General features: G+C 47.6%; 4 protein-coding genes across 4 annotated transcripts in view; 1 reads left to right on the forward strand and 3 right to left on the reverse strand.

The window, feature by feature from the left end:
* Window positions 1-410: 410 nt before the first annotated feature.
* On the reverse strand, window positions 411-1,441 carry LOC144106321 (uncharacterized). Its single transcript, XM_077639095.1, has one exon. The coding sequence runs from the start codon at window positions 1,336-1,338 to the stop codon at window positions 688-690; it is 651 nt and encodes a 216-aa protein (XP_077495221.1). The 5' UTR covers window positions 1,339-1,441; the 3' UTR covers window positions 411-687.
* A 3,810-nt stretch (window positions 1,442-5,251) lies between these two features.
* LOC144107390 (serine/threonine-protein kinase haspin-like) lies at window positions 5,252-8,844 on the reverse strand. Its single transcript, XM_077640382.1, has 4 exons — window positions 8,775-8,844; window positions 7,581-7,818; window positions 6,155-6,248; window positions 5,252-5,515 (listed from the first exon to the last, which is right to left on the reverse strand). Exons 1-4 carry the CDS (start codon window positions 8,808-8,810, stop codon window positions 5,257-5,259), a joined length of 627 nt encoding a protein of 208 aa, XP_077496508.1. The 5' UTR covers window positions 8,811-8,844; the 3' UTR covers window positions 5,252-5,256.
* Window positions 8,845-9,332: 488 nt separating this feature from the next.
* Window positions 9,333-26,272, reverse strand: LOC144108222 (uncharacterized). Its single transcript, XM_077641501.1, has 8 exons — window positions 26,175-26,272; window positions 23,938-24,045; window positions 21,186-21,275; window positions 16,614-17,072; window positions 14,343-14,619; window positions 12,364-12,519; window positions 11,381-11,443; window positions 9,333-9,396 (listed from the first exon to the last, which is right to left on the reverse strand). Exons 3-8 carry the CDS (start codon window positions 21,235-21,237, stop codon window positions 9,333-9,335), a joined length of 1,071 nt encoding a protein of 356 aa, XP_077497627.1. The 5' UTR covers window positions 21,238-21,275; window positions 23,938-24,045; window positions 26,175-26,272.
* A 42,677-nt stretch (window positions 26,273-68,949) lies between these two features.
* Window positions 68,950-71,365, forward strand: part of LOC144106960 (uncharacterized) — a 3,864-nt gene continuing 1,448 nt past the window's right edge. The window contains exons 1-2 of the mRNA XM_077639925.1: window positions 68,950-69,161; window positions 69,219-71,365. The exon at window positions 69,219-71,365 is cut by the window's right edge and continues 1,448 nt beyond it. Of these exons, the coding sequence (XP_077496051.1) occupies window positions 69,131-69,161; window positions 69,219-71,365 (2,178 nt within the window). The 5' untranslated portion in view covers window positions 68,950-69,130. The remainder of the gene's footprint in view (window positions 69,162-69,218) is intronic.

Below are 71,365 nucleotides of genomic sequence, written 5' to 3' on the forward strand. Positions count from 1 at the left end.
AAGGTGAAGGGGGCACTACTTAAATTCTCCCGCACGCTAGGAACAAAGCCGACGATCTGGGACTTTTCAGGTTTTTACTGGCTTCACTGCAGCTTCGACACAAATAAAAATGAAAGAAGAATGACACGGAAGCAAACGCGAAAATCGTACTTGTTTTTCGACAGTTCGCGCTTCGTACAATGTCTTTGCCCTTCTAACCTTTATATTACCGGAATTTCTGGTATACAGTTCACAGCCGATGTATATTTCAAAGACCTCCAGTTTGGGTGAAAAAGCAATAATTTTGTACAGTGTATGTTCCCAGTTCATAGTCCGGACTGGGTACTTAGTTCGCATTCGCTGCATCGCCTTAGGCAATATGTGCCGTAGTAGGCGACATTCAAAGAAAGACTGTATATTACGCACCTATAGATAGCCCGCAAAGTTCAAATATTTAAAATTTCAGCACATTTAACCCGCGAGCTGTGTACCGACAAATACTGTAAAAACAGCGAGTAGGCAAAATAAAACACGAATACAAACAAAATAACCCGAATTTTTTTCTCTCTTCGGAGCTTTTGAAAACCATGAAAAAAATACGAAAGATTAAGTCATGCCCTTCCGACACAAATAGAACTGAAGAAATTACGCGGGTCTGCTGCGGGCACCACTTTTAATCAGCCGTTGCCTTGGTGGCACCGCGAGTCATCACACCGTTGATCCCGCCGTGGTCGTATTGCAGTTTTGCTCGTCCGAGCCGTCAAGGCAGTCCTGGTCGCCATCGCACAGCCACCTCTTCCTGATACAAATGCCGTTACCGCACGCGACCTCAGTGTCCTTACAGGGCCTCAGGGCAGAGCAGTTTTCCTCGTCCGAACCGTCGAGACAGTCGCGGTCACCGTCGCATTTCCACTCGACAGGAAAGCAAGTCACCGTTTCGGCGTAAGTCCTGCAAGCGAACTTGCCCTCAGCGCAGTTTGTGGGGTTAGTGTGGCTCTGGCAGCTGTCCTCGTGTTCGTCCGACCCGTCCGCGCAGTCGCGCTCACCGTCACATCGCCACGTTGCTGGAAGGCACGGCCCACCGTTCTTACATCGGTACTCGCCTTCGGAGCAGGTCTCGCTGAATTTGCAGTTCTGTTCGTCCGACCCGTCGCCGCATTCGGCAGTTCCATCGCAACGCTTAATGATGGGCACGCACTGGTCATCCGCGGCGCACTTGAAGTGTTTCCCTGAGCAGGACTCACGGACGTTGGTGGCATTTAGTGCGCTGAAAGAGGCGGCGGATGCGAGGCCAATGCTGACGAAGACCAGTGTCGACAGAGACAGCACCGATGCCGGCCCACTGCGCAGGGATCCCATGCTCAATTCGATGAACAACTCACGAGCGACGGAAAAACTTCAGTAGGCCACGCGCTGCCTGTGCATGGACCAGGATCTACTGTGCCGCCTTCACATTGGGCTCTTGGCTCGCAAGCACTTATACTTGGCGAAGCAAAGAGGGCGCTGCTATCTGGGTTTTCCCGACTGCTCTTCAGAGCTCAGTTTTCTTCGTGGCGAAAGTTTTATCGCCACGGCGATGAAACTCGAGCTGTGGGGGTTCGACGTTGCGGTTTCTTTTTTTATTTCTCTATCTGCGAAATGAACTGGGAAAGCACTCGGAGGTGTAGATAACTCGTTGAGTCAAGGCAGTCAGTCGACGACGTATTTTTCTATCCGACCAAGAACACGAAGGTCTACTGTTCCAGGAAGCGTCGCTATGAAACCAGCCAACTACGGAGATCTCTGCTTTCCAGTTTCTTAACCGCAGGCGTCCAACCCGCGTATTGAAACTGGTCCTGACATTGTTCTGTGCAGCCTAACGACTCTCTTTTTGTGACAACATGCCTTATAATTCATAGCACTATACAGATCAATGCTCGTGCTTTCGTGTGTTTTTCGAGCTGTGACTTCATTCTTCCCGCTGTTACCGAAATTAGAAAGATATTCGCAACCAATCATTTGTAGCTAACAACTCCGATCACGCACACATCACAGCTGATGTTCGTCGGTGATGGCTTCGCGAGGCCTCAGTTTTCTAAATTATAAATTAATATTTGTTCAGGCGACGCACTTCTTACCAGCAAATGCGTTGAACCTCGCCACTTCAACGGCCGAACGCTGTGTGTATGCGTGCACGCACAGAATCAACGTCATCATGAGCTCATGACGCTTCCTTCCCACCCAACTTGGCTTGCCGATTCAAACTTATAACGAAGCCATCCGCCGTGCCATTAACAGTACTAATCGTCAGTGGTACCTAAATGGGGCCTTTAACAAGCCCTCTCCCCTCGGTGGCACTGCCGATTAACCTCGATTCAATCAAATGCTTCAACTAAGAGGGTGGCATAAGCATCCATTTGCAATACTATATACCATACACGTCTACTGCTTCCTCAGCAGGGAACTAAATTATGAAATGTTTCCAGCTCACTAGCCTTATTTTCCAACATCTCAAGTACTCCTGCTCGCAATGACTGCATCAGGTAAAACAAAATGACTAATACTAACACTAATTAAGTAATTTTCGATAATCACTGCACTCAACGATGGAAATTCTATAGGCGCCATTCTGTTCAAAAACTATAAAACGAAAAGAAAACGATTGGACATGTAGGTTCCTTAAAATCGCTTCTTTTTCTAAGTCAAAACGACCCTAAAGTTTCGTTGCTACCCTAGACGCCTATCCTTTAAAATTTGAAAGATATTGGAAGAAATGTCAGGCCAGCCATGGAGACGCCGTTGCCTTTGACGTGTGCGGGACATTGCTTAGAATGAAAAACTCAGTCCGTTCTCTGTGCGATAAATTGCGCCCAGTTTTTTCGGCCATTCAATCTGCATGAGCCCCAAGGATAAGCGACGATGGCTGGGAACTGCCATCCTAACAGCGCAAGGCCAGATTTCGTGCGGCGTTGTGCTTACACGGCAGGTGAGTGATGTGCTTGACGCAGTCACTAAAGGCCCGATGCCTTTCACGACAATAATTCGCGCCAATACTTCTAAAGCAGGAAGGCATTTAAGGCTATTTCTTTTTTCATCCCTGGTTCGCAGTTCTTCGTCCGTCCGTCCGTCCGTCCGGGTGTCCACACCAGGAGAAGCCTCGACGAAACAAAACTCATGCGGTTTGAGTCCGATTCGGACCCATGCCTCATAGGTTCCAGTCAGTGCCTTAACCATGCGCTTGGCTACACGCAGAAGGCTTGCCACGATGTTTCTAGTAGGTGTTTCTGATTACTTAAGGCCTTTGGCGTCTATGTGTTGCTTTTTTGTTCCCTTATACACCGAGCAGAAACTTGCAATGCGAAACAAGAAATGTGCCGCATAGAGACTTCAGCAGTGGTGTGTAGGTGGCAGCACGAAGAAGTGGAAAAGCACAGGCCTGTCGCCTGGCACCAATTAGGCTAGCACCACCATCGCTAGTGGCCGTTAAAGAGAGATAGTAGACGCGCTTCCTGCCGAAGCGACGATGGCGGCTCAGTAATCCTGGTGAAAATAAGTTATGCAATCCTATGCCTTCATAGCAGATAGGCAGCGCTCTGAAACCAGAAACTCAGCCAAGACTCAAACGCAATGAACCGAGAGTCCTATCGTCTTCGCAAGCAGCGGCAGAGAGATAACGGAGAAAAAGCCAAGGAGAAAAAACTGCTAGAGAGCAGCTATGGAGAGTAGAGAGACCTTTGCGACGCTCTCGGATATCGGCAGGTGGACAATGCGTCAGCCATATTTAACTGGTGCACAAGGCGTCGCTTGAAGTTGACGTTGTTCGCTTGGTCCTAGTCCTGGGCGATGGTGCGAATGGCAAGTGCAACGAAACGTGCGAATAAAAGTTTGCTTACTCACAGCTCTTGGTGTCTATACGTGCAACAGAACATGGCTCAGTATGCGCGCATTCCTGCAATGAGGTATAGTCGAGGCGTAGCAGTAATTGAATAGTTTTACTTGCGACAGTAGTTAAGGAGGCCAAGTCTATGTAAATCTTGTATTAAACCTGTTCCGACCAAGGCAGAGTTTGGTCAGGGTTCTGGTTTCCAATCCCAGTAAAAGTTTGCGCTTGCAAAAAGAGCTCATAATTGACATAGGATGCGCAGTCGTCGCCTTGGACAAATCCGACCACCAAGAGCGCTCTAGGGGAGGTCTGGAATAATTTCGACCTTGTTTGTTTCAAGTGCGGGGACATCACACAGCCTTTCTTTTTCAATTTCGCATCTTTGAAAATATGACAGTGAATTCGGCATTCGAACCGGCAGCTAGGAGATCCAGCAGCCGCACACCCGAACTTTTGGCCGATGCCGATAGATCAAAATCATTACCGAAAACTGTTTAATGAAGGCTCCTCCGACAGAGCACTTTGGCACTACGTTCGCACCAAAATGAAAGCAGGCAGCAGGCGTCGCTCATCGGAACACCGGCATCGGTGATTAAAACTACGGGACAGCTCACTCGGCCACAAGAGATCTTAAAATTACTGCAAACACAGTGTACACCACTTACATACATCACGCGTGGTCTCTTGCCATACACGATGCACCTATACACATAAAATGCAGCCACAGCCAAGAGCGTTTTAGAGCAGACCTACACTGGCTTGTTAATATTTTCCCATCTTTCACGCGAGGCAGGCAAAACATTCACCACATACCACTTGGTGACATGCCTGCCCTAGCACACCAGATACGAACAAGCACCATAGTGCAACATGCCATCGAAGCATACGATAGCGAGAGCGGCCTGCTTAGAGTAGTGTGGGAGAGGTGGACGGACTTACGAAGCGCAGCTCTGAATGCTATGAAGACAACCTATTACAAGTTGCCTCTGCGCCTATACCCGCATCCGCCGCCGAGGGGCCTCAGTGGTTACGGTGCTCGGCTGCTGACCCGAAAGACGCGGGTTCATTCTGGCCACGGCGGTCGCATTTCGATGGAGGCAAAATGCTAGAGGCCCGTGTATTGTGCGATGGCAGTGCACGTTAAAGAGCCCCTGGTGGTCGAAATTTCCGGAGCTCTTAACTACGGCGTCCATCATAGGCCGAGCCGCTTTGGGACGTAAAACAACCATAATACTGTAAACAACCCAAGCCCTCTGCCTGATCCCCCAACAGGTGCCGAGTTCCATCTCTCTCTTGCAATAAAAGCTTTATTCATTCATTCACTTTTCGACCACTTACCATCCGCTCTACAAAAAAAATGCGAAGATGAAAGAAAGTCAGTCGATTAAGCACACAGAGTGGTGCTGTAGACGGTGCTAGTCCTCGTCTTCCTGACGGAGAAGTGCCCCGAACCGGACGCTCCTCAGCACCCGGGCCACGACAAAGTCTGTCGCGCTCCTGCAGCTGGATATCTCCTCGGACCACAGCGCCAGGTCTCGCCAGGCTTCCCGCTCGGGTTCCGTCCAGGAAGACCTCTGGTACTGGAAGGTCGGCTCGTAAGCCTCCAGAAGTCCGTGTATGAGGTCGTGGAGGAAGACCGCGTTTGTGTATGGGTGGTAGCGGGACGCGTTGGGCCTGCGAGGCAACGATCGAGATACGTTCTGTCCCGCAATTCCTTTAAGTAATCATCATCGGCCACGTGTCTACGGAATATCATGTCCCCGGCACGACCTCCCTCAGTGATCTTCAGCTAGCCCTGTTCTGCGCCTGCAAAGGCCATTTTATGCCAACAGCTCTCCTAAGCTCGTCATCTCCTCTGTTGACGCTCTAGCGTCCCCAGCTACGCTTTCCATCCCTTGTAACGCGCTTTGATTACTGAAGTGGCGGTCAAGCTTGAATTCCTTGCATTACGGGTCCCGTCAAAGTTCGTTTTGTTCTTGAGAAAACGTGCTTGAGCAGAAGATGTACTGCGATCGAAAACGCCGGCTCAAGAGTGAGTTTCATTGCTTTTCTTCATTTTTTGTTATTTCAGCTCGGTTCATACGCGGTCGGTGCGGCCAGGAAAGAAGAAAACAAGGCGAGTACACGAGCTATCGTATAGCCGTGTTGTTTTCGACGTCCGCGTCTATTCCGAGCTGTCCCATTACTATGCTCTACAAGCAAACCGTTCACCCGTCTCCGCACAGCAAAACGTCTAAAAGCTGTCAGGATAAACGGCCTCACCTCTAGAAGCTAGCATGCGACACAGCGAGTGAAGAGGGAGCTTCACAGCACCTGATGATGCTGTTGATGAGAGCGAGCCTCTCTCCCACTCCTCTCTTCTTGTCCTCGGACAGTTCGTCGAGGTCAGTGTAGATGGGCTTCGACTCTGCGCCAAAACGATAAAGAGGAAAATTTTTGGTGCATGTAGGGTACGAACTAGAGTGCCATGAAAAAGAGCCCCTAATTCGATAAGGCCGTGCGCTTACTGGGCTCCGCTGAGGCCGCAGAGAGAAGCGAAGCTGACTTCAATATCGCGGCTCAACTGTCTCGGCCTCAGATGGCTTCAAGCAATGTGACGCGAGCGCTGAGCGAAGCTGCCTACGGTATAGGCAGCCGCAGCCGCTCTCCTACGGTGTGAAGCCGCTTAGCAGAGTGACCTTTTTTTGCCTCTTAACACTTACTACCAATTAATGATTTTTTATTTCGGCTCGAGTGCTTTGAGGGCGAACTGCTCTTCTGCAAATAGAACATTCCTTCAAATAAACGTTTCAAAATTAAGTAATGCTATAATTATTGAGCTAATTAAAACATTTTTTTCGTGGTGCCAACCGTAGACCCGAATTTACTATACAGGGGTAAAATAAACCAAAATGAAGTTTTTTTTCTTATTTTCTGCCCTGTAAAAAAAAATATTCGGCATATTTGCCTCATCATTAACAATCAACGTCTGCTGTTCTTTATTTGAAAACTGAGTGCACTGTTACGAGAAGTGAGGCCCATGTATTTCCCCATCATGAGGCACTAATTGCGTGATTTGTAACGGAACCAGCTTTTGTCAAAAGTATGGAGCCTAAACGTATTCTCCTAACCTGTCTAGTGAGCGCGAAGTAAGGGCGATGATTTCTCTTCCCTTAAAAAGAATTATGATGCTGGCTATGCGTAAAGAGCAAGAGAGGATGTTACAGAAGCAAGTCAATTGGGCTTTATTGGTTTGACAAATGCTGCACATTACTATATATGTACAGTGAAATGTATCGAATAAAAAACACTGGTTACCCCGGCTGAAACGCTGAAGCGAGACGTTGATTTTCTATTCTACGCACGCTCCATTGCAACCTAAGCCGTTCAGTTATATAGGATAAGCTGTTCACCTCCTCGTGTGGCCAAAAGAGCAGTCTTCCTGGAGTTTGGGGTGGTTCGCAGGGGAATACCAGAGGGCTCTTGGACTGAGGAGCCCTCCCGGGGAAGTTTTTATTTTGGATATTAAATGAAGTTTCTTCTGTGTCTCTCTTTTTATTGCAGAAGCTTTATGCATGAATGTCCATTTGTTTTTGATATGACCGTAAAGCATGCTCTCCGCAGTGAAGTCCAGATGACAAAAATCTAATTGTCGTGTTAGACTGGCATCATTTTTAGCTCATTTTGAGCTTAGAGAAGCAAATATCTTTTTCGGAACTTATGTTGCGCGCTAGTTTCAGTTGCAAATCCTCGCACCCACCTATGCCTGCGCACAGCCTCGAGGCGCCGAAGTCGATGACGGTGGCCTTGTAGCCGTGGAGGTCGACGTACACCCTGTTCTTCATGACGCAGAATCGAGCGACCCGACCCCGTGCGGCCTTAATCAGCACGTGTTTCGGGGTCAGAGCGCGGTGCTCAAACTCCAGCTCTGCCTCCGCGACGGCAATAGTCAGAGCCACCTGCTGGACCACGGAGCGAAGCTGCAGCGTATTCTGGAACTGCGCGATGCAGGGAGGGTAGGTTTGCGCGAGTGCCTGAACCAGTGTCTTTCCCCCGCTATCAGGAAAATCTTGTGAGCAGAAGTACTATTCCACAGTTAGGCCTCACAATGAACACCAGGATCAAATAATAGAGGACAACTTCTATACTTCGGCAACAAACACAAATGCCAGAAGTGTAAAAATATTGTGACTGAACTTGAAGGAAACACGCCGTCTTCTTGGGCCTGAACATCGTCTGGCTTTGCGTGTGATAGTCTGGGTCTGACCACCCACAGTATTTCAAATCTTCGCCAAAATTTCCAGAGAATGTTACAGGTTGAATAGATTTAACAGGTAGCAGATCCACAACATTGTAATTGCACGTGCACAGCCCCTCCCTATCCCCTCATAAAAAAATGCATTTTAAGATATTGAAGCGCAAAGCTTCACTACGCTAGGTAAAGCTGTCTTCAAGTAGGCAGCACAACGACCTTGAAAGACCTTCAGCCCAACCAAGACAAGCTGTGTATGACCATATGTGGTACAGCTATGGCGTTGAACCCTTGACCCATGATTTTTAGTTGTCCTTTGACCATTGTGTAACCTTTGGTTTGACCCGTGACCTTAAGAACATCCAATGGAGTGATGACGCCACGCGATGACATATGACGGGGGTGTCGTAAAACCATCTGATACCATGCCATGGTCACGTGGTCGTGTGGGTATATATAGAACGGTTGTCGCGAGCGTGTAGCGGAGCTGCCATGGATGAGCCTCAGACCCTTAGCAAGCATGCTTGCTTTTCGCTGAATTAAAAGGTTAGCCAAGTTAAGCCACTGCCAACTTTGTCCCCCGTGACACGTTTGGTAGCGTCAAAAACAAAGACTTCGCAGGAATTTTCACAACTTTTCGCCCTCGCATGCATCTCCTCTTACAGTCGACTGAAAGTCAAAGGTGTTTAAGCGGCAACCTACCTTCACTTTAGAGAGCTCTTCGCCCGCGCAGGGCATACAGAGGACAGTATATGGCGGAAGCAGCCTTGGCCAACCTGCGAACATTCCTCACCTCAGTACCTTCAACGCGAAAGTCGGGGCAGCCGTCACTATGGGCAACATGAATGGCATTTTTATTAGATCCATTTGATTCGCACAACGTTTAGCTGCAAGTACTTTCTTAGTAACGCCGCCATGTGCGAAATAGCTTGCTGGTTAGTTTTACGCGCCCGTCGCGCCAACTTCATGCGAATAAACGGCAAAATTGCACCCCCCCCCCCCCCCCCCGACCAGAAATAGATTCCGTGTGGCTTAAATGAAAGCCTTGAATAACGGCATTTGTGTCTTTGTAAAGCCACACACACAAAAAAATTCTAACTCAAAAGCTGTGCAACCTACCACATCCGCTTTTTCCTTCTACTCCTATTTCATTTCATTTCATTTTATTTCCTTAAAGGCCCCATTACTGGGGTATTACATAAGAGGTGGGAACTAATAATAAAAAATCATTATTACAATTGTACATATTTTTTTACATTTTCAATGAACTTGGATGAACAGGTGATGGTGGCAATGTCGCCTGGAAGGCCGTTCCAGTCTGCAGCTGTGCAGGGGAAAAAATAATTGGCGAAGGTGACAGTGCCGGAGAGTGGACGGGCCACATTACAATGATGACTGGCGCGGAGTGATATGCGTGCTGGGGGAGGGAGAGTATAAGGAGTGGTGTGCATATAGCTATTGAAGATTTTTTGAAATAAAGATAAGCTGGAAATGCGACGACGGAGTGATAAGGGCGCCAAACCGGATGCCGTTTTCAAGGCGGAAACGCAAATGTCATAAGCATAGGATGCGTGAATAAACCTTGCCGCGCGATTTTGCACGGACTCAAGAGAATTAGATAAGCTTGATCGGGATTCCAGACTGGCGATGCGAATTCCAACATTGGCCTAACGAACGATTTATGTGCTAGTAACTTTACATGTTGAGGAGCGCGATGTAGATGTTTTAAGAATCCCAACGTTCTGTTAGCTGATGATATTGTGTTAGTGACATGCAAACTCCAGGAAAGATCACTAGAAAATGTTACGCCTAAATATTTGTAGGACTGAACTGGTTCTATGGACACATCAGAGATTACGTCCTCACATTCCTATGAGCTCACAATGGCCATTTGGTCATTTTCGCAAAGGTGCAACACATTCTCAAGAGCCAGCACCCCTCCGTCAGCGTATGCAAAGTGTATCGAAAGTCACCAGGACACACGGTGTGCTGTTGAGCCTTGTAGTGGCACTCTTACGACACTTCCGAAGCAAGACATTTTCGGAAAGTTCGGACGAGTCTCATAACTTAATAGGTGTCGTAAATGCTCGACTATAGTGCTCAGACTCTAATCTGGGTACTTTGGACAAACCTAGCACATAACGGCTAAGGACATGCTTAGCGACATTTTCTTTTTTCTGCGGAAAAAAATTTTTTTTATTTAACACCGTTACGGTTCGCTCCTTTTGCAACTACATATGTAAGGCTACGTGAATTTACTAAACAGAGTGCCTACCTTGTCTCGAGGTCGTAGAACACTGCCTGGTTATGTAGTTGGCGCAGGCATTTTCCAGCAACTCGGGATACCTCTCCCAAATGCAGTGCGCTCTGCCAAGTTGGTTCAGTAAAGACAAATACAAGTAAAGAACAAATACAAGACCGAGTGATTTTTTGCCCTCTCTGAAAGCATAGAGGTGGCAGCGGTATCTATGACACAACTCTCCACACCACTGCGGCCACTTACACCCAGGCATTGCCTGGCTCACATGTGCATCATAATAATCAGCAGCAGCCTCATTTCATCCACACCAGGACAAATGCCTCACAAAGTGAAATCTAATCTATTCTGGTGCATGCACCAGATCCACCTACCTATATTCCCGCGAGCTTTCTGATCTCAATCTCCCATTGACGCGCTTCTGCCCCTTGCTACGCTTTCCGTCTCTTGGAATCCACCGTTACCTTAAGGCAGCATCGGTAACACTCTTCGCATATTGCATGCTCTGCCCATGCCCGTTTGTTGTTCCTGGTTTCAGATAAAGATAGGTGACACGTTTTTGACAGCGCTCCCTCCCCAGACGACGTATTCCTGACGGCTGAGCCCTAACTGACAAGCTTTATATTTTAGGGCATAAGATGAAGGCGGATGTTTTCAGCTCCTACAAGTTAATATGCCAATGCTAGCATCGTTTATCCATCAGAAATTCCCCATGCGGCAAATGTTACAAACTTAGTGCATCCACAAGCTATAGCCTAGAAACAAATCCGCTGGGTACGTTATTTCCCGCCGTGTTGGCTGAGGGTTCTTGACGCTCAACTCGTGATCCCAAGGCAGAGGAGAATCCCGTCAGTTGCGAAAGAATATCGATCAAGGCGAAATGAAAAGCGGTCTAGTGCTGTGCGTTGTCAGCGAACTTTCAAGAAGTCCCTCTAGTCTCAATGAATCCAGCGCCCTCCACTACCGCGCCCCTCATAGTCAGTGTGTCGCTTAAGGGGCTGAACCTCGGATACTGTAAACCTGTTACCAAGACTTAATGCAGTGAACTTACGTTTGAAGCTGAGAAAAACCCGTTGTTTGGTTTTCTTCTCCTTTGGCCAGGGCCTTCAAAAACCTTTGGAGATAAAGATACAGAGCGAGGACAGCTTAATCGCATGTTGCAGGATGCCACGTACAGAGATTCGGCACCGTTTCAGCAGCCTTGCCGTTGTTGTTTACAAGCCTGATCGCGACTAAAAGCTTACTAAAACGTTTCTTTAAGTAAATATCTATGTGGTTTAATTTTTGGGCTCACAGCTGGCAGAATGGGCTGCTGCCAATATACGATCGCTGACTGCAGGTCAGATATGTCGGTCGCTTTCGGCAGGAAAGCCCTGTTCGCTTAGAACTTCACTATATTTGTTCTATTCTGTACCCATCAAGTAATTATATCTACAAGCACCGCATCGTACGGTAAAGTCTTGCCATTGTAAACACGCCAGGGTAGCTTTTCGTGTGCTTCAAGCAGATTGCAGCGCATAGTCATTCATAATTGCATTTTATTTTATTAGCAGTCATTTTTCTCCGCCGGAAGCTAATAAAAAGCATCTGGTTCAAGAAATTAGCGCAGTCAGTCGCTTAATGGGCATTCATAGAAGTAAGGTGCTACACTTATCAGAATTCTCTGAGATACCAATCATCAATCGCTTCGGCACGATCCAGTAGCTTTACAGCAAAAATAGAAGGTTTCATAACCGAAGCCAGTTGCCACTGCTTCGTCACATTTGTAATTTGTGACCGAAAAGAAGTACGAAAGGCAGCTGTACAAATGAGGGACCAGCGTCAATGCGCAGTTTATATGTTTGTGCGATATTCAAGGTCTGAACCGTACAGAGGGGGTGGCTTCCAGTATGAAATAAACAACAAAAATAAGCAATACAGAGAATTTCCTACGTGAATATATTAAATGCTTTCCGCTGTCCCATTCTTCCCGTTTGTACTGTTAGCATAGCTGACAAAAAGTGACACTGAAGTCAGGCAACCTCGTAGACTCACCAGCTGATGTTGATCTCGTTGCAGAGACCAGAGACGTGTTTCGCGATGTAGCTGCCATCGAAGACTTTGAGCACCATAGGCGCGCACCGGATACCGGAGACTCGGAAGATGTCGACGTGTTCGCTCTCGAGCAGCTTCACGCAGCTATCCGCGCCACTGCGCAACGGCCACGTGAGAAATACACATCCACCCCTGGTGCTAACCACAATTCGGCTGAAGTAAACACCACTACATGTGCAAGGTTCCAGCATACACTCTAAACAGACAGGAGTAAAAAGGGAATAAACTGTCCTCTAACCCACACCATCTTATTAAGAGGTGTACGCTAGAGATCAGCTTACTTCCTTTGTACTTCCATATAGGCGTATGCGTCTTTTGGAGTGTATATAGAGGCTACAAATTTGCTCACAGTACTGTGGAAAGGGCAGCTAGTGTCAGCAAAAAAGGGGATCGAATCGGAAACAGGGATCGAAGACGTACCTGTCTTGTCCTGTTTTTTATAACGTCCTTGTGCCAAAGTATAGCTCGCCTACCTGAAGAAGGGATAGAAAAGCATTTCGACCAAAACAGTGGTCCGTCACTGGCGCCAGCCAGTGACATGATCCGCTTTGGTGGCCTGGCGAGTGACTGGCAAGGTTTTCGGCCAGCGAGGACAGTTACTAGGCGCAAACAATATTGATCTCACTGCCAATTCGGCTTAACGTTCGCTCATGGCAATTGTGCTTGCATATACGATTCGGTTCCAGCAGATGGTGGAACAAAGCACGAATGGCCCATCTTACATAGCAGCAGAACAGTAACACAAGTTACCGACCCCGAGCCTGCAGCTGGTGCACGTAAAAGGTTTACGCTATTTCTCCAAACTAATTGGAGAAAATGCGATTACTAACCTAATCTTCACTACATGCACAAAGCGAGCTTTTCCCGACTGAACGGACATCTTTGTATGCTCGCAAACGAGCACTTGATACAAGCAGTCATGTTTAAGACTCCTTATTTTTGCCAACATCTTAATGCACCGAGCAAAAGCTTTATGCCAGCATGCCTAAAATTCCCCAAGCACATGCTTCGGGAATAAGAAAGAAATAAGTAGTTACCCTCAGCCCTTAAGTCATTCATACCGGGATGTAAGCTGAGTTCTCTAAAAAATTCGCAATAAAGTGATCTTGTGTCTCTGGTGTGTTTTCTGACTTAATCACGCAATGCGATTGCAATGCGATTCTTCCTTCTTGATACTTCTTGTGAATTCGCTTGACCAAACAGGTTATCTCAATGATCTGAACACGTTCATTGCGGCATCGATTTTCGAGGCTTTAACCTCTGTGCGTTCTTGCCCACCGGTGGGCCACCCTTGGATTTTTTAGGGGTGAGGCGTCTGACCCATCAGTGAGCCTCCGGAGAACTCAATTTGTTGGAAATTGCAACCTGTGTTTTTCGCAGGTTCTTTCAAAACTCTGAGCTGTGCCGTGTCTTCATCCCTTACAAAAAAGGTCTATAGACAGTCTACAGACTTCTTATTAACTCTATTGCCTTCTAATAGGTATTTCTAGTTTTCTATTCATAATCTATAGACTATAGACAAAAGTCAAATAAAAGTGTATGGCCATAAATCTGTGGACAGTATACAGGCTGTCTATAGGATTTGTATTGCCTATAGACTGTTATGAAGGGTTTGTCTATAGAGAGCCTATAGACAGACATCAATGGACAGTCTATAGTCTGTCTAAAGAAATTTTTGTAAGGGATAGCTCCACTCAGTATTCGTGCCCCACACCAGGGATACGCGTAGAGAATCATTGGTGACGCACGACGCCGCGAACGCGTTAAAACAACGTTTTCTCCGATTTCGCTCGTTTCTTAACCGTGTAGATCCATTTCTCTTTATTTGTCGCCACTCAGCCCCGCCAGTATCAACTCTGCGTCTGAATGTGTGTGTTTTTATGTATGCCAAAAAACGACGACCCTCCTTTCTCACTCACAGTTGCTGGAGGATCTGGGAGAACGTAACCGCCTCGCTCTGCCTGCAGGCGTTAAACAGTTGGTCGAACACGTCCTGCGATTGCTGCAGCGTTCGCGGCGGCTCCACCGGCGAAGCGAAGCGCGGAGCTAGAGCGGCTACGGTGGCCAACCAGGCGTCCTCTCCGTCCTGGTCGAAAAAGCAGCCGCTCGAAACCTCCTCGTCCAACGTGTGCTCGCAATCGGGAAACGCCAAATGGGACGCCTCCGAGAGGCGGCTTTTGTTGACCTCCGTCAAATCTGCGGCATTGTACGGGGGCACACCTGTCTACTAGAGTCTAATGGCAGATGGTACAGTGTATTTAAGGAAACACCGAAACGCGGAGCAGCTTCATTGAGTGGGCAATTACTCGATAGCATCTTTCTGGCTATGAGCGAATGTTAATGAGGAATTACCGCCTAAATGTAAGAAATAATGACATAACTTATTAGGCGGGCGATATACTATGAATCAAAACAAATCCTGTCGGTGTCTGCTCCACGAGCCCGCATGAACACACACAGAAAACAAGCAGATGGTCAACTCTGTAATCTACAAACCAAATTTTTCAGCAATAACTGAAGAGGTTTTATTTAAGCACGAAATGGTGCACTTCGGAACCCAGCGTCTTTGGGAGGCAATCGTCCGAGAACATGATTCGCCTTTCCTGCAAAGCATTCATTCTTGTGCTTACCCTCAAAAACACAGCAGGGTACCTGGATTTTATTAGTTAATTTGTTTATATTTTGTTGTTGTTTTTGTCATTGTTAATCAATTTTAACGTGCGGAAGCAACATGACGAGCTCTGATGTGACGTAGTCGACGGCTGGGAATTAAATTACACAACCAGTATCACTGTATACTCTGGAAAAAAATAATGTCTGTCGCACGCTTCTCCGACAGTACATCCTGAGCTCTTCAGCCCTTTATGAACCGACATTAATGTCGAATGGCTCTTAGTGATCGTATGGATGGCAGCCTGGCCCACCTGACCTCACATTGCGCAGTCTTGACAAGGCCCGTTCGAAAGCACACATGACTCGCGGAGGCTCAGGCCATTGCTTCCTATATTTTCCATGCCTGGTCATCGGCGCCAGGATCAAAGGATGCCGCCCGTCGCAATTTTCGTCAAGGCTGCGAGCGCCGCTTATCGGTGATCAGCAAAAGTACGCGTGAGGCGATGAATGGGACACTCGCCACGTTGAGGCGCTCGTAGAGGCAGGTTCATCGCGACGCGCCTAGTTTTAACGCCGGCCGTAATGAGGCGTTTGCATCGCAGACGAACCACTCGCGGCAGAGAGATTGAAGTTCGTGCGAACAACCAGCACGCGCCCATTGGCCCGTAGTGAAACCCTCTCGTGACCTCTGCAAAGTTAGCCCGCAAGAAGCGCTGATAGCCTTGATTTTGCTTCAACGGCCGCTTCCGAGCAATTGCGCAGGCATAGAAAATATAGGAGGCTTTGCATAGGCATACCCGCACCTACAAATTTAGGACTTGTTAATCTTTCATCGGGAAGTTGTTTATTAACATTGTTTTTTTTTCATATATAGTAAGATTCCACTACAGCAATCCATATTTCCGCAGATCTCCTCTCGGCCGGCTTGCATCTTTTTACTATCAACGTTATCGCTATCGTCAGAAACGTTTGCTATTGGTTTCATAGGATAGTTTTAACTACTCGGCGCAAGCGATTGACAAAATTTTAAAACATTTTTCTACACTTAGGAAGAATGAATTATCGCCTTCAATAATTCTACCTCACAATCCTCTATACTTGCTTCAGAATCAAAATAGACGTTCATGAGTCCTGGAATTGTAAATACCACTGGCCTCCATGCGCAGCACTTTTCCGGTAACGACAAACAACGCCAAAGGCGACACCGTTTTCCACCCCCAATTTCCCTTAAAAAGATTTCGGTTTCAAAGGTCACATTTTTATCCTCACATTTGTCACAAGATGACCTCATCTGCGTGTGCATAATTCCAATCAGCATAATTAGAGTGCTCTTGAATTACGAAACAACTGCGCTGCTGCAAGAAACCAAAGAACTTATGGGGAGTTAGATAAACACAAACACGGAGCACAGGAGCGCAAACGCACGCAGGACATGAAGCTGCATTAGATTTGAAGCATTCGTGTTTCCCAAATCCCACCGAATTCTTCAGTTTAATCGAACAGCGCAAATCCTTTCTAATGCAAGAGAACACACTAGCTAAGCCCAAAGACGTGCATAATTAAATGTGAGTCATCACCCCAGTCTGCTGCGCCGAATCGTCGTCCCCCATTGTCCTGGTAACGGTGCGGAGGCCGCCAGTCCAGGCTCTCAGGCAGCGGCCCATCAGGGTCAACGTCGTAGTCTGCAGCGACTACGGTCTCTTCCTTGCCGTCTTCACTGGCATCGCTCTTGCGACAGTATATCTCTTCGATGAGGCAGGTCTCGAAGACTTCATCACTGGCATCAGTCGCACCGTCATCTATGTGGGCGTCGTCCCTCCTCCGGCTGTAGTACGGCGACGTCTGAGGAACTGGTGCTGAGTTCTGGACACAAGCTGTACCATCGTGATCTTCAGCGGCGCTGAAGCCTTCACGAACTCCTCTGCACGTGACAGGGTGATATCCGCAGAGCTTGTGCCAAACAACTTCGCGAAGCCAACGTTTCAGTCTCCCCGCTGCGTTGGAATCTTGCCTTGTAACGCTGGTAGCGCTCAGTGCTATAAGATTGATTACAAAACGCACAGGTTAGAAAAATTACTGGAAATCACGCCGAATCTGGAAACTCTTCGTTAAGAATCTTCATCTCACATAGTTTTCTGTTCATACGTGCGGTTGAATCCTTATGGGACACCTCAAGCTCTAACTAGAAAGTTTTAGCAGAGCGTATTTGCTCTTCCGCTCCGCTCATCCCGCAAGCGGGAGCGCTACTGCGCATGCGCCAAACGCTCAGGCGGGAGCGAGCGAGCTGACCGGCACTTTCGCTCCGCTCGTATGCAGGGCGAGCGGAGCGGGGAACGGCGTGATGAGCGTGTCTGACGCAAAGCCTTCTTGTCTTGCGCTTGCTTGCTAGTTCAACATGGCGGCTGGTTCAACAGATTCTGCCGCATGTGCCGCAGCCTCCGCAGAACGCACAGGCGTCTCTAGCCGCAAACCTCGAAAAAGGTTCTCGCGTAGATGAAGATTTGTGCCTTTTGCGCGAGGTGGTTGCGGCAAACCGATTCAACAACCCCTGCGTTTGGGAGCAAGTACGCGGAAATAACAAAATTAACGAACGTCTGTTCAAAAACAACGTATGTTTTTCACTTCACGTCATATAAAATGTTTAGGAGCAAAAATATTTCTTTGAGGTGCGGCTGAAAAATAAATGTTTTTTTTTTTACTGTCTGGTTCCACTTTTTGTCACCAGGGAGCTCTTCCGTGCAGTTCGCCTGTCTGCATCCGCTTAGCTAAAAAGCATTTTTATATCCAACGCTCCGGTAAGGCTGAGCGGGTACCGTGAGCGGAGCGGAGGCGCAAATACGCTCTGCTAAAACTGTCTAATATCTGTTAGCTGTGAAAGACCGTCGTGTAAACCATTCAATACCTTGTATATATAGTACTTGCAGAGACCGTATTACGTGCACATAAGGCATAGAAGCAAGCCATGCGTCCTGAAGGCTTTTGACCAAAGCTACACTTGTTTGACCTAATCAAATAAAGGACGGCGAGTAGAAAGATATGAAAAGTGAAGGTAAGTTGCCATGAGAGCTCTACATTAAGCGTTGACTTCACAAGACGTAGCTTATAGAAATGTATTGGAAGCTCGACGAATTGCGACACGCTCGGACAGTTCTCTTCATGATACATGGTTTACTATTCATCAGTATTGTGGTATCCTTACCACCAGCCTATCACAAACCTGACACACCATACTCATTGTTGAATGCTTTGTGGTCGCTACGGGTACGGCAAGCACTACACTATGAGGCTCAAAAGAAAGCCACCTGTCCTAACTACTTTTGGCCAAGAGTGCACTTTTTTGAGCTTGCTTTAAACTGTCAAGCATGAAAGAGAAGGCGTCTAGACAAATCGAGGCAAGTAGGAAAGAATCCATGTATTAAGGACTAATATTATTGGGAAGTAACTTCCCCCAAGTATATAAGCACCAAGCAGGAAACCGTTGTCAATCAAGGCTGCTTTTTCATTCAAGCGCTTTCTTATGAATTCCATGCCCTCTATGTTTCTTTGCTTGTGTTAATTGTAATAATAGGTTAAAGGTTTGCAATAAATACACAAGCAATAAAGCGTTGCCTGTAACTAGAGTGAAGTTAGAGTGTAACTAGAGTGTAACAGAGGAAGCACTCATTGCACGGATTTCAAAGAAGCAGGGTGTGTCTTCTTCTGCAGTAGGTCTCGTGAAAGCAAGCACAGGCACAAGTGCTACCTGTTGCTATGGATCGGCAGCGCAACTACTTCTGCACCGCTTGTACGAAGGCAACATTACATTTTGTAAAGAGGACATGCGTTGGCTGGGCTACCTACATCGATATTATGCTTCATTCAGTTCCATTTAGATATTGAGTAAGGAAAACTTCATATCTTCCAAAACGTGCAAGAAAATATTGGAAACGTTAGTAACAACAAGCCACATGTAGCCGTTTATGGGCCAGGATTACAGAACCATAATAACTGTTCTTACAGTTATTGCAGCCTTATTACAAAAGTGCAGGCAGAAGTACACCGTTTCAGTTAAACAATCACAAAATAATCAGTCTTATTTACGTTCTCTGCTATGTATGGGCTGCCCTTTTCGTAAGCTTTAGGTGTTTCTTGCCCAGTTATCCAAATGACCAGCTGCGTAGCCAGCAGGCTGTTCTTGTTACAGCTAGCTCCGCGGGCTATGACACGCGAAAGACATTTTCCCTCCACAGAGCTTTTCGCACTTTTCTCTCTTCTATCCAAGCTTCCCGATGGACAAGGTGGCGGCAGCCTCGGCATGCCAATTCGTAAAGCAGCAGCAAATTTTCACTTTCATTCCAACCATACACACGCACTTACACACGTGGATAAACATGGCCATAAGACTACCCGCAGGTCGCCTCCTCAGAAGTGCTGAATTAAAAGGTTTGCTTAATCGGCCATGGGACTTCTCTAAAATCTCAGAAATATTTACAGGTTGAACGCACAAACCTTTTTTTAATGGCCAAAACTCTTTATCTGTTCCTATAATCTTGGGCTGTGCATGTTTACGGCATTACCGTTGCATCAACCGGACGTCATCAACCTCTTGAGTTTTCGTATTAATGTGTTGGACGCAACGTAGCGTCACTGCTCCTTGAAATGTTTCCGCATGATCCTCGACTGTGTAATTGCTTATTTCCTTAATTTTTTTTATGTGCCATACTGAAAGACTCTTACGGGAATATAGCGGGAAGGAAACATATTGAAAACTAATGTAACAATCTAAAGAAAAAATATAGTAGCTTGCCTTCAAGTTATGACGATTGGTCAGTGCCAGATCGTTCGCAAAATGATAAACACAATGATTACGACACAGATGATGTTGCCGCTGCCACTGATAATTCCCAAATGGCGGCAGTAACTGTTAATGATTAGGCGGATTCATTACTGATGGGAAGTGTACTCTGCATCGTGGTGTAGGCTATAGCGTCTTTGGCATGAATTCGGTAGCATTTGCCGGACGGTACGGACAGTGTTTTAGAGTGGCCGTTGTATAGACCTGCCCGAGCCGGCAGCTTTATACACATTGTACATAGTTGTGTAAGTTTTTGCTACGCAGTGGGATATGCGGACAAGATGACAACGACGCGGTAGGCAACACACAACAGGGAGCACTAGGCTAATAGAGCTGGTGCTGTATTAAGGCAAATGGATGGGTACAGAAGGAGCAACAAATAAAATCAATCTATTAAGTGCTTTTAAGTGAATGGTAAACATAACTAGAACTACTAAATACCGAAGTTTTAAATTGCAAATCCTAAGAAGGAATATATTTTTTTATCCAATGAAAAGCAAATACTGCACTTCAATAACGCAGCTGCATGAAGAAGAGTAATGAGACTGGATTAAACAAATCACGCAATAAGTGCTGTGTAATTGCGTGAGCAAAATCAAGAAGCATATATTACCAGTTTTGTAGAGGCTGCCCATAGACCCTTAATAAAGTTCAAAGCTGAAGTCTGGTTCCAATAAACCGCAATTCAATTAACCGCAAGAACGTTTTGACCACCGCGATCAGAACAAGTGGAAGCGGTAAGCATAATATGAATAATACAGAAAAAGTCGTACCATTTCCATAGATTCTCGATATAACTTCTACCTGTTTTCAGCAAATTTTCCGATTGAGGTACATAACGTTCAACCGCGTCCGTATGTATTCCGGCCTTTCCGTGTGCGATAACAGTATAGCGCGCCTTGATGCCATATTTTTGTGGTAATAATGCTTTAAAACATTCCATGGTAAGTTTCTTATAAGCAACGTAGGCTACACGTGGAACCGAAGATTTCCTCATTCTATCACACTGTGACCAGTGTAAGCTTCCTATCAGCGCTGCTAAGTATGTTTTTCTCAATATAAGAAACCCATTTCGGGTCTAGCTTCTAACCAAAAATGCACCATACATAACTTTTTGGATAACTTATTCGCAAAAACAAAGCTGTGAACGCAACCCAGAATAACCTCGGCCAAGTTACATTGCCATCTAGAAATACTACTTCTCGCGCCACTATGTAGTTTGCTTTCAACTCTTGAGGCCATGGCCCCAAATCTCTGAGGCCCCTTTGTTTCAACAACATCACGAAAGGATATTGTTGCAGTGCTGACTGCATACCAGGAAACAGCTGTTCCTCGCTGGCCGTCAAGAAACGAGGCAAATGACGCATTTGTTGCTGCTCTGATACCGAAGGGGAATCGTCTGTACCTGCAGTAAAAAAATAGGGACAATAACACAAACACATGAAAAAATTCAGTGCCAAATCCTAACTGTTCTTGAACTTCGTGGTTATGCCTTGGTAACAAAAATTTACATGTGGCCAAGTATATGTTGTAAATAGTCCACTTCCACTTTTGCTCTCAAGAAAAAAATCACCGAGAGAAATGAAGAATTGCTTGCGTGCTTTGAATGCGAAAGCACTACCTTATTGCGAGCTTTGTTGCGAGGTTCATTAAAGACTTTTTTTAATTACAAACTTACTCATTAGCATTGAGTCGTAAGGAAACGCACAAACTACTTTGTTCACCAAACTTTACTCACCAAAAAATACCGCCTTATTGTGATGACTATGGATGTTTTATGCGCAAGGGCATCTATGGCCAAAGAGCGTATTTTTCGATTACTCAAGGTAGGGTCAAAGACCCATTTTCCAAGCATTTCACCCCAAATAAGCCGAGCACCAGACCAGGCGAAAGCTTGTACCCATTGTATCACCAGCACGTACCCGTCGTAACTGGGGATCGAACCCCGAACCTCCCACATGCGAGGCGGATGCTCAACCGCTCGGCCACCGGTGTGACCTATGCGTGCTCGCATCGAAATCTAAATGTCCTTGGTTCAATTCCCCGCACCATCGGCAGAAAATTTCTTTTTCGTTGATGTAGATGTTAGGTACTTATGGTCTACAGCTGACGTCATGCGAAAGCATAGTGACGTCAGTGAAAAATTCCATGCCATGGACGGCAACGGACGGCGGCTTTCGTGCTGAAGGTACATATAATGCTTTCGTAATAAAAAGACAGTTATCTCTTTCGTTGCCGGGAGTATATGTAAGCATGAAATGTCTGACAGTACCAGCGTAGCAATGTCAAGGATTGGTTATAGATTGAGCTGCTTTACTGAAATCTGCTTCCTCCATGGGATGCGACACGTCAGTACTCACTCCTGCCAGCAACATTGTTGGTACGCATAACTATCCAGACACTCACGCCCTCACGTGTCAATGGCATCGGCTGCCGAACAAAACGATAACATCACCGCAGCCACTAGGGCACTGGAGGGCGCGGTGCCCGGGCAGCTTTCTTTCGCCACCCTAACACTGTTCTTTGCGGTGGAAACCCGTGTCTTATCGCGTGCAAGGGATGCGGAGAGTAGCGATGACGAGATGGACTTCCCTCAGCACACACAACGTTACAATGCTTCCTGCGGCAACCTATCTTCGTCTTGACAGCCGAACCTTCAAAAGCCCGAACTACGCGTTCTCGCTACCAGCGCGTGTGTTGCTTTAGTGTGCGCCAAGCTGGTAGCCATTCGTACGGCAAATTTCGGAAAGCTCGCTTCAAGTTCTCCCTCCGGTTCGCCGCGGTTCCTGGACGATGTTCACCGGAGTTTGCCAAGAACGAAGTAAAAGCATTTAATAGTTCAAAAAATTTTTAAAAATATTTAACGCTCTAGAGCTTCCCGACTAAAGCACCTACCGTTCTGCAGGCGTCTTGCGTGCGCCTTATATATACATACACTTTACCTTAGCTCCAGTCACCGTGACTGTAGTAGCCATTCTATTCGAGTGAACACACCGCGATATTCAGCCTTTTGTACGCCTAAGAGTCGAGGGGAAAAAACGTGAATACCTTTTCTTATGCCACTTCCATGTCCCATTCTTCCAGCTATTCCTGTGTATTAGTATCTCTTGTGTTCTCATTCCCTGCGCTCTACATATTCGTATTGGTACAATTCCTATACCCTACTCGCACAATTTAGTGCCACTAAACTCTAAGCTCCACCTGGCGCCACATGAAAAAATTCAGCGCCAAATCTTAACTGCGCTAGAACTTCCACGCCCTCGTCACTTTGGTGGTGGTGATAGGTGGGCGCACGATGGGAAAGTGTCTGCCAGTCAGGCACAGTCCTAACGCGTGAAAAGACCCCCCCTCCCTTCTCCCTGACTATTTTTTGCCATCTAAAGCTTCCTCCTCAGGGCGAAAAACACGAGACGCGCCGTAAAAGCCTGAGAAATAGCGTTTCTCAACCTTTCCCAATTTTCCCGCTGTACCCGACCGCGGCGGCACCGTTTCGATGGAGGCGGAGCGCAAAGGTGCCGGTGTGCTGTGCGATATCAGTGCACATTAAAGATCCCCAGGTGGTCGAAATTATTCCGGAACCCTCCACTACGGCACCTCTTTCTTCTTTTCCTTCTCTTAGTCCGTCCTTTATCCCTTCTCTTACGACGCGGTTCAGGCGTCCGCCGAGATGTGAGACAGATACAGCGCCCTTTCCTTTCCCCCTAACCAATTATTATTTAATTATTATCAGCTGCTCCCCAGGTGGTCAAAATTATTCCGGAGCCCTCCACTATGGCACCTCTTTCTTCCTTTCCTTCTCTTAGTCCCTCCAGTATCCCTTCTCTTACGGCGTGGTTCAAGTGTCCACCAAGATGTGAGACAGATACTGCGCCATTTCCTTTCCCCAAAAACCAATTTTCAATTTCATACTGTTAAATACGTGTATTGTACTGCGGGAAGACCTACTGAAGCAACCCCGTGGTGTAAATAAGTGCGCTCGGAATACCGCAACGCCCTTAAGAGTTCGAGGTGAACCCCTATGCAGCTCGCATATTAACTGTTTTGAATTCCGAGATTGAAGCCCATACTTCCGTTTCCTCCTGGTCCAAATGTCCCTAGTGCCGGAAACTCCGCACTCGGGATCCTCCCAGAACGGCGTCGCCGACCAACTCCGTAGCTGCGCAGCGTATGGACGCCTGGAAGAGAAAACGGCGGGATAGAAATGTATAGGGATGCTGGAGTACTCCGCTTAGCTTTTTTTTTTTTCATACGAAGCTAGGGCCTTTATACCGCACTAATTTGCAACAGTGAAGCTGTCACTTCAGATGTAATATGTCACGTCAGCAGCAATCCCACAGGAAAGGGTATGGACGTATAGAATCGCGCTCTGCTATATGGAAACCTCAGTGCAGAAAGCAGAGACACAAAAATTAGCCCATACACACAAGCGTACTTCAGTTTAAAACTTAAAAAAAATGGTTTACTTCCCATGACTCTCGGCGGCTCTGAACAAAGCAAATAAAGCGAGCCAGAAATCACTATCCAACCAGTAAGACTTTGTCTTTATAGCAATTTGTCAAGTACGTGGATGTGAATCCCAAAACGATTAAACCAATCACATTCTTATCACTATGCCAGCCCCACACAGCAATACTTCCTCGTTTCTACTGTAGTTACTGCTTAAGTAACTCTGCAGCAAAGAAAAAGGATGCACTGGACAGCCTTCTAGATAGCTGCTCTAACTTGATCCGTGTTCTAATCGCGGCGACCAGAGTTTGTTTCTGTTTAGGATGCGATCATTTGTATATTTTATTTTTTTTGCTATGCGGATGGGTATAAATACATTAGAATTAGGCCTCTCTCATATGTTGCGATTTTCAACTCACGACCTGCGATTTCTGTTGGTCTGCGACTGGAAGGAGAGTCGGTCTAGCCGTTGCCGGCCTGCGATAGGTTTCCGTCCGGAAAGAATGAAATCGCAGTGTCTCTGCTATCACGCAGGGACTGACCAATGGGGTGTGCTGTGATTCACTAAGTAATTAAAGCATTACGGTTGGCGCGTTATTACGCGGTAGAATGGAGAGCTATGTGGCTAAACCAAAGCTATAAAAGCTTTCGCTGTAAAAGAATAATAAAATTGATTCATCAATTTCACGTGCTCAGGCTAGTAGTGATGACCTGCTCCTAAAGCCTGTTTCACACAGAAGCTAAAGCTCTTCCGATTTTTGCCGCCGCAGCTCAAAAACGTGTTTCGAGTGGCCGGAGCAATGAGGCTCCAGCAATTTGAAAATCTTTAGCCGCGCTGCTTGTCTCGGAATTCGCTCAGTCGCCTGCATGTGAAACCGCCTTTGTACGGGGCAGAAGTCCACCCCTCTACCAAAGTAGTGCGCACACCTCACAACAGCTTCACTCCTTTGCGCGCTGGCGCTGTGTCACCAACGTTTCCAGGGGGCATGCAGGGAGCTTTTGCTCAGCCGGTGCAAACGCTCCTTGCCTTTGCGAGGAGTCTACCCGTGACCGCTACAACAAAGCGACAGGTTCGATACGCTTACTGAACCCAGCGGCAGCGGTGGGGTTCAGGCTGTTCGCTCCCTTCAGTCACGGGTAACGGGAGGGACTTCCGCTGACAGGCGACCTCACCGAACTCCCTCACCACACATCTCCCTCGTGTAAATCCCGCTTTGTCCTCTCTGCCTGTCACTGTGCGTGTGGAGCATATACGAAGACTGACGAATGGGAGGGCATTCCCTTACGGCGTGGTTCAGGTGTCCAACGACATATGAGACAGACACTGCGCCATTTCCTTTCCCCAAAAACCAATTATATTGGTAAATGCAATAGGAGAGGGTTGGATTGGCCCAAACCAGCTGACCTTGCAGGCGTTTTAATGAGAGCGGGCGTTGCCTTGCGTCATATCCAGCAATTCTGGACAAAAGTAATTTTGAGCAGTAAACCGTTTATGAAGGCAATTTTTTATATAATGCAAGACTTCACTATAACAATCAATATATCCGCACATCACCCGACGGCAGTCTTGTAGTCTTGTATACTTTCTTTCTATTCACATTTTTGCTACCCTCGAAAACGTTCCCCATCGGTTTTCTATGTCAGCCTGAACTTTTCAATGCGATCGATAAAAAAACATTAAAAGAAAGGTTTTTGCGACATATCAGAATAATGTCCCATTGCCTTCAATATTTTCATAACATTGCCTTACAATTTTACAATTCTCAAAATTTTTGCCCGGGAAGGCTGCAATTGAAGTTCACCAAACCCGCGCCTTCGCTAGTATGCCGCAGCTGCGCTGAAACTCTGATAGCATTACCGGTTCGTCGGCTTTTCACCTCGTCGACTCGAAAAATGCGCTGCAGAGTCGAGCTGCTTCGGCAGGATGCACTGGAGTCCACCGCTGAGGTAGATGACGGCTGGCGTCGTTTGTAACTGCACCATCTGCGTGGTTGGACATTCGTTTTGAGGGAAATATGAGCTTTTGAAATGGTAAATATGTGAAACATTTATTCATGTCTTGGAATATATTTAGCTTTACATGTTTCGTTTGATTTATTAACACCTTTTCGACTTCTGACAATCTCCGACGCTTTCCAATTGTTCTCGGCTTTCCTGATGCGCATCTTCAAGCTGTGCGCCAGACGCACAAAGGTACAGCGTCAGCACATTCTTTCGGCGACTGCAGTAGATGTGCATAATCCGGAAGAACCGAGTAACATATGCTCGTCAAATTATCTGATGCCTGCGATGATGGTTATGATCATCACAATTGTCAAATATGAGAGGCCTCGAAGTAGAGTTTCTGATCAAGCTATTAGACAGGCAAGGTTTGTTACAAGAGCCCGACACCTTCAATCGAATCATAGGTGAACGCGACATGTTTTTCTAACCGAAGCATTTTTGCGACAACAAATTCGCCAACCTGCTCCCTAACTTCGGAACACCGCTTCTAAAACTGACAAATACAGACCATTATTCTGGCGAGCGTTTTACAAAATGGCCGCAGCAAGATTGTTTACGTTTCCTTGAAACCAAGTTATACTGTCTATATTCGCCATGGGTAATAAGTGGGGCTTCCGAGTTCCATATTATTTACTAGACGCGCAATTAACAATCAAACGAAACAATACTCATGCTTCTTGAGCTGTTTTAACGGCAACATAACTTTCACAGAAAGTGCTCCAAAAGGCTTTCTAAAGTGGTTAGAGATATGTTAAACACCGTCTTTGTTTTTACTTTGCTGGAGAAAAGCGCCAACAACTCTGCATCGTTCTTCTTTCCATCCTTCCAATAGATGAGTTAGCGAACCATGTCGAATAAAATTACCGGATATTGGCAAAAACCATGCTAAGGTTTCCACACTGCCTTTGGACCTTGCGCAGGGCCACGCCTCTCGGAGGCTAGCCCGCGCGTGCCCACCTCGTCAAGAGCAGGCTGAGCAGTAGCGGCACGATGATCGTCAAATACTCCACAGGGACGGTGTTCTGCGTAGAACGGACCACCTGTACAGCTTGGGCAACGCTGACAAAGCGGTGCAGGTCGATGCGCTCGGTGGCTTCGCGGACGTGGTCGACGGTGGGCGGAGCCCATTGCGCTGCAAGTGAAATGCATGTAAGCGTTTTACACACTGCAGGATCTGGCAGGGGGTGGAAGCGAGTGAGTTTTTCAGAAGGTGGCTTTTCTACAGGCCTTCGAGGCTAGGATCACATGACACGAAAGTCATACCATTCTTAACCTAATGAATATCACTTGGCAGGAGCGGTCTCTGTGTATCTGCAATTCTTCAGGAATCTAGTGAAGTTCCCCATATGGCGGTAGCAGTAAATTGTCCGCGCACTGGCACTCCTTTGCTTTGGGATTTTAGACAACTCCCGTGCAGATGGTTCAAATGAATGAATTCTTACGCGGGTCACGGTAGGCGGTAAGAAGAGGGGGTCCGACGACGTCGTCTTCGACACGCTCATAGCCGATTCCCAGCAGCAAGAAAGGCCATTGTTGGCTGTACAGACCCACAAAGATCCCTGCCAGGAGCGTTCCGATGCTAGCCAGCAGCAAAATCATGGCGGTCGGTTGACTATTTCTTCTTCTTCTTCGCCGCTTTTGTGTTGATTCTTTGAGCGCGCTAGGACGAGATACCTCGCCATAAAAATAGCCGTCCTTAGTGGGGTTGTGGAAGATGGGAAAACTTTATTCTGAAGGAATTCTCGACAGGAGCAGTGTGGGTCACTCCGTACCTCCTTCTTCAATTCCAGGGTCCCGCGGAGAGAGCCGCTGCCCAAGCATGGTCTATAAAGGTGACCTGGTTCTCCAAGACCGTGCTGGCCAAGGACGCCTCCCACTGCTCCAATGTGGGACTGAAGTGTGAAGGCACTTCTGGTTTACGTTGACAGGCCCACGTTGTGTGGAATAGCGTAGCCCTATCCTCGCAATGTGGACGCCTATCTTCGCAGGTGGTGGGATCAATTTCACGAGTATTACAGGCACGGAAAGCTGTCGGCCTCAAGCTGGCGCCTGCTTAGGGTACGGCGAACGGTGTCGTTCCCTCCTGCGCTTTATAGGCTCTAGTATTACGCCGTACCGCTTGGGGGCAGGCTCGGCAGCCACGCTTCAGCCCCGCTCGGTAAGTGTGGCCTCGAGCGATGGCACCAGCCACGCGGTTTGCATAGAACCCCACGTGACCCGGTGCCCATATCTGAAGTTCTATTTCGGGTCTTGCGCTCTTGTATTCATGAATGAGCCGCATGCCCGTCCTGCTTTGTCTACTCTTCTTCAAGTAATTCCTGCAGGCCTCGGAGTAAATCGTATAAGTTCGGCGGAGCGTCGCGTTAGCTTCAGCCAATTCCCATTCCCTGAAGCTTGCGTAAGCTCAGGGTATCGACATGCCAGCTGCAGCCAATGGAAGGAAGTCCGGGTATGCTCGGAGGATCGCCAACTGCAGTCAAGGGGAGGAGGACATTGCACCAGAAGCAGAAGAAGAGGAAAATATGAAGAGCGAGAAACGCACTTGCGTGCGCATGCATGCCTAAAAGAAGAGGCGGAGGATGATGTTGCCCCAGGAACGTGCAGCACAGAACCGAATGGACGCAAAATAAACGCAGGAAAAGAGACAGCTTATCGGTCAATTGACAGCTTATAAAATATGGCCCCAGGCAACCTTCATGCAGACATGAGCAATGTTTGATTTTCTGCCATGCGGCGGAGTCCGCTTCATGAATCCCGAGGCTTTCCTTGAAGCGAGCCTTGTTCGCAAAGTCGAAGCCGAGTGCGCGCGGCATCTGCTCGTGTGTGCCAATGGCTGAGCGGAACCCGTTTGCCTGGCGCTTTTCTCGAATTCGTGGTGATTTGAACTCCATGCAAACGAACTTCAGCGAGAAAACAAACTATTGGCGCTTGCCTAGTCGTCTCTAAACAACATTGCTGTTTACTCGCAAACGAATCATTCATTCTGCTCTCCCTGAGCTCAAAAGGCGCCCATGTGCTGTGTGATGTCAGTGTACATTAACTATCCCCAGGCGGTCGAAATTACTGCGGAGTACTGCACTAGAGTACATCTTTCTCTCTTTCCTCTTTCACTCTCACCTTCCTCCCTTCTCTCAAGGCGTGGTTCAGGTGGCCACCAAGAAGTGAGATAGTCACTGCGCAATTTCTTTTCCCCAAAATCCAATAGTTACGACTTTCCGGTTGCTCCCTAGTGCATTGCGGTGGAGCATGTCTTCGACTTGGCGGGCTGAGCGGCCTGCTCATCGTCGCAGTACTAGCGTAACCTCAAATAGATTCGACATGCCTTTCCAATGGCTGTGAAGTAGGGTATGAAAATTTTAACGAGATAACGTTGTGAAGAAAAGCTGGCGTCGTTGTCACTGTTGGCGTTGGCGTTGTGAGCGAAAAATGCCCGGATATGCAACTTAGATGGGCAACGTAGGTAGCATGACCTTCTGGCGTCATCACAACCTACCCACAGGATTGCGAGCAAGCTGACCATCGTGACAGGTGTCAGTTAAATTAATGATTTGTCGTGAAAGGTTGCGCACGAAGAGCAACCTGGGCTTTTCAAAAGCCCCATCGGTGCCAGCCCCTGCCATCGCAGGGCAGTGGCGCATCACATCACGCCGCGTCAGAAGCGACGCGGACAAAAACAAGTTGGCAACGGTGACGACGAAACAGGTAGTGCGGGATAATCCAAGTGTCCTGGCAACAACAGGGTGGTGGGTTCCCGAAAGTCTCTCCCTATGATGACCGCAGTGGACGGCTGCCGCCTACAACACGCTGCAGTCGCCGGAGGCTCTGAGGAAAGCCGGCTACGTGCTAGAAGTCGTCTATTGTCTCGATCTCCGCCTAAGCTGTGCGCCGCCTGGAACAGCGGCGTGAACATGCGGAAAGGGCCTTCGATGCGCGTCCGCAACATCATTTTCAATGAGAATGGTCTTAGATGCGCGTCTGCTACATCATTTTCAATGAGAATGGTGTTAATATAATAATTGGTTTTTGGGGAAAGGAAATGGCGCAGTATCTGTCTCATATATCGTTGGACAACTGAACCGCGCCGTAAGGGAAGGGACAAGGGAGGGAGTGAAAGAAGAAGGGAAGAAGGAGGTGCATTAGTGGAGGGCTCCGGAATAATTTCGACCACCTGGGGATCTTTAACGTGCACTGACATCGCACAGCACACGGGCGCCTTAGCGTTTTTCCTCTATAAAAACGCAGCCGCCGCAGTCGGGTTCGAACCCGGGAACTCCGGATCAGTAGTCGAGCGCCCTAACCACTGAGCCACCGCGGCGGGTTGAGAATGGTGTTCGATGCGCCTCCGCTACATCATTTTCAATCAGAATGGTCTTCGATGCTCCTCCGCTACATCATTTTCAATGAGAATTGCCTTAGATGCTCCTCCGCTACATCATTTTCAATGAGAATTGTCTTCGATGCGCATCCGCTGCATCATTTTCAATGAGAATGGTGTTCAATGCGCGTCCGCTACATCATTTTCAATGAGAATGGTCTTCGATGCGCGTCCGCTACATCATTTCAATGAGAATGGTCTTCGATGAGCGTCCGCTACATCATTTTCAATGAGAATGGTCTTCGAAGCGCGTCCGCTACATCATTTTCAATGAGAATGGTCTTCGATGCGCGTCCGCTACATAATTTTAAATGAGAATGGTCTTCGATGCGCGTCCGCTACATCATTTTAATGAGAATGGTCCTCGATGCGCGTCCGTTAGATCATTTCAATGACAATGGTGTGGAAACGCCGAGGTGCACGAGAAAGCTCACATGAATCCTACGACGCCCACCACAGCGCAGTGATGAGCCGCCTCCAGCTAGGACTTGCGCGCGAACGGCCGGGGTTCCCGCATCAGTGTGCGCTGAAGGTGTACGTAAGTCCCCGATACTACTCTCCCAAGCATCCAAATTGTGAGGCAGAGACGCAACTTTGGCATCCAGGAGGTGGACTTGGTGCAGTGGTTAGAGCGAGCGGAGGATGAATTCGCTTGATTCTGGCTGCCGAACTTGCTTTATTCTAGACAGATTACAGTTATATTCAATGACAGGTACCGCTTGCTTGTATGCGTCGGCTAAGCCACGCCCTATCTCAATAAATAAAGATCAAAATACTCGTCATGTAGATTGGTGACGCCATCTGTTGGAAGCACAACAAACCACATTTTTTTTTTTTTTTACGGTCAAAGAAAACGTGTGATAAAATTACGTTCTGCTGATAAGAAAATGTCGCCTTCCGTGGGTATGTACTCGGACCAAATAAAATTCTACAATACACGAAAACATTAGCCCGCCGCGGTGGCTCAGTGGATAAGGCGCTCGTCTGTTGAGCCGGAGTACCCGGCTTCGAACCCGACCGCAGCGCCCACGTTTCGATGGAGGCGAAATGCAAAAGGCGCCCGTGGGCTGTACGATGTCAGCGCACGTTGTGATGTTGTGTTAGGAATTGGTTCTATACTAGTAATTAACCAGCATTTCTTCATAATGTGCTGGATAGAATTTACATTCTGGCATAAAGCACTACGGCTACTTGGTGTTCCGGAAAACATGTCTGTGAGAAGAAATGGCTAGCAACTATCGGACCAGCCGCGCTTGTTGGCCAGCACGCAGTGACGTCAAGTATGATGTCACTGCAACGCACTATGCTGAAAGGTTAGAACATAGTGTTGTCATGAATTCCAGCATATTGACGTCACGCGCAATCTGCAATGAAGATGACAACTATGTAATTAATATTATGCCCGCCACTCCAAGCAGCTGTCACTGAATCTCTTTAAACACTGGTGAGTCGTGACCATCATGTGATTGTTCCGAACGTTCGTGACAGGAAAAAACTCTTTCCGTTATGACATATGACGTCGAACAGAAAATGGCTTACCCTGCAAACAAGTGTCCAAGACAGTATTACTATGCAAATGGTTGCAACTAACTGCTGTCACTTGCTGTGCGATAGCGCTTTTAGCAGCCGTCAGATATTTCTCGGTGAGTGCATATTCACTCTGTATTGGCATTTTTTTTTTTGCAAAAATAAAGCTGAACCGTCTACAACTGCGCTTGCGTATGTCAGAACGACTCCAAGATACCTTGACAAAAGCTGATAGCACATGCTGCGCCACCCATGGAGTTGAGGGGGAAACGGGCATTTCAGGTATCGCTTTGCAAGGTGAGATGACGCCACGCAACAAGAAACCTGCATTGAGAATATCACTTTCTGCACCTGAAACAACAAGCCAGTAACGGGTTCACTGGTTTCAGTGCCGGTACTGCTAACGAACACGTAAGTAAGGTGCATCCTGCTTCCCTGAGTCTCTAGACCTCCTGGGGTTTTTTTTTCGGCATTGCACGGTTCTTTCATGTTGATGAATTAGCGCTTTCCTAGTCATCAATTATTGAAAGCAGATAGTAGTGGTTTCTGAGGAAACGAAATTCCGCAGTAACTGTCCCACTTCTCAATAGACACCCCAACCACGCTGTAAGGAAAGAAGGGAAGATGGGAGTGAGAGAGAAAAACAGGTGCCGTAGAGGAGGGCAGAACTTTCTTTTTCGGAAAAGTAGGGGCAGTGGGATTTCCTATGAAAAAAATTCATATGGAAGAGGAGGACAACCAGTGCAGCCATTCTGGTGTGATCGGGATCTTCCAAATTAATTTCCGGTTCACACCTGCTTCTCTTTTCAATGCGGTGTATTCGCAGAACGCCTTTATTGCTATTTGCGCTTACTCTCACGTTCAGATGAGAGCATGTCCAAGTGCGGCAAATTTACACATCCTCAATAAAAGAAACCCTGAAAGGAGCTCTCAATGAAGTAGCGGTATGCCTGGGATGTTAAATGACTCCAGAATTGTTTTAATGCATTTGTTAGAAGCTCAGTTATCTGTAGTCAAAATCTGTCCAGAAACTGCAATGAAGAGCTCCAGAAAAACTCACAAGTCGCTTCTAATGGCTCGTAACGCAGAAGTGTTTATATCTATTAAGTAACCGTTCGAATGCATTTGTTAGGTCCGCATACACAGTACATGAATGACGAATAAGATTTCTGACAAATTTGTCGGTTATCAAAAGCTCTAACAGCTGTAGCTCGCAATATAAGTTATCCTCCTGGAGCAGCAAGCTCAAACATATTCTTGATGAACAGGGGGGGGGGGGGGGGGGGGTACAAAAAGGAAGCAGCGACAGAGCACACCACTGTGCCGTCAACTAATGCCGTTTATACGTCGTCGTACAGTACAGGGCCCTCCTCTATGGAAACGAACAAAGTCTGAGCATATAGTTGATGATTACTCGATAATTTTGTGTTCCAAACCCACTTTTTCCCCTTTCCCAAATAGTTTACCTCTTGGCGTATAACATAGAACGGTCAGTTTCAGCTTGAATAAGGGATGAAAAAACAGCCGCTCTTTTTGTGAAAACTGCTGGTTTCCTTTAATATTTCAGCGACTTGTTCATTGAATCGTGCACGAAAATACGATAAATGCGATCTGATAATCTTTGAGGCGCGAAATGAGCGCAGATATGTCAACGCACTTTCACGCTTCATCGCTACGTGCCACAGCATTCAATATTCAGCGGACCAGCTTGTTGCATGCTCTTTGCCAATACTGGAGTGACATCGACTCTGTGGGCACAAGTGCAGTCATGGCATTTAATCTCGAGTGGTCCGGCGGCGCTGTTCAGCTCAAGCCTAGAGGACCAAAGAAAGCCGGTTCACCCGGCGCAGCAAGCTCCTCGCAGTTCGTGGGGCGTGAAGCTATGCACTCAATAAATTATTCATCATTACCATTCAGCTGGTGTTGCGTTTTTCGTTGGCCACGCAGTGTTCTTCGGTTCTGTCCACAAGAAAACTGGCATTGTTGCCGACGTCATTTTGTAGGCCACGCAGTGTTCTTCGGTTCTGTCCACAAGAATGACGTCGGCAATAATGCCAGTTTTCTTGTGCTAAGTTCCGGTCCCTCCACCGCCCCACTTATCGTCTCTACGGTTCAATTTTCATTAACGTATCCTTGACCTAATAGCAGGGTTGTGTTTTGAACCCTGAAACCGCCCCCAAGACTCACACATTTATGGCGTGCCTTGCCAAGGCCCTCTAGATAGAGTAGGCCTGGTCGTTATTTTTGTGACGAAAACAGAGTAGTCGCGGGGGAAATCAAGCCACGGCTAGGGAATGACAGGCCTTGCAGCTTGCCAGTAGCTGCCGGCTGGGTCGTTTCGTGCACGTACGCTCTCATTCGGTGCTTTTTTTATTTCGGAAAGACTTGTCTGCCGAAACTCTTGTTGCTGTCGTCGAGAAATAAGTGCCCAGTGCATCTTTAAGAGCTACCTGTTCGGAAATGACGACGCGCACTTCATGACAGCAAGCGACGAAGCGATCTGGAATTAGGCCTACTGCACGCCAACCGACGCCAGCGGTGCTGTGTGCGTGTTTGTGTGCGTGAGTGAGTGATTATGAAAGCGCATAAAGCAAGTGGAATATGTGGCGCAGTGCATCATATCTTTTTGGCGACGACACACACTTCAAGTTCCAGGCAAGTACTTCATAATGAAATTCTCATAGTATGCTGCCAACATACTTTGAGGTGGCCGAAAAAGCAGCTTTACATTGTACATCATTTTTAGCGCCCTAGTGTGGCCGTGTTGACTAACGTTCAATTTTTCTGGTGAAATTCTGGCCTTTGAGGCCATGCCTTGAGCAATGCATTCTGACTGCAGTGCCATATTTTTGTTATTGGGCGACACATTTTTCTTGTGTGAGCTTTAGCTCAAAACTTTGTAGGGATTTTAAAAGAGAACCAAGCGCGAGTTGAAACTGTACTGATTATCCACAGTACTCAAAGAGTTTGTTTGGATGATGCCTGGCGTGACGGATATTTCTTGCATATTGTCCCAATTTAGCTAATTAGTACACATTCCTCCGCATGTCATTCTCGTATTCAACTAAACCTGGCGTTCGCAAGCGCAAGTTCAGCTCACAAAAGCAGATAGGCGTAATTTGCGACATGCGCGCTAGTAGTTGTCAGCATTGGTGTTTACCTTTGAATACTGCGATAATACGTATCCCTTGCAAGGAATAGCCCGAAGCCACTTGTCTCGGCGTTGGACGCCTCGCGGTAAACAGAAAACACTGGCTTTAAGGCCATCGGGATGATTTGCACGACAGTGTAATAGAGCAGTGTAATGCATTTCCGCACTTCTTCATCTGTTCCGTCTCTATCGGCATGCCGAGGAAAAGTGAGGGCCAGACAATTCTCGGCGAAAGGGATGAGCGATGCCGAAACCAGTGGACATGGTCTTGATGGGCCTCACGCGATATGGCGATAAAACTGAGCCCCGAGAAGCGCTTCGTCAGAGCAACGGTCTGCCTTCTTGCTTCGCATGACGCGGTGCAAAAGCTGCCCAGGTAGTTTTAATCGCGAGAGACGAGAACCATCCGCGGAAGCCATCACGTTGGCTTCCACTGAAGCCGTGAAAACCACCCGCGCTCGCCACCGCAGACACCGACTACCTCTGTTACGTCAGCCGCGTGGGGAACAGGATATGATCAGGCCTTGTCTATTTAGGGGGCATTGGCCTTGCACGAGATTACCACAAAACAGAAATGCATCTTGTAATTTCCTGTTTAGAGACTTCATTAAGACTACGCAGTACATAAAATAGTTTTGCGCCGGAATGTGACTACAAATGGCCGGCAAAGGTAATACTGCCAAGAGAAGCATGAAATGAAATTACCGCAAGCAAATATCTCTGCGACATGTGCCGAAAGACAGCGTAGCTGCCCCCAGACGCGCTTCGACAAGCCCGATAAATATCAATGCGGAACGCCCTGCAAAAGAGCCACATTTTTTTAAAATTCAGGGCATTAAAGTGACTGATGGTATTTTATTTTTCAGTGAAGTGTATACAGTGACTGCGCCTGTGTACTAAAACTCTTGAATTGGTAAAAGCGCAGCTGTTTCCAACAGTAAAATATGGTCAGGAGTATCGCCACCAAGCGTCGCGGTCAAGCCGTGAAATAGCTGACGTCCTTGAGGTCATAAAAGCAGGTACGTTGCTGTGATGCGCGGGAAAAATGAACTCTAGTGTTCAGTGTCATACTGGTTGGCCACATCGATGACTTCCGACACTGACAAGATCGGTCATGCGGGTACGTCTAAAGGACGGTTCAGTCTCAGCACTGCACCAACCAATGGAGAACATTCGTGCACCGCTGCGTGAGGAGCTTCTTCGCCCTAAGCACGGCGCACAAGGCAGACAACAGGTTGACGTTCGGTGCCATACAGCATCCCCGGTTCCAAGCAAAGTCATCTGCAGCGGGGGCGGGTTTCCAATCGCAATCTACATCGACGGGGCCAGTTGATCCCGGTCACTCATCTCTTCTCGATTCACCACTGACATTAGGGGTCGCTTGACAAGCGATGGACGTCTACGTGAGCACAGGGTGTACAAGGTCATTCTCGAACAATCACACATGTTAGCTTGTAAACGCCTTGGAAGACGTCTGGGCACTCGGAGGTGGTTATGAAGTGGAACGCCTGCACAGTGTACCGGATGTAGTCAAAAAAGTTTGCACACTGCTTGAAACCGCTTGGTCTCCAGACGACGCGCGTGACTGGCAGGAGATTCTGCGCAGATTTTTGGTCCAATGAAGCTCCGAATACAGCCCTCCAGGCCAAGCTGTGCTCAGTTGTCGAAAATCTAGGCGGTCCGACTCCTGACTGCAGGGCCTACTTGATGCGCATAGACCTCGTCAAGTGGAGCAAAGCTCCGTCTCATATGGGGGGCGGCAATGCTAGCGTCGCTGCTGTGACCCACGGGCCACTTTAGAACCGCCCAGGATGTGGTCCATAGAAAACCGCTTTCCGAAGGCCCAGAGCTTGCAGAAACGCCCGTCGATACGGTAGCCTGGCATGTCCACAGCATCGACTTGGATGAAGAAGGAAACAGTTGACTCACTGTATTTCGTGCGAATCTTTCCTGTTCGGCGACTAGGGACATCTTGATTGAAGTCGCAACAGCAGCTCCTGATAGCGGGACCACTTCAGCAGCCACAAGTGCACGCCACGGTGTTTCCATAGGACTGTAAATTCTGTCAGCAACGGTAACAAAAGCGCTGTTGAAGGCATCACGTAATCATTGCCACGTTCTAACTGACGACGCAGTGCATCCTCTTATTCGTGACGACGGATAATACTCTCGACCCAGGACACTAAAGCTATAACAGCCAAATCGAACATTAGGTAAACTAAGGTGAAGGCGAAAGCGATGCGAAAACACCACCGGCGCCAGTTCTCGTACTCTGGTTCATCCTGACCACCGTGATCGCGAAAAGGCACCCACATATGTGAGCGCAGGAAGCACATAGGAGTCACGACAGGCAGTAGGGGTCGCAAAACTTGTTGCATTGTTACAGTTCCTATTAGGTCGCTCCACGGTGTGACCCCAAGCAAAGCCCAAAATGCGAACGAACGCGCACTGCACTGTTTTAGCACCACACTGCCCCTACTAATTTCGGGCGACCCACGTTCAGTGTGGCAGCCTTTTAAATGCTCAAAATAGACATCCGGCCCATATAAGCGCCCCGAGGGTTGTTAATCCATCAAACTACACGTGCTGTCAAATCAAAAAGTAATATCAGGCTGCCTCGCGAAATCTTAAAGACGACCGCGATTGCCGATAAACATCTGACTGAGTCAGCTTCCTGTCTGTTATTTTATCTGAAACGAGCGAGTTTTACTTCGTGTCACTGCATTTCGTCCTGGGCAAACATTAAAAGAAAAGCGGGAGTGATTACGCCTTCATACCAATTATCATCCATTTTTGATACTTCTTATTCGCAAGTCGACCAATTGGGACGACAAAATATGAATTGCATCAGGTGACTGCCCAGTAATTCCTTATAATCAAGGAATAATTACTCATTAGCATCCACCAAAACGCAGGTGTACGACTACAAAGGAAAGCTATGCAGCTTGCACAGAAACTTCGCATAGCTGAATTCCTCTGTGGTCGCATGTCGGGGCTTGGATGAGCCTTAATGAGACATTTCCTTCCTCATTACAAATGTACTCCACCTAGAGTATTCCACGAAACATTGGACCAGCTATTCCGTGCGTGCTGTGAAGCTGGCTACTGAAGACAACGTCAAAGAGCTAGGATAATCGCGAATGATTACGTTATTTGTGCATACCAACAAATTTTAATAATAATTGTTTTTTGGGGGGGAAAAGAAATGGCGCAAAATCCAACCTTCACGATATTTCGGCTGCTTTTTCTTTATTTCCCATTAGGAGGTTCAGTGTGGCGGGCGACCTGTACCGAATGGTTGCCTCGGGGCAATGCGAATTACAGTGCAGCTTGGGTGGTGTGAAATATTTATGCAGTTCGGCATGTTCAGTAACTACATAGATGGGGATGGGAAGCAAAGGCTGCATGTTAGGCGCTAGTCACACACTACCGCGTATCACGCACGTTCGCTTCAGCCCATTCGTATTGGCAATGGACGGACGGACGGACGGACGGACGGACGGACGGACGGACGGACGGATGGACGGACGGAATGGAATGGAATGGAATGGGAAGGAAGGAAGGACGGACGGACGGACGGACGGACGGACGGACGGACGGACGGACGGACGGACGGACGGACGGACGGACGGACGGATGGATGGATGGATGGATGGATGGATGGATGGATGGATGGATGGACGGACGGATGGACGGATGGATGGATGGACTGATGGATGGATGGATGGATGGACGGATGGATGGATGGATGGATGGATGGATGGATGGATGGATGGATGGATGGATGGATGGATGGATGGATGGATGGATGGATGGATGGATGGATGGATAGATGGATGGATGGATGGATGGATGGATGGATGGATGGATGGATGGATGGATGGATGGATGGATGGATGGATGGATGGATGGATGGATGGCACGCAATTTTCACGATATCGGCGCCACGCTGCAGCGGCGTTCCGAACTAGTCTAACAAGAATCAGCGTAGTCGGAACCACATCGCTAATACCGTTGCGATTGCTACACCGACACAATCACATGTTGTTTTCATTGTTTCCATATAAAAATACACCTTAGGAGTGCTGTTACATGAATAGTTGCCGTTGCGTAATTCTTCTGGTGCCAGCATTAAGAAGCGGGCATGGGAACGAGAAGTTTTCGCGCTCTGATGGAACGCTTGCAGAATGATAAAAACTTGGGCAAGTTGGTATGGTGTCATGGTGAATCCACCAGCGCGAAAGACAGCGGCGTGGAAGGAGAGAAAACAAGCGCAGACTTGTAACACAAGTTTATTGAAGGGGACAGGGAATATATCAAAAGCCAAACAACCACACAAGCCATACACTTATCGATATGCATACATCACAACATGTGTCCTAAATCGCCCCGAACATTCCCCTGATCTAGATAGTCCAACTAGCTGCGAGTTAACGCCATGGATGGCACTCTCACACATTCTTCACTGAGTCGTAAGATGTGTCTTGCTTGCTAAACAATAGAGGCTTGGGCCCCTATTATTTATAATTTTCTTTAAGTATGTAGCAAATGTTATTAATGACACCGCAGGGAAGTTACGCCTATATGACGATGACTGCGTGCTTTATCGAAACGTTGGTAACGCCCATGATCAACAGGAACAAAGTGTTTTCATTGTTCTGGGAATGAAGTAACGCATGGGAAATGAAAATTAATTTCACTAAAAACGTTGCTATGACCCTCGGTAACAAAAAGAATCCGCTGCATTTCTTTTACATTAATAACGGTATCTGCTTGACCCATGTCAGCGAGTTCAGATCCCTTGGTGTTATTTTTTTATATAACTTGAAATGGAATGCTCGTATTAACATTTCTGGGAAAGCACTTCGCAAACTTGGCTATCACAAACGAACCTTAAAAAATGCTACGAGGGAATGTAAATTAACTGCTTACAAATCACTAGTTCGACCTATCCTGGAGTACGCCTCAACTGTTTGGTCCCCTAATCACACACGTGACATTGACCGTTTAGAATTAGTTAAAAAAGAAGCAATGCGATTCGTCTTCGGCCGGTACGATCGCAACTTTTCACCTTCTTCACATATGCAGACTTTATCTTCACAAACGTTGGAACATTGGCCCACACGTGAACGCATCATCATGCTGCATAATTTCATTCACATGTCATCTGGCATTCAGGCACCTTTCTCATTTGTGTCCTCAAGCGCACGTGCAACCCGACGGAACCACCCATTAAACATTGTTCCTTTCAAACCACGTATAGACTGCTTTAAATTTTCTTTTTTTTTCCCGCTAACTGTTGAAATTTGAAATCGGTTGGACGGTTCACTTCGCTCATTGCCAATTGAAGACTTCGTTTTTAGGTTGCCGAACAATTTGACCTGTTGATCTGTTTTTAATACTTCTATGCTATCTAGTTCTATGCTACCCATGTTATTTGTTTTTTACTAATGTATGTGCCCACTCCTGCCATGTCTCTTCTCGAGACAGCAGTGTTTATAAATAATAAATAAATAAAATAAAATAGATAAGCTCCCTGTTAATCTGCTCCAAGTGTACCGAAAAAAATGTGCGTTGTGAATGGAATGGGTAGCAGGCTTCAAATTCCTTGCAATGTACAGGCAAGTTAGAGCCTTGTAGCAATATCCAAAGACCTCTTGTGCTTCGGTAACCTGACGATGATACACTTTCCAGTTTGGCACACATAAACCCGACCGTAATAAAACGGTATCCGATACACCACATTCATTTTGCAAGGCAGGTATACATTCTCATGTTTCACACGTGTCGTGTAAAAAACGATATTGTCTACCCGCCTTGCGGGCTACAGCGAGTGTGCTAGTGGATAGCTTACTACCCTTTCACTCCCATATAGGCCTATTTTTGTACGGAGCGAAGGGTGCCCGCTAAAGAGTTTTCCCATATGCCCCGCTGCATGAGTTAAGTTTCATCAGCAGCGCAACTTAATTGGCACCTCACTTGTGAACTAAACGGAAACATGGCTTCGTATCTCTTTTTTTTCTTACTTGAACAGGCCGAAATAGCTGCGCTCACAACGCATGCGCCTTGGTTGTTACCACAAAAACAAGTTATTCTCAAAGCATTCATGGCAAGAAATAACAGCAGGTATATCAGCGCACATGCTAGCTCAGTGCCATCGGTTGCAATATCTTGTTGGCCAACTTGTTGCTCTGCGCAAATATTAGAACGTCATGGACCACTACGGTGCCAGCTCAGTCGTGCCACTTCATCACGAGATGTCCAGCTGGTGTTGCTGTTTTGTACGAAGTGTGTTCCATCGCTTCGACTGCAAAAATGGCATCAGCAATAACGCCACTTTTCTCAAGCATGTTCATGGTCCCTCCTTGGCACCAATTAACTTATCACACATTAACTGGCTTGCGTTCGGAACCGTGAAACTTCCCACATTTATTGCGTGCCTTACACGAGGCAAGCCCAAAAGGCAAAAGCATGTTGGAATTCTGTGTGGACGTAGTTTGCTAAGACTGTGCAGAAGATAGCACAGTTTTGCACCGGGAAGTAAAATGGGCAGCGAAGATAATACTGTCCAGAGTAAACTCATTAAATGAAAATTCGGAGGACGCTTATGCACCTCTTGAAGGGTATGCAGCTGTAGCATTAATGAGTCCCTACAGCGGCTTCCAGTCGTCTTTGCAAATCACCTCGCAGACGCTGGCACTGTTCTTTTGGGCGCAGGTTCCGCTCTGAGAAATCAAATCAAGACGGCGCGCACGTTACGCTGCTCGCGCACCATCTTTTGGGGCTGCGGCGTACATCAGCCTGGGGGTATTCCGGTGGTCGCCGCATGCCAGCGCCACTGTGTCACGTCAAGAAAAGAAGATGTGAAACGCCGACATGCACTTTCCTACTCAATTACCACTGCCGTAATTAGCACGTCTTAAATCGCACAAATAATCATTAGCATGGAGTCTTAAGATACCACTTTATGTAAAAGACCACGCGACATAAATGCAGACTCCCGCATGTACGCAGACCGTACAGAGGGCAAAAGACCTGTTTAAAAGGCCGAACTGTGTGTTCCGCACCTCCCAAAGCCACTGCGACAAGGAAGGCAAAAAAATGAAAAAACCTATCAGTTTAACTGCACATTCTTACACACAGACAATTTTAAATGTTATTGCTGGATATCGCGTATTTTGCCCGAAACACGGTCAGAACGTATTCTAGAGCAAAAGAAAGTTTTGGGCTGGTTGGTAACTATCTTGTTCATAACGTCAGCGAAGGAGCACAAACGCAAGAGAAGAAACACGCTAAGACACGGAGGAAAGCTGTTCTAGACTAGCGTTTTGCCCTCCATACGAGCCTTCCTGTACAGTCAAGGGGTGGCGTATCTGAACCGCAACAGAAAGGTCGTTGGTCGGAATGTTGAATAAAATTCCTTAAATTTTTCTTAAAGCATAAATCATTTCCTTCTAAAGTTACACATATACATCGACGTTTACTTCGCATTACACGATATACTATTCACTTTCATTCCACAGATCTATCTATGTCTGCTGTGAGCTTGGCTGTACGACGAAGAGACGCCGCCGCTTATCCTGCTGAACGGGGCCCTCAACGCTACAGCATTAACACTGGCGTAAGCAAATATGCCTGCGACAAGCTCCGAAAGGCAGCATAGATGACTGCAGAAGCGCTTTAACGAGCCAGGGGTTATGGCAAAGCACAACCAACTGCAAAAAGCGCCGCATACATTCAACATCGGGGTAATAAAATGATGCACAGTGTTTTATTTTTGAGTGAAGGACACAAGTTGCCACGCTGGTCAAATACAACTTACATGAATCGTTACAACCGCTGCTGTTTCCGAAAATAAAACATAGCAAAACATGTCACCGCCAAGCGCCGCGGACAAGCCGTGAAGCCGCTAAGGTCCTGGACGTTATAAAGGCATGCACACTGCAGTATTGTGCGGCAAAAATCTGCTTTCAAGAGTTTAGCGCCATGCTGACTGGCCATATCGAGGGCCTCGACACTGACAACACCGATAATGAAGATATTTGCACAGAAGGTTCGAGTCTGCACTGCAGCACCACTAGAAAACGTTCGCGCAACATTGCCTGGGCAGCACCTTGTCCTCAAGCATGACGCGCATAGTACGTTGACGTGCTGTGCCGAACAGAGTTCGCGTTTCCAAGCAAGGCACCTCTGCTGCAAGGGCGAGTTTTCAAGTAACGTCACGAGTACCGGGGCCAGTTGATCCAGGATTGCTGTATTCACCGAGGACATCAGACCTAGCTTGACAGGCTTTGGGTGATGATAGGAGCACACCGGTTGCAATGTCGTTCTTGAATGACTCCATATGTTACCTCGGGAACGCTTTGGAGGGCCTCTGGACGCTCTGAAGCAACAATGACGTGAACTGCTGCACAGTGTTGGAGAGGTTACAGTTCAGAAACGTTGCGCACTGTCAGGAACCACAGGTCTTCAGACAACGGGCGTGAATGGTAGGAGCCTTCCGCGCAGACTGTGCCTCAATTAAGTCCCGAATGCTCTCTTCGAAAGCGACCTTTACGCAGCCGTCGGCAGTCTATGCAGCGTGACTGCTGGCTGTCCGGCCTATTCAAAGCGCATAGCCTGAGCCAGGTGCAGCATAGCTCCGTCTCCTACCTGGGACGACGACATCAGCGTGGCCCCTGTGACTCACTGGACAACTGATAAGCGGCCAGGGTGCAGTCCCCAAGCAGCCGATTGCCGATGACTAAGAACGCGCACAGATGACCGTCGGTCCGGTAACGTGGCATATCCGTGGCATTGACTTGGTTGCCGTAGGTAACAGCTGCATCAATGTCTTCCACACGAATCCTTTCCGGCGACTAGGGAAAAAGTAACTAACTTGGTCTCAAGAGCAACTGGTGAATGCGGAGCTACTATACAGCGGCCACGGCGTTTAATGACGGCGATGAATTTTGTCGGCTATGGTAACAGTTGAGAGCACTGTTCGCGCATCATGCAATCGTGGCCGCATTCCCACTAAGGACGCAGTGGATCCTGATATAAGTCTTCATAAAATATTCTCGACCCAGAGCACGAAAGCTATAAAAGCCAAAGAGAAGACGGCGCATATCAAGGTGAAGGTGAAAAGCACGCTAAAATACCACCGGTGCCAGTTCTCGAACTCGAGTTCATCGCGACCATAGTATTCGCGAAAAGTCGATAATAGCTGTGGGCCCAAAAAGTACATAGGAGTCACGACGGGTAGCAGAAGTCGCAAAGCTCGTTGCATTGTTACAGTACCTATTGGCTCGCTCCACGGTGTGAGCACAAAATGCGAACGAAGGCACGCTGCACCGTTTCTGCACCACACACAGTCTACCAAATGAGGCCGAGCAAGCGTCAGGCTGGCAGCGTTTTAAATGCCCCAAAATGGATATCCCGCTCGTATTTAAGCGTTTTGAAGGTTCTGATTCTATCTGACTGCACGTGATGTCAAATCAAAGAGCAACACAAGGGTGCCTCGCGAAATCTTAAAGACGATAACGATAACCGAAAAGCGGACAACTGCGTCAGCGCACTGTCCATTGCTACGTGTGAGTAGTGCGAGTTTTACTTCGTTTTAATTCGTTTTCCACCTGGGCAAGGGTTAGAATAAAAGGAGAAGTGATTACGCCTTCATACCGATTATCATTCTTGATCAATTATTCCTATTTGCGATTCGACCAGCTGGTACAAGAATATACGAATCGCATTAGGTGACAGTATACTTGCTCACACATCACTAGCGGGCGCCTTCCCAGCGATAAGTGTTTCCTGCCTTACTCTCTCCATAATGAGAGTTTCTATTAAGGCATGCATGTATTGATGATAAGCTCCTTTGTTATCCGCAAGAAAGGAAGCTGGGGTGACGCGATAATATTATTCGACTGCCATTTCATCCCTTTTTCTTTTTTGCACTATTCCCTATTCCCTCGCAATGAGTGATTCACTCACTAAGACGTGCAGAAGATTCGAATCGAATTAACAAGGAGAATTGTGTCGCAGCGGCCTTATATTCATTACATATCCTCCGTCAACCGTTCGCAAAAGAGTGCGCGAAAAAGGAGAGCTCGTTGTTCTCGCATACTATCTGTACACACGACTAAAAATCTGTTTTCATATTTAGAGTAGTGCATCTGTACACACGAACAAAAAAGTGTATTCATATTTAAAGTACTGCATAGTTAATAAAATTCATGACCACAAAAGTGCTCAAAATTGCGCCCCTTCAGCGGTAGAATTCAGGCGACAGAGGCAGGCCCAGTTTTATAGCTTGTTTCCTGTACGAGAGCAAAAAAAAAATCGCTGATCATCACCGGGTCATGCTTACGTGTATTGCTAAGCGATTAAAAGTGGGGCTTATGCTTCGCCTTCAAGAGCAGAACACGACACCGCTATCAGGTTCCGTTTGCATCACCTATTCAACACTCGCAGATTGACATGCTTCATCATTACCTAATTCATCATTAGCATACTCATACTTGCATGTACGCATCAGTACCTGTCTCTAAGACATTTTACTAAGTGAAAGACCAAAACGCATTTACTATGCCCAGATTTATTCAGTTTGGGCCATCGAACCTTTGTAGCCTAACTTACGCTACAAATGTTTTTCCTGCAATAGAAGGTTCTATGATTCCGTGTAATGGTTTTGTGCCCATGGTAGTGTTTAGCATGTGGAATTAAAAACCACATGATAGATCGCCACACGCAGAGCCGCCACGTTAACCGAAGTCTCCGTTAAGAAAGCAGTGTGCTTTGCTGCGGGGGGTTTGTGCTGCGGAAGGCTGACCTTCTGTCTGGCTGCCTTTACTCGAGGTATGTCTGTGTGTCTTCTCGGTGTTTTTGTACTTCCATAGAATAAAGAAAAAAATGGTACTGTTTTAACGTAGTTCAACCGAGTAGACGTGTGAAACCATGTGGCTAGCCTGGCTGACTTTTGGTTTCGATTTGCTGAGTCGTGAGAAGAAACGTTGTACACCACTCAATAGCGTAGAAATCTCACAGAAAACTGCATCCCAGCATTAGCTACCGTCCGCGTCTGTGGCGATGTAGGCTTTAGAGAACTTTTTATTTTGTCCAGGCATATCATTTTGTTCGGTGTGATGCTTCGCGCTACTGCTCGGCGAAATTCAGAAAGATGATGAATCACGATCCGTATGGCCCTTCAAACTTGATGCCTTTCTAATGGGAGTGCAGTCACAATAGGAAAGTTTAGTATGTGCTCTTTAAAGTTCTTAAGACACTTTTTAAAGCAGAAACTGTTCAGTCTCGTTGTAACAAAGCAGGTACAAAAGCGTTCGAAGGGCAGATATGTGCAACTCTGAAATGTTGCCCCGTCCTGAGCTGGCTTTGGCAGTGTACTAAGAAAAGTAAGCTTTTGTTGAAGCTTGCTGGTATAGAGACTCGATATTTACGAAAAACATGCTTTAGTCAGGGGGAAGAAGTGTTGCGTAATGCTCGCAGCATCGACCATGAGCAAAAGTTTGGGGGCACGCACGCGCAAACTCCGCCTTTAAGTGTACGACGCGACAGCGATTGCACTTCTATATGCAAACACGGAGAGTGTTCCCTTTTTCCCTCTCATAATCATTATGTGAAAGACGACACGGCATGCATATAAAACCCCTCTTTAACCAAGCAGGATGAACATGCCTGCGTTGTCTCGACTGGCGATTGTTTTCTTCATGGTTCCAGTTTTAGAACATTGCATCGCTCTAATAAATACCACGCTTAAAATAAAAGTGCCTGCGTGGCCTAGTGGCAGCGTGTCTGACTCGGAACCCAAAAGTCGGGGGTTCGGTTTATTTATTTTTCGGCGAAATTTATTTACTTAGTATATTGACATATTCTAATGACGTTCTAGTGAAGTTTAGACCTTCTATTCGCCAGTTTTTCAATGGTTTACTTACATCTCAAATCCACCGGTCCACGTGTGACGTAGCCACCTTTTCGACCAACCTGAATATTTCGGTAACAAAAAACGACGATAACACCGAAACCTTGTTTTCTGCAGGACGTGACGCTTACGCTGTCGCGTGAAACGCATAATGTGGTATTGGAAATAGTTAAAGAAATTGGCAGTGGCTTAGCTCGACTACGCCAGGACATACCTAGCGAGAGGTACGTTTTCCTGGCTGAGCTTGTCTTTCGGAAACTCGAATGGTGTGATCAGTCACACGACGGGCTTCCACATTATCTTCGGTTGGTTTCCGTTGACTGACGCCTTCCATAGGCTCCATCTCGGCGCCTATGCGCCGCATATTACGCTCGGCAGACTGGCATCTCCGTTCGGCAAGCCGTTCCTCTCTCTGTTCGGGCGCCTCCGCTACTCTATTCGCCTTCCGACGCTCATTCTCTCTTTGTTGAGAAGCCAGCTTCCAGGCGACACCCTCAGGATCGGAATGGTTAATCTTCTCTTGTCTATACCGCTGTTTAGCAGCGGCTGGACTCTCCTTCCCTGCATGCATGTTAAACGTTGTGATACAGACGCCCATCACTTTCCGCCTTTTATACGCAATGCTGCGCATGCGACGTGCGGTCCGGGTGACAGAGCAGCGTGTGGCGAGGCGGCGACGAAGACGCGGCGCAGCTGTGGGGTTGTCTGGTTATCATGGTATCGGCGCATGCGCACAACTGCTCATGCGCGTGACGTCACGCTCGGCTTCGACGGTGGAGCTGGCGCGCGGCCGCGGCAATGGCACCTTGCTCCTCGGCGCATGCGCACAACTTTCCTCTCCCATGTACCGCGAAATGCTCGACTGGTAGCCGAGTGTAGCTCTCGCTACAAAATAAATTATTATACTTTAAGGCAGGCCAGCAGTAGGGCCTGGGCCGCAACATCCGCACCTCTAAAAAGATCTTTCACAATCTGGCAGTTTATTGTACTTGGGAATGAATAAGAAAAAGAACAAGCATTGAGAATTAAAGTAAGTGGGAAGAGCTTTACAAATTTGCAGAAATTTTGGAGGTGTAAAAAAATTGTTGCTTTGAATGAAGAAAACAGGCCGAACTGAGCCATGAAAGTTCACCTTGCTACGTTCTTCTAATAAAACAGAGTTAACCAAAGTAGTTTGCGATAGAAAACACTCTGAAGCACTTCAGGCTCGCAGGCATTGAGGGGTGCCGGCTAAAGAGGTTTCTGCCATTCCCGGCTAAATAAGTAAACTCTCAGCAACGCAACTTCGCACCTATATCCGGACCTAAGCGTAATCAATGAACTATCGCCTAAAAAATGCTTTAGACAGTCTATAGACTCTCCATATACTTTTGTCTACAAGGTCTAAAGATTTCCTACAGCCAAATCTTATAGACTAGTCTGTCGGCAACGATCTATAATCTACAGATTTATGGCCATGCACATTAAGTAGACTTTTTGTATAGACAGTATAGACCGCGAATACAACCATTGTCCGTAAAGTTTCGAGACTGATTTATTTTTTTTTCTAGAAATGATTTCCCAAAACAAATGTTGGTGCATAAGTATAGGTCCATCTTTTCGGACTAACCTGAGCTTTTTATGTCAATTGCTGTGGCAGCCGCTAGATGGCACTACATGTAGAAAAATACGTTGTCACTAGTCGTCTGCACATTCTACTGTGAGTGAACGTGGAGAGATGGACGTCCACCTCGAACAGCGTATAAACAATAAATTCTGTGCGAAGCTTAGCAAGACTGCCACACAGACGTATGAGCTCCTTCGTGACGCTTGCGGCAACAAGACATTATCGCGGGCGCGAGTTTTCGAGTGGCACAACAGGTTAGTTTAAGGGAGAACGTCGATGGAAGACTACACAAGGTAGGGGCGCCCTTAAGCCTCGCGGAATGAAAACAACGAGGCTCGGATAAGGGAAATCATGCAACAAGACCGCACCGTTACAGTCCGCATTCTATCATATGCTCTCGACCTTAGTAAGACAACATGCCACCAAATTTTGCGTGAGAACTTGGGGAAACGAAAGCTGAATGCCAGACTTTTGCCGCACTCCCTCGCACAGGACCAGAAGGACACGCGGACATCAGTGAGCGCTGATTTGCTCTCCGAGGCAGAGAAGGATGCTGCATTCGTCGACAGCATCATTGCTGAAGAGGAAACATGGAGTTTTCAATACGATCCTCAAACAAAGAGGCAGAGCGCCGAATGGCGCTCCACAAGCTCTCCGGCTTTGAGAAAGGTGCGGCGACAGAAGACCGAAACAAAGACGATGCTGATAGTTTTTTTTTCGATGCCCGAGGTGTCATACACCATGAGTTAGCCCCACAAGTGCAGAGGGTGAAGCAGGAGTTTTATATCCGCATGCTCCAACACATGCGTGATGCACTGCGACGCCGTCGCCCTGATTTACGGGCATCTTGACAGTGGAGCATTCTCCTCGATAACGCAAGGCCGCACAATTCTCTCAGTTCGACAAAATTTCTCCCCAAGCACAGAATTACTGTGCTTCCCCATCCGCCATACTCGCCTGACCTCTCCCCCTGAGATTTTTTCCTGTTTCCTCGTGTGAAGAGAGCCCTAAAAGGTCGCCGGATGGGGAGCGCGGAGGCCATTCAAGACGCCATTACAAAGGAGCTGACAGCCGTGCCAAAAGAAACTGTCTATAGACTGCAAGGGAGACTGTTTTGAAGGTGTGCTGCACAAATGATTTCAATGTTAAACGCATCTTTTTAAATGGACTCAGTCTCGGAACTTTATGAACAAAGGTTGTATATTAAAGGAAATATCAACGGTTAGGCAGTAGAGTTTAGAAGTCTATAGGCGGTCCATAGACCATTTTTATAAGAGATAGAGCGGCAACCTCGGCTTAATTGGTGGAGGTTCAACTTGTAAATGGTGGCAGCGCGCTGAAAAAAAAAGAACAGGCAGCCTGCCCACTTCTTCACTTCTCCATGTTTCTTAGCAGAGCACCCCCGTTTGCAAGTTAAACTTTGAACATGGCTGCGTATCCTTTCGTTTTTGAAGTGAAAGCTTCACTACGCTATGTAAAGCCGATTTCGCCGTGCGCTGCCGGTTGACCTTCAAGTGAGGCAGAGTTGAAGTGGGTTATAGGCCTTACCATACATGGTCCACCATGCTGTCGCACCACTTGACCTTTGACCTTTTGATTCGCCGGTAGAGGGCGGTATAATAGGCCGCTGCGTTCATTGGGTGACCAACCTCTCGCGATAAACCAATAATTTAAATGTCATCTGCCAGGGTGGCATGGTGGGTGCGCTGCCTATCCAGTGTGTGGAACGCACTCAACGTTACAGACGCCGAGCCGCGTCTACTTGCCCTATACACCACAGCTTTGACTCTGTAACCAGGTTCAGTAGTAGTTAATTTTTTTTTTCAATCGAAGACTTCAACCTAGCCGTGCACACTAGGCGTGCTCCTTGCTTATTCCGTAGGTAAGATTCTGTACTTCTCCCGTGCTGGACACTATACAGACTTCTGGTAGGATGAAGGCAAATGCTTATTTTAGCCACATTTTGGTGTAGAAAGGCAGGATTTGTTTTTACACAATTCTCCAGGCGCTTGACGTCGCATGTTTCGTTGCTAGGTGATCCAGGAAATGAAAAAATATCACAGTATAATAAAATAGACATAAGAAATAAAAACATAAATTAGCAAACATCGTATGTTTAACTTTTGCGGGAGCGGAATTAGCTCACCCACGAGCCGAGCTTTACCGCACGATGCCCTTGGCATCCAGCCCTGCTGGTGTTTCTCAAACGAAACGGTGTTTCTCCTTGTTCTTTAGTTTGTGCCGCTGGGCGTACTTGCGCAAATAAAAAAGAAAAAGAATTCTAGGCAATTGAACAAAATTCCCTGAGCTAAAATTTATCATTTCAAGAGAGTATGCTTTGATAATTACAATATGCAATCCGAAGTTGATAACTGTTACTAACCCTATATATTTTCTGCGGCATCGGTTGCTTGAAGAAGCTTGGGTTAAGAATAGTCTATTGTGCAATAAAAGAAACTCAAAGCACGCAGAGTGCACTACAGCACTCTGCGGGCTCCACTCGTCTCTCGCGCTATTCGTACTAGATTACCCGGGCGACTCGAGTAAGGCCCACGCCGGATGCGAGCGGTAGCGCTTCTTTCCTTCCCGCCATCCATCTCTTTCAACTACGAAGCATGTCTTCTCTTTTCTTTCTATTAATTACTTCTCAGCAGAGCCTTCTCTTACCTCCTCTCTCTGGCGCCTGCGTGCACCTGCCGTACTTCAAACAAAAAATATAAACAAGAAAAAACTGACGCACTCTCTTCCATCTGGCCTCCACTGAACGACTTGGCGATACCAAGAACAGCCGTGATCCGGTCTCTTTTATTTTCCAAAAGAGAATGACGAACTATGCGCGCGGAAAGCCCGACGCTACATTGTCTGTGTCCCGTAAACAGTTCTCCAACAGTGCTTCGTAAACCGTCAATTCCGGCTGGCGATGACACGGAGGGAATCGAACCCTAGTACCTGCGCCCGAAGAGTGTGAAAAACGCTCGCCACAGGCAACCCCCCCCCCCCCCTGCTGCCGGCCGACGGGTGACCCTGGATGCATGCATCGCGTCGTTCCCACCGTTACTGGCGCGTCTTCTGATCGAGTCATCCATCACGCAGGCTGGTCGGGCAGGAGAAGAGGGGGGAGGGGGGGTGCATGGTTCGGGGTCGTTCATCCGGCGTGACCCCTTCGCCTCACCTCCGGCCTTGGAGACTCCGCCCACGTCACTGAACGCCGTCGCCTCCGGTCGCCGACGTTCAAATGAAGTTGCATGCAGTTGCCCGCGCACAGGGAGGGCTGAGATGAAATTCACGATCGAAAGCGCACATGCCTCTCGCCTTATCCCCACCCCTGGTGCTGCCACCTTAACGCCCTAGAACGCGATGTACTTAAGAATAAGTAATAATTGTGAAATAATTGTGCCCGGGCCTTCTGGGAAGAATCTACGCGATGTTGCACCTAACTGCGACCCCACATCGCGTGGTTGTCGGCGGAATTTCATGTCAACGTGTCCTCGGCGCCTTTCCGAGTATGCACTACGCCTGTTCGTCGCCGTCAGTGATGAAGGGAGACCAGCAAATGTGCAACTTCAAGAGACTGCTTTCGGCATCCCGCGGCATCAGTAAATCCGTCATGAATTTAATAAAAGAGAAGTTGGGAAGAATGAAGCCTTCTGGCATTTTTTTTTCTCTGGGAGCGTAGATGTGAGAGCGATTGTGCCTCTCACCCCATCGGTTTTGCCGAGTATAGATGGCGTGTTTGCTAGAAGTCTGTTGATCTCACTTCTCCGCTACATTAGGGCATGAAGTCTTGCAGCTTTATCACCGATCTGAGGTTTTTGGATATGATAACAGAAACTCACTTATCAAGGGGCGGATTTATGCGCTATTGAACGAGGCTATCGAGGGGAACGGTACCACAAGCCGCATGTAATTTCAGGTTTCGATGCAGCAGAATCAAAAGAACCGGACGCAGAAAGGAACACACAGAACGAGGACTAAGCTGTTCCTTTCTGCGTCCCGTTCTTTTGGTTCTGCTGCATCCAAACATGAAGTATGCACCAACTTGCTCCGTTGTCCACCCTTTCTGCATGTATTTTTTTTTTAGTTTTGAACACAAAATAAAGTAATGCCTGTGCGCTTATTCAGTAATATATTCTTTGTTCTAGACAAAACGATCGCCCCCCGTCCTTGTCCGCTCTAAATTTGACACTGGATTTGCCATGAAGCTCTCTGTCGATCTCGACACAAATGAGCAACCGCAATGACTGTAAACACGTTTTTGATGCCTTCTGGCTTTTATAGGCCTAATCATTCGAAGCCTAATGATTATAATTAGGCCTAATCATTATAGGCCTAATCATTACGGAAGTGAAGGGAAAAGAGGGACTCGTTATGACATGCATGACGGAAGCCAATAGCCACGGAAACCAAGGAGCATAGGAGATGTACTTTTACTTGTAGTGTTTATCAATGTTACATTAATACCGCAATTATTTGATTATTTAAGATAACGGATTAGAAAGTGATCTGCCTACCTCAGCTCGTAGAGCACCGGACGCGAAATTCTGAGGTCCTGAGTTCGGATCCCACCTCCGGCATTTGGCTCGTTCTTTTTCTGCTTTCAAATGTATTGTCTCCGAGAGATCAAATAATGACGCTATTAATCTCACATTGATCAAAACCACAAATAAAGAAATAAAGAAAAACGTCCCGCATGCTGCTTGGTTTCGGTGACTGTTGGCTTCCGACATGCAATCGTATGATGGTTATTCGGCTAAGCAGCTTTATACCGTTCGCTGCAAGGTTGTTAGTAACTCACTTGCGTCGCTGGCGTAAGATATCATGTGACCACTTTGTGGTCCCGTGCCGTCACCGTCATGCCACCAGCCACTGGCGCCATCGTCAGCGGAGATGCATTAATGAGAGACCGTAATCTTGGAGGCTATTTTTAGTTTCCTCTCTATAAATTAAGCATCCTCAGAAGTTTATTTGTTTGTGAATGTGTTACAATAGAGCTTTCCAAGTCATGCTTCACCGTTGCCACAAGTGCGCTTCTTTGTGGAACGACCACCGAGCAAGCATTCTTTGTGACAGAATAATTTGCTACCGTGTCCGCTACTTGCAAAGCTCTTGTGTTGAATCTGCGGCAGTTTGCCCAAAAATATGCGGGGGGTATAGCCTTCGAAACGATGCTCACTGAAGGGCATGCTTACTGACATCAGTCACCTTTTTTCAGCGCGCTCTCAATGCGACTCAGTCGTCTGTGCGCGTTTGTTTGTCCACTGACCTGTTTAAATGCAAGCTGCAGTGTGTCAATTGAGAGGCGGCTAAATTATTTCGAAAACTTCAGCTTATTTGTAATATTTGACAGAGCCACGGTTCGTGGAACCAAAGCAGTATTAGTTCATTATGATCAGCGCGCACAACACTGAGATGCTGTAAGAGTGACGTTGAAAAGCAAAAAAAAAAGAGCGCTGTGGTTCAACGCGGCTTGAACCTAATTATACGAGCGAAAGCTCTGTTAAGCATGAAGAGACACGGTTTTTTTGGCTTGGATGTTTTATTATTGCATATCAAAGGCTTCATCACCGTCTTGCTGCAGCTTGACTAAGGTGAAGACTGTTTTATGGTATGTAAATTGGTTGCAGTTAGAACTTGGGTTACTTTGAGATTAGAACTTGGCGGTACGTGATTCCCACAGCCTCAAATCAAATGTCAAGGTCAAGGGTCAAGGTCAAACCTCAAGGTCAGGCACCCAATGGTCATAGTATTATGATCACGCGGTCATACTACCTTAGCTTGGGCCATGCGACCACGCAATTGAGTTCGGTTTGTCCTTGTGAGGCATTGAAGGTCATTGTCGATGTGGTGCCCACTGTCTCAAATCAAATGTCAAGGTCAATAATGGTCGATGTCAAAGGTCGCCGTCAGGGACCCAATGGTCATAGTCATATCATCACGTGGTCATACTACCATAGCTTGGGCCATACCACCACGCAGTTAAGTTCGGTTTGACCTTGTGAGACATTGAAGGTCATTGTCTCATCCACATCGAAATCGGAAGTTGTACCCCGAGGAGTGTAGTTTTCGCTCTAAAACAAAAAAAAGCACTGAGATTTGTGGAGCCAGTGCCCTGTCTTTACTACACCGGATAACGTTGTCTGCTGAAAATGCGGCAAATTCTTTATGGCCATAGATAAAAGCGCGAGTATACTCAATAGACAATCGAATACCCCACAGTGCAGAGCATACAGCAAGATCGTCAAGCAGGAATTACTGGTCTAGATGCAAGGCCGCCACATGGCTGCAAACTCAGTTAACGAGGCTTCGACCAGGAGTAGCGGCGGTGATGCCCTGGTGATGTTTCAACTCTGTCAATTCGATATAGCGGCTGTGGCGGGGTTTCGGTCAGTCCACACAACGCGGGGTGTTTGAATGTCTTCGAAAGTTAGATAAGTTGGCGTAACACGCACTTTTGGAGACAGGGTGGCTCTGCCTGCAGCGATGAGTGACAAGGTTAACGAATACCATGATGATAAGGTCGCGCAGCGCAGTAGAGTTTCCATGTTACTTTCAAAGAAACTCCATAACCCAAAAACGAATTTGTAAGGCAGCATTCACATGGTGATGCCATGAACCAACGGCTTGATACTGGGACCCAGTTATGGCTCAAGGCGTTCCTGCTGTCAGTAACCGAATGGAGCTGTGACGGCAAAGCGTCACAAGAAAATCAACCCAGAGGCAAGGGTTTGGTCAAAATAAAACCTATATATGCAATGTCATGCCTTCATATCGCATCAGATTGCGGCCAAGTTTCTTTTTTTTCTTGCGAGTAAGCATTCTCTTTATGACGGTTATGCATTACTTGGCGTGTTTTAAAATGCCGATTGATTTCTTTACTCTGCCTCAGCATTGGTTCTGTGGCATCAAAGCATACTTTTATACTAGTATAAATGTTCACCGCTAAGGACGGGGACCAGTAACACCGAACACCTGACTGGCGCCAGTCATGTGCCGTGTGCTATTTGTCCGCGCCCACAGCGCTAAACGTGTAAGTTACTAACAGGTGCCAACTAGCAAAAGCGGAAGTACGACCTTGGGATCACCTGCTTGCCAATGAGATTTGGCTTCTTTCTAGAGAATCAGATTTTGGTCTATGTCATCATGACATCGCGTGGTTGCCGTGCTTATTAAAAAAAGCGTCTTTTCAGCCACTCAGCAAAAACTTGTGCATGTATTGACAAAACCTTCTGTTTGTTACTTCGGTGCGACTCCCTACTATGGCGCAGCTACGCAAGGCTAATGGTACCTCTGCACTGGAGAACGCGGCACAGCTGCATTTCTACTTCGAAGAGAAATACAGCTGTCAACATAGCGCAAATTGCGCGGCATGCCGCGAGAACAGAATGCCAAGCGAAGGCTCCCCTGGGTAGCATAGTGAACCGGAAGCTACGCCGGTCGGAGCGTACTGGATCTCGGAGGCCATGCAAGCGCGAAGAGTGGAAAGAATGTCGCACGAAGTGAATCTTGCTAGCGACCAAGTCTCCACGCATATCCACTTATCGCCCCCCCCCCCCCTTTCCATCCTTCCCTCCAAGTGCATTTCTTGTGTTTCCGTTTTCCACATTTGAAAGCCCTATTTTCCTTTCTCCTTGTTAGGTATACGACCTCCGGCTCCTCTCTGCTTAGTCTTCACGAACACCCCCCCCCCCCCCCTCGTGTTGTTCACACTTATCTATTACTCCCGCGAGCAACGTTATTCAGCGTATCTCGCCATCAACGCGAACGCCCGCGGAATAGGAAATCACGGCGTGGCCATTTTTTTTTTTAATCTACTAGAGCGCTCCCTACAGAGCGTTCGCGCACGAAGGGCACGTCCTCTGCTCACGGTGCTAAATCCTCCGAGGAATCGTCTGCGGCCACATGCGTAGCAGACACCGCAGGTTCCGAGCCCGAGCAGGATCATGTTCCGCTTTCACGGCTAATTTATTTTCACTCGCGATACGTCGCCCCTCGTTTCATCCCGATCGTCAAGACGCCCCGTATGATGCTCGCGCCAGGGAACCTTGGTGTTGCAACGGAGCGGGAACTGAGCTTGGTATAGCCATTTTCGATGACCGTTTGTGCAAGCAGGATGCGCGCGCGCTGAATGAAGGGAACCTGTGTCTAGAAAATGCGTGTTATGCTTGTTATCTCACCCGTTGGTAGTGAGTGCCCCGATAAATCTCGGGAAGGAAAGCGGGTTGTGATGCCAGACGACTTTGTCCTCGCCATCACGAGCGCACCTTGCCGTGCTGCGCGCCGATCGCGTTACCCGGTGATAGGAGCCGTGATAATAATAATAATAATAATAATAATAATAATAATAATATTAATAATAATAATAATAATAATAATAATAATAATAATAATAATAATTGGTTTTTGGGGAAGGAAATGGCGCAGTATCTGTCTCATATATCGTTGGACACCTGAACCGCGCCGTAAGGGAAGGGATAAAGGAGGGAGTGAGAAGAAAGGAAGAAAGAGGTGCCGTGGTGGAGGGCTCCGGAATAATTTCGACTACCTGGGGATCTTTAACGTACACTGACATCGCACAGCACACGGGCGCCTTAGCGTTTTTCCTCCATAAAAACGCAGCCGCCGCGGTCGGGTTCGAACCCGGGAACTCCGGATCAGTAGCCGAGCGCCCTAACCACTGAGCCACCGCGGTGGGGCAGGGAGCCGTGATCGCAGTTTTAACGATAAAGACAACTCCTCTCTGCTCGTAACAAAAAAAATGACAGAGATTTATTGCCTAAATTCTGGTTCGGCTTGGTTTATGGGGGTTTAACGTCCCAAAGCGGCTCAGGCTATGAGACACGGCGTCTTGAACGGCTCTGGAAATTTCGACCACCCGGGATCGGAATTTCCAGAGCCCTTCCACTTTTTCCGGGGCCATATTCCACTCTTTGGGTGACTTCAAGGGCACCTGCACCACTTTTTCAGAATTTCGTGCTATCCAAAGCTGCAGGTAATCATGCAAAGTGTTTCTGCGCTCGATTTTAAAGTAGTGACGTAATCGACGATTAATTTTTATGCTTCTCTTCTTCTCACCGCGTCGGAGACTTACGTAAAAGCTCGGTGCGACGTCACGGAAGATACGATTTCAAATTTCCGCTAACGTCAACCACACCCTGGCGTGGCTAGTTGGATCATGTTGATTTTTTTTTTCTTGAAAGCAAACGACTGTGCGTTGTATACGTACTGGTACAGTCGATGACGTCGTGATGAGGCCCCACTTGGTGCTGCGCGCTGCGGATAAGCTTTAAGGCCGTCCGGATTTCAATCGGGGATTACGTCACCATCTCAAATGCTAGCCCAAAAGCACTGCGCATGCTCCCCGAGAAGGTTTCCCATATTTGACGTAAAAGTAAAAGGTATCAAGGATTCAACTCGACTTTCATGATGCCCTGCGAATTCGCTTCGAGTAGTGCGGGCACGTTATCGCGTACTGAACCATCACGCACCCCACTAAACTTTTCAAGAATCCAAGGTTCAGCGACATCTCGATGCGTAATAAGCGGCGACCTCAGTAGCTACCCCGGACATGTATGCTTCGCGTAGCCTCTCAGGATTTTCTCGATTTGTGGCTCTTTGGAGTGTAACGTTACGGGTAACCGTAAGCAAGATTTGATTCAACTAAGAATGCTTAAGGCGACATTGTAACAAAAGCACGAATGTAGAAAGAGGAGGAGGAGAAAAAGCAAGCAGGTTAGTTAATTAATTAATTAATTAATTAATTAATTACCTCAAAGACCCCGGATATGGGGCATTACGTGAGGGACGGGCATGACAGACTACAAAATGATGGTCTCAATCTTTTTCTTGAATTTGGTGGGGTTGGTAAGGTGTATGGCTTCCGGCGGCAGATCGTTCCAGTCCCGAGATGATTTGACAAAAAAAGATCGGAAATGAGATGCAGTTCTTGCAGGGGGAGGGTACACTGTCTTGCTCCGGTGAATGCGGCTGGACAGACGATGTGTTGCTGATATGATCGATGCTCCTAAAGATGAATGATAAAACTTATGGAAGAAGCATATTCGAGATATTTTTCTTCTTGTTTCAAGACTAGACTAAGAGGCTCTAGATTTCAGAGAAGACACACTTGTATAATATGAATACTCACTGTACATAACGCGGATAGCGCGATTTTGTATTTTTTCAAGTGTTAACGAGAGGTTGGACTGATGAGGGTCCCATACTGCTGAAGCGAATTCTAATATAGGTCGGACGAAAGTTTAGTAAGCTAATAATTTAATGGAAGGGGTATCAAAACGAAGATTTCGACGTAGGAAGCCAAGGGTGCGGTTAGCGTCAATGGTCGTTATACGTGAAGACCATGTTAGGGTATGAGTTAAAGTAATGCCTAAATACTTACAGGTAAGAACGGAGCGAATAAACCGGTAGAATAAACCTGTTTGCTACCCTGCACTGGGGGAAAGGCAACATAAAGATATATATTAAGGAATATAAAGATGAAGGAGAAAATGGAGTAGCAGGAAAATGAAGTTAGCATGCAAAGTCAGTAAGCGTTCGGTAAAGTCACACCCTATCGTGCAGGTCAGTTCTCCAGAAGCAGAGCACTGCCTCGGAGGCCTTCACCACCGATGATCACCGCGGACAGTGGCCGAAAATCTTCATTTCCTTCAGTGGGCGTTCAGCTAGACGCCCCAGCCTACGACAGAGAGACTGCCTTTCGGCACTGTAGGCAGGGCATTCATAATTAATGTGGGCTGTAGTCTCGACTCACCCGCAGATGGCACATTCTGGCCTATTAGCCATACTGATTTCAAATTAGTAATGGCTGGCGAAAGGTATTTCAAGCCACTGGCGAACAGCAAAGTTGCTTCACGTTGTGGTAGGCCGGCTGGAAGCCGGGGCATCAACTCAGGGTCCAGGAATTTTAAACGTGAATTCCAAAATTGTCTAGAATTCCACGCAGCAAGCGTGATCTTCCTTGCAAGAGCGCGAATCCTGTCCGCTGCGTGCGCTCTCGAAATGGGGTTAAACACACAATCGCCGTCGTGGTGAGCAGTTCGCGCTACCTCGTCCGCGCGGTGATTACCTGCCATGCCGCTGGGTCCTTGTAGCCATTGGTAGGTAATGTCGCACCCTTGATTGTAATGTAGTTCTCTGATTTCCGCGACCAGTTGTTGATGGGCTCCACGGCGAAGAGCAGCGTCTAAGCCTTGTAGGGCTGCTCTATAATCGGCGAATATGAACCAGCGCTGGGGCTGTGCAGATTGATGTGCTGAAAGGCGACACGAAGAACAGTTGGTTCTTCACGCGTCGAAGAAGTCTGGCGAGCTGTCCTAACTCTGATTTCTATAGTCGTTGCGAGGATGACCACGGAGCCGGAAGAAGTGATGGGGTTCACTCAACTCACGACGTAGATGTGCAGCCGGTTTGCATGGTGTTCATGTAATAGTGACGTGTTTTAGCTCTATCGGCGATAAATCGATATTCTTCCTGACGCGAGGTATTGAAAGAAGCACATGGGGTTTGTGTAGGCTGCATTGAGGAGAGGACGATCTAAAGGTGGGTGTCAACGGGGGCGGCAGAGTGGCGTTTTGTGGATCAAGGGTGTTTGTAAACGATATGCGCGGCCTGGTAATAGGAGGACTGCCAAAGTAATGAGAGGGAACACAGAAGATGTGTGGAAAATGTGCCCTCAGCGCATAAAGTGTTGTAGTAGGTGGTGATTAGATTCTAATGGGTGATTAGTATGGCCGTAAAGGCACATTTCGGCAACCCTAGGTATAGGTCTGGAGGGCTTGAACGCTTTGTAGACTTCGTATGTTGGTTTCTGTAATGTTTCATAGTACATGGAGGCTGTACCGAAGGAATCCCACGAATATCACGTTGTGCAGCTGCATCATCGACCGCACTGATGCTCCCCACTACTTTCTCACAGGGAAGCCGAAAACGTAAGCGATCGTATTCTTTTCACATTGAATTTGTGAAACAAACTGACTGTATTGTAGTGTTCATTGCTTTGTTTGTCATTTTATTTTCCTTACGCAAAGTACCTGTCACGATTATTTGCAACATTGTATTGTAATTGTATTGTGTTATAATTTGAAAGTGTGCCACTGTTTTGGTTGCGAAAGTTCGCAGCCGGGTGTCCATGGTCAGGTCAAGCGCTCCAAGAGGCCGCTTTTACCATGGACACCCTGTCACCATGTGTATTGTGGTGGTAAATAAATAAATGAAATGAAATGTGGGGACTCCAAGATAGATTTCGGTCGATGATTACTCCCAGAAACGATGGCTCCTTTCGAAGGGTACTGCTGTGTCGTTTATACACATGATATAACGAGACGTGTTCTTGCGTGTTAACGCAACAAGCGAACACCATTGTGTTGAAACTTGCAGGCCTTGCAGGTGGAGCCAAGCCGCAAGAATACTTGACGCTTTTTGAAGCCTCGCTCGATCTTGTGGGCACGTAACCCCGGGTGCCCAGATAGAGATGTCGTCCGCGTAGATTGCGAGTTGCGCCGACTGTGGTAATAAGTTGACAAGCCCGACAAGTGGAAGGTTGTAGAGCGTTTGGCTTAGCACCCCAACCATGGGACTACACGGGAAGTGAAATGAGAAGATGTTGGCCCATCGTTAGTTTCCACAGAGAGAGATTTGTTGGATAAATAACTCCTTATCCAGAAGAATACGGGACCACCAAGTTATGAAGCTTCCAAAGCGTCCAAAGTGGACTGGTGATTTACATCGTCATGTGCACCCTTTATAGCCTAGAACAACGCCGTGCCACTGTCAAGCGCTTCAAATGCCTTTGGCGCTGGACGGACGACACCAGGTCGACCACGTTGTCTATTGAAGAGAGTCCACGTTCAGACCGGGACATTATAGCCGGATATATACGGTAGCGCTTTACTTACCATTTAATGCCTGTAAGCATCATACTTTCCAGTACTTTGCCTACGCAGCTAGCCAGTGCAATTGGATAGTATGATGTTAGGTCAAGAGGTGATTTCCCTGGTTTTAAAAGTGGAACTAGACGACTGGACTTGCAGTCGTCTGTAACTGTACCCTCCATTCCATGATTTATTGTGGTACTCCAAAAGGACATGTCTAGCTTCATGTCCAAGGCATGCAAGTGCAGAGTTCGGCACATCGTCCGGTCCAGGCGATGATGACCGTCTGCAACAAGCCAGTGCAGCGTCAAGTTCCTTCACAAAAAAGGGAAGGTCCACTCGTGGATGACGAGAAGCAGGAACATCGCTGCAATGCAGCGTTACGGATGGGGTCGAATGATCTGCTATACCTAGCGCTTATATCTTCGGCAACTTCCACCTCGCCACGTCCTTGGTAGATTGCGAGAGACTTGAATGGGTCGATCACTTGTGAGGATGTTCCAAGGCCACAAACAACATTCCAGATGCGTGACAAATGCTTCTGTGCATCAAGCGTTTCAGAGAATGACGTTCCAGCGTTGCGCCTGGAGGGCTTGAATTCTGCGATGAATTTTCTTTTGCAGCTTTGAGGCCAAGGCGTGATTTTGTGCGTCGGTATCTACGCTCTGCCCTCTGTCGCATTCATCGCAGGCGCTGTAATCCTATATCGAATTCCGTGTAGTTTAGCACTGGAGTGAAGAAGCACGTAGTAATTTTTTGATGGTCCGTTGGGTTCTTCGGAAGGGTGCAGACCCTTCCAAACGTTGTTGTTCGGCGGTGATGAAGGAAGATGTGCAGATAAAGGTCAAAGAGAGAATATATTTACAGTATGTACAAGGGCAAACTGCGTTACAAGTTGAGTCACACAGACGGTCCAGCTGTAACTGACGAAGACAATTCTCACACTGAGAAACACTCTCTACAAGCCCTTACTCATCGACGAGAGGTTATAGTCTAGGGTTGTAGAATTACGTGCCACTGCACGGAGCCTCTAGCTCAACTAGACAAGACTAGACAAGACCACCCTCCAATGATTTTACATGCAATTTTAAATCTTTTGCAAACAAAGAAGTTAGGGCGGTCATTTTTCGAGGCCCGCCCTAAGCTTCGGTAACCAATGGAGGTAGCCATAGCCCCTGAAGGTTGGACCCAACTTTGAGCCCGGAGCTTGGCAAAAAGAAAAAGAAACATACAGAAAACATTCTGAAAACCCTCTCCCCCGGGAGGGGGGGGGGGGGGGGCGGAGTTCTCGCCCTTACTGCTTGGTGCCTTCCCCTTCCCTGCCGCACCAGCGCGTCGCCTCGCGAAGGATGAAAAGTTATTTTTCAGCTAATTGGCGGGACCACTGGCTCCACTGGCTCGCCGCAGGAATGTCAGACGGCGGAGAACCGCGACGCTTCGGTGCCATCGAGAATGCCAAAAAAAGAAGAAAAAAAAGAGGCCCATCGCGGAATGCGAGGTGGTCCGCATTCTGCCGCAGTGGGAATGCTGCCTAAGACCAAGCGGCGCCACCTGCCCGTTTTGTGCGCCTCGCATGCTTTCTTGGCGCGCTTAACAAAGCCAGGTGTCTTTGGCCATCACAGTGCTCAATCAGCCAGTTCCCCCTGCGCCTTTGCCACTGCTTGCGGGGGTAGGGGGGGGGGAGGCACACAGGTAGGTGTGGGAGCGTAGACCGGAGGCCCGCAGTGACCGCAAGCCAAGGGAATCAAAAAAATGCACGCGTTGGTGAAGCGCGGCCTTACACATGTGCATGTCATAACTTCCATGGCCTCTAATTGTCTCTTCCAAACCTGCGCTGAAGCCTTCTCTGCAGGCATCTTCCGTAAGTGTTTGAAACGCTGGCCAATAGATGCGTGGCGTACGTGTGGCAGATGTGCATGTGGCAAGGACAGTAATTATTATTTATTATTGACAGAATTGTACACCCCTTAAGATGGGTCCTAGCAGGAGGGGTAAAAAATGCATATAAAGAAACGCGGCAAACAACATCGCAGACAACTAAGATGAGTAAAGAACAAGAAAAAAACTCAGCAACTATCAATAAGCAATTTTGTCAACACATCGATCCTGTTAACAACCTCAGCCGGAGTTCATTCCATTGAGATATTGTGTGAGGAAAAATGAGTATTTGAAAGCATTGATTGTAGTGCTGCACGATGTTAGTGATTCCGTGTGACGATGTCGGGTTAGTCGCGTTGTGATCGGCTTAAGAAATAAATCAGGGCTCATGGAGAATTTGTCATTTCTGAATAAAAAAAGAAAGGAAAGAATGAGCATATATGTAGGAATGTGGTCGCTACCGTTGTTTTATATAATCGAAAACTGCGCCATTTCCATCCCCGAAAACCAGTTTTCATTTTTTTTTCAGCGCACGTAATTCACATTTGACCTAACTACGCAAATCTTGCGCAACATTTTTTTTAATTTCACCCATTTAATTGCGGCTGCCGCCTCAGGAATTCGACCTCCGGCCCTGAGGCTGAACCACGAACCTCACATTCACTACGCCATCTGCGGCAGGGTGGTAAAGTGTTATTGACCTTTGTGCGTAGTTTCTTCTAAGCGGAAACAATTATATATTGCAGACAAGACAGAAGCATGGTTTAATTGGCAATTGAAATTGGCGAGCATAGTGTCATGTCCTCCCGCAGCCTCGCTATATAGAAGTGGGGAGATGTGGAAACTATAGGAAACAGGAACCACGTCCAAGTTTCTAGATTGAAACTGTTCCCTCTGGTCGTTGAGAATGAGATTGTAAGAAAGAACGCGCGTTCGATGTCGAGGGTATTTGTATTTGGGAATGCTTGATGCATTAACGGCGTCCAGAATTGTCGAGTATTTTCCGTTGAAAGTTTTTGATACTCTTTAGCGCAGAAAGCCTGCAGTTCTTGCCTACTGCTGACTGCAGCTTCATGCCGTTGTTGTGAGCAATATTCATACAGGGAACAGCGCGGTATCTTTCTCCTGCTAGTGTTATATCGATGCTGGAACGAAACAGAGCGAAAACACTGGACTACAGAAACGAAGAACACAGACACAGCGCGGACGTACAGCTAGGTGTATTTCGTGCGAGAAAGCATTAAATACATAAAACAAGCACAATAAAGTACTGTACACACTACTGATATCATTTGCCAGTATCTCGTTCCAGCGTCATGTGTTTCGTCCTAGTGTCATGAACCAACTAGCCCGACAATCATCCCTTTTGCAGTTATATAGATGGTCTAGAAGAGATGTGGCCTCTACATTCAAGCCTCTAACCGGCATCCGCAAGAAATGTAAACTGAGACCAGAAGTAAGCCAGATTACCTCGAAGGTTGTTTTCGAGCACGATAAGCTTCCTTCAGTGCAGTGCCTTCCTCAGCGGAAAAGCCACTTGTAAGAGCTTTGACGTAGTCAAAGTTACGGAAGTCATATTTCAAGTTCTTCATCCATGTTCCCCAATGTATCACATGCGCTCTGGTGGAAGAGGAACATCAGGCACACGTTGCTTAAACGCAGAGACACCAGAAGCACCTTTCAAGAACACAGCCCTCGGTGCAGCAACGAGGTCATTCATGTATCTGAAATGCTTTCTCACCACTTCGCAAATATGGAGTCCCTAGGCGACACACCTGAGGTGCAACATAATGGGGCAAAATTGCCTGAGCAGTGAAGCAGCCTTATGCAAGTTAGGTGCTGCGTCACTGAGCAGTAGGAAAACCAAGCTATCCTCTATAATTGACGGTTTCATAATTTGGTTTGGTTCATGAGGGTTTAACGCCCCAAAGCGACTTAGTCTATGAGGGATGCCGTAGTGAAAGGCTCCGGAAATTTTGACCATCTAGGATTTTTTAACGTGCTCTGACATCGCACAGTACACGGGCCTCTAGAATTTCGCCTCCATCGAAATTCGACCCCCGCGGCCGGGATCGAACCCTTTACTTTTGGGTCAGAAGCCGAGTGCCATAACCACTGAGTCACCGCGGCAGATTGGTTATAAAATTTCAATGAGGCAGCAACAAAGTTGGCGATGGCCTATGTGTTTGCTCTCTCTAAAGAATTATAGCATGCGAGAAAAGGCTTCGTTTTCTCGCCTGCTGCAAGGTCTCCCATAAATCCAAATTCAGGAGTCCTCGATTTCTTCGCTGATTCTTTGCAGTGTTCCTTCGTGCAAGAGCTGCAGCATGCAGGCACTTTTTGGGCTTAGTTGACTGGCCGGTACCATGACACCTACTTTGGCAAGAATGGTTTAAAAAACTTGATTTTGCACTTGATCGGCAGCTAGAGCCACACGCAGCTCTTTATTGAAAGCATCCTTCCTCGAATCGGTAATGTTACAAGTAAAAAAATCTGTTTTCTGGACTATGGGGGATCAGTGCGCCAAATAAGGGTCGTTCAGAAAGTAACTTTCATCATTTATTTCAAGACGAAAACTTTATTGCCAAAAAAGTACACCATGGCATGAACTATACATCCTGCACTATATTTCGACCTAGTCGCCACTTACATCGAGACGATTGCCGTAGCCTGCAATTTGTATGAAGAGAACTCTGGTAAAACTGGGTGACCTTCGATGCAAGGATTTGTCGCAGAGCCTGCTCCATCTCAGCATTGTTTAGGAATTCACGTCTCCAGAGTGCGGCCTTCAATGCACCGAACAGGTGACAGAGCGATGAGGCAACATCGGAGCAGTGGGCTGGGTGATCCAATCCAATCCCATCCGAAGCGACGAATCTAATCTTGTGTGAGCCTTCCTGTGCATGGTTTTGCATTGTCTTCCAAGAGCCCGACACCTTCACTCAAGAGCCGTGATCTCTTTCGTCGAATTGCGGGCCTGAGTTCAGTGAGGGCATCGCAGTAGCGTGCCGCATTGGTGGTCTCTTCATAGATAATTAAGGATAATCAAGGATCATTACACGTTGACCGGCCCAGAACACTGTGGTCATAACCTTTCCTGCGGAGGGTGAATTTTTTCCTCACTGGAGATCTCGGATGCTTCCACGTCATGAGGCGACTTTGGTTTCTAGGGTAAAGGGACGCACCCATGTCTCATCGCGTGTGATGATTCTGACCAGGAACTCACTTCGCTCTCGCGCGTACCGCATCAAGTGATGGAGGCTGACTCCTATCCTTGGACTTTTTTGATGCGGGGTCAGGTTTCTCTGCACCCAGCTTGCGCACTTTTTTTTTGAGCAACCCAACACATCATGGAGCAAGTGATGCGTCTGAGCACAGCCAGTGCTCACTGCGAACGCCATTTCTGACGCCTTTAAGCGCCCGCCCGCTAAAACCATGTCCTGTACTCTACCAATGTTGTTTTCATTCGCGGATGTGAAGGGACTCCCACTTCAACCTACATCCTCCACGCTCAGTCTTCCTTCACTGAGCATGCAACACCAGCGACCAACCATGTGACGAGACACGACCTCTTCACCATACACGATCTGTAGGCGTGGCCCTTCATACCGTATAAACAGCACGCATTTCGACTGGCGACCACATTGCCAGCACGCATCTGTCTGCCATCATGATTTGTACTTGAATAACCTCGGGCACGCCGGTCTGCTGGCCTTCTCTCTTTTCTTCAGCGCTCTGCGCATGCGCCATTCCTCCTCGGCTGACACTGTTTCCGTCGCTGAACCAGCAAGGGCTGTGGTTTCTTATGGCTTTCGTTTGTTTCATCTGGTTTACAATGTTCTCTATGTTTTCCACGGATTTATCAATCTCTCTTCTCTTACCCTACGTGGGCTACAGTCATTTTATGTCACGTGCTGCTTCTCCCCGTACTGGATCGGCACAAGAATCTTCTTATATACTAGTAGAAAAACCTTAACTCTAGTTAATACACCACATCGCATACATGCTTCGACTGCTCGCGTGACGGAAAGCGCCATACGATAAATGCGTCATATAACCTCTGAGATAAAACACCCTGCTCAAAACGATGAATGGAAGCACGCCGAAATGCGAAACGCAATCAAGGACGTTGTTGCCAAAGCGATCAAACGGTATCGCCGGCGTCATACAATGGCGCACACACACGAATCCATCCTGCTCGACAAGTCACCGCTGCTCCTGTTGGCGGTCAATGACTGTAAGGGAGTCGTCCCGCTAGAATAGAGTAGCGCCTACCTGCTGGCAGGGACGGGTGTATCAATCAGCCATATAAGGATGAGGCAATCTAGGGAATGCGCTATATAAATTCATCCCTCTGAATTGTGACCCTGCGGAGCAGGGCAAGTCTGTGAGAGTTATATGATTGTTTTTTGTAGGCTTGGAGGGAAGCTGAGGTCGCGCACATCTTTCCAGACGGCCTGCCTGTCCTCTTGGATGAGTACACACGATGTTAATGGTATGAAGGACGCAAGAAGGTCTTCATGATGCTCTGCGAATTAGCTTCTACAGGAATAGAAAATTTATTGCGAACTGACACCCATCACGCACCTCAGTGAACTTTCAAAGAAATCCAAGTTTAACCAAAACCAAAGGTGGGAAACTGTACGCTTAGGCGACGGCCTCGACGGCTACGCCAGAACATGTAGGCTTAGCGTAGCAGCCCATAATCTTCTGCAGCTCAAATCTGTGGCTTCATGGAGTATAATTTCAAGGATAACCGTAAGAAAGCTTACCTTAATTTAGAATAACGGCCTGAGGTGCAGTTGGTGCAATTTGAAATGAACTGCGACACAAACAAGGACATAAACAAGAAAGGGGCACCACCTGTCCACTTGGATGAGTATAAACGAACTGAGTTGGTAGTGTGCGCATGTGGTGTCTCTTTCTTGTCAGTGTCCTTGTTTGCGCCGGCGTTCATTTCATATTGCCTTAATTCAACTAAGAATGCTCATGGCGACATTGTAACACAAGTACCGCGTGTAAATACCCATCGTGCAATATCATCCAACTAAATACAAATAATTTTATAAGTGCAACGGAACTTAGCGTAGATACAAATAATTGCCTCTGTGAGCTGCCGCATGACCGCTGTCGATAACAGGACGTTGTTCCAGCGTTGAGAAAATTGGAAGGCGTTGACTTCCGGCCCGTGGCTTGTTCCATATCGCCTCCAGCCGGAACCGGATGACTTCGAGCTGGGCGGCTGATCAAAAATAGGCACCCGGCTAACGGCCTTCACTCAGCCAGTTATTTGCAGTGCCGGCATTTTCCGCAATCACGTCCACATAAAAAAAATGCACATCCTCAGACTCCGGCTCATTGCGTTCCCTCGCCGGTGGTATTGAGCGTCGACCGAGCAGAGAACAGCTCTCGGCACATCCAGTCGCATTTAGGAGCAGCCGCTTAGTTGAGTCACATACCTGCCCTCGAATGGAAAGAATTCGGCCAGAGACTTCTGCGAGTAAGTAGTTTTCATTCGCATGACTTTCTGAACTTAACCTTGTGATTTTGGCCGCAGCTGGTGGACTTCGCATTGAGAACATCATGAAAGCGGAGCTCCGGTCGGTGCCAACATCCCTCCGGTTTACTTCAACCCTCGTATTCCTGACCGCCATCCTCGCGTCTGCAACTTCATATGTCGTTCCAAGTGCCGCAGAGGTGCCTCACTCGTGCACAGAGAAGCAGTTCAAGTGCAGCACGGAAGACCAATGCGTGGCATGGTTACAGCTCTGTGACGGAACTCAGCACTGCAGCGATGGGTCGGACGAAAACGTGTGCGGCAACAACGTGACTTGTTCCGAAGGTGAGCACCGATGCAGAGGAGGTGGACCATGCATTCCGGCTACGTTGCGATGTGACGGCGACCAGGACTGCGCTGACGGATCAGACGAACATGAGGACATTTGCCAGAACAGCGCCTCCAAGACGTGTGCTCCGGGAAGGTTCGCTTGCCCTACATATATTAGCGGCATTTTTTGCGCACCTGTCTCGTGGAGGTGCGATGGGGAAAGAGATTGCCTAGACGGGTCGGACGAAGAGAACTGTACACTCAGAACACGATGTTCGGAAACTGAGTTTGCGTGCAAACACAACAGCCGCTGCATCAGGAACGATTGGCGGTGCGACGGCGACCGTGACTGCTCAGACGGTTCGGACGAGCAAAATTGTACCTGTGCAGAAACGGAGTTTGCGTGCCATAGCAAGAACCGCTGCATCAACCAAACGTGGCGGTGCGATGGTGACCGCGACTGCTCAGACGGCTCGGACGAGCTGAATTGCACCTTTTCACGGACCTGTTCGGAAACTGAATTCACGTGCATAGTTAATGGCCGCTGCATTAATGACACTTGGCGCTGCGACGGTGACCGGGACTGCTCCGACGGTTCGGACGAGCAGAACTGTGCATCTGGAATGCGGTGTGTGAGGGGCAAGCTCCCATGCAAGGACAACAGCAAATGCATAAGGGAACACTGGCTGTGTGACGGGGACCGCGACTGCTTAGATGGGTCGGACGAGCAGAATTGCACCTCCTTAAAGAAGTGCGCCGAAACTGAGTTCACATGTGTGGTCAATGGCCACTGCATTAATGACACTTGGCGCTGCGACGGTGACCGGGACTGCTCAGACGGTTCGGACGAGCAGAACTGCACATCTGGAATACGCTGTGAGGAAGGTAAGGTCCCGTGCAAAGACAACAGCAAATGCATCATGGAAAATTGGCTGTGTGACGGGGACCGCGACTGCTCGGATGGGTCGGACGAGAAGAACTGCACCTTGTTGAAGTGTGCGGAAACTGAGTTCACGTGCATAGTTAATGGCCGCTGCATTAATGACACTCGGCGCTGCGACGGTGACCGCGACTGCTCAGATGGCTCGGACGAGCAGAACTGTACTTCCGGACTGCGCTGTGCGGGAGGCAAGTTCCCATGCAAAGACAACAGCAAATGCATCAGGGAAAACTGGCTGTGTGACGGGGACCGCGACTGCTCAGATGGCTCGGACGAGCAGAACTGTACTTCCGGATTGCGCTGTGCGGTAGGCAAGTTCCCATGCAAAGAAAACAGCAAATGCATCAGGGAAAGCTGGCTGTGTGACGGGGACCGCGACTGCTTAGATGGGTCGGATGAGCAGAACTGCACCTTCGTAAAGACCTGTCCGGGCACTCAGTTCGCGTGCCAGGATAATGGTGACTGCATCTTTAATTCTTGGAGGTGCGACGGTGAGCGCGACTGCTCAGACGGGTCGGACGAGCACAACTGTACATCTGGAATGCGCTGTGAGGAAGGTAATATCCCATGCAAAGACAACAGAAAATGCATCATGGAAAATTGGCTGTGTGACGGGGACCGCGACTGCTGGGATGGGTCGGACGAGCAGAACTGCACGTCCTTAAAGAAGTGTGCGGAAACTGAGTTCACGTGCATAGTTAATGGCCGCTGCATTAATGACACTTGGCGCTGCGACGGTGACCGGGACTGCTCCGACGGTTCGGACGAGCAGAACTGTACATCTGGAATACGGTGTGTGAGGGGCAAGTTCCCATGCAAAGACAACACCAAATGCATCAGGGAAAACTGGTTGTGTGACGGGGACCGCGACTGCTTAGATGGGTCGGACGAGCAGAATTGCACCTCCTTAAAGAAGTGTGCCGAAACTGAGTTCACG

This window comes from Amblyomma americanum, chromosome 10, assembly GCF_052857255.1.
Source record: "Amblyomma americanum isolate KBUSLIRL-KWMA chromosome 10, ASM5285725v1, whole genome shotgun sequence".
Classification (NCBI taxonomy): Eukaryota; Metazoa; Arthropoda; class Arachnida; order Ixodida; family Ixodidae; genus Amblyomma; species Amblyomma americanum.

Excerpts from the sequence above, each read along its gene's own strand:
- LOC144108222 (XM_077641501.1), bottom strand. The coding sequence starts at position 21,237 with ATGCGTCATTTGCCTCGTTTCTTGACGGCCAGCGAGGAACAGCTGTTT. Across the intron at positions 17,073-21,185 it reads CGAGGAACAGCTGTTTCCTG|CACTGAGCGCTACCAGCGTT; the intron begins GTATGCAGTCAG and ends TCAATCTTATAG. Across the intron at positions 11,444-12,363 it reads AACGAGATCAACATCAGCTG|GTTTTTGAAGGCCCTGGCCA; the intron begins GTGAGTCTACGA and ends TTATCTCCAAAG.
- LOC144106321 (XM_077639095.1), bottom strand. The coding sequence starts at position 1,338 with ATGGGATCCCTGCGCAGTGGGCCGGCATCGGTGCTGTCTCTGTCGACA.
- LOC144107390 (XM_077640382.1), bottom strand. The coding sequence starts at position 8,810 with ATGCCCTGCGCGGGCGAAGAGCTCTCTAAAGTGAAG. Across the intron at positions 7,819-8,774 it reads AAGAGCTCTCTAAAGTGAAG|TTCCAGAATACGCTGCAGCT; the intron begins GTAGGTTGCCGC and ends TGCATCGCGCAG. Across the intron at positions 6,249-7,580 it reads GAGGCTGTGCGCAGGCATAG|AGTCGAAGCCCATCTACACT; the intron begins GTGGGTGCGAGG and ends GTTTTGGCGCAG.